We start from the raw sequence: 72,089 nt of genomic DNA on the forward strand, positions 1-72,089 counted from the left end.
TCCTGAGGCCTAGGGTTAGGCCGGGGTTAGAGTCCACAAAATGGATCAGGAGTTCGGAACCCCAAGTGGGTGAGAACAGTCTGCATGGGAATGATCACCAAGAGGGGTGGTCCAGGGAGATGCTCAACAGTTTAGAGTTGTCCGGATAGACTGAAGGCCTGGTGAAGCAGTCCAGTCATGCTGAAGAATTTGTATGTGTTTGTAGATCTGTGTGTGGGTATTAAGTATGCTGCTATGTTATAGAAATCAATAGGTCTGTCCCTAAGTATTGAACATGGTGATAGAGTATACTAAAGACTTTGTATGGGTTTTGTTAGTTATATGATTAGGTTCTAAGTATATATGTGTTATGGGGTAGTAACTTGTTCTACAAATGGATAGTGTAGGGTGAGGTTTCAGCATTGTGAGACTTGTTGGTGTTGTGAAGGACATTGATTAGGCCTTCTTGGGAAATGAAGGAGGTGAGTAACTCCAGGGTGGATTGCTGGACAACTGAAGTGACGACAACAGTGTCGATAGGTTATCGGGAGCATTCCAGTCATGAGTTGAGGGTCGGAGAGGGCATACCAGACTCATGCGGTGGGCTCAGAGGCAATCCAAACCTATGTTGAGGACCATGTAAGGGTATTCCAGTCATAGGTTGTGGGCATAGAGATTTTGTGGTTATGTCTCTTGTAGGAGCGTTTAGAATGGTTGTATTGTTGAGATTCGGGGTCTTGGTTGTGACAAATCAAAGGATGGTGGATTAGACGCAAGGATAGATCCTTGGATCTCAAGTTATGAGTAGACCCGAGTTATATTCATAGAGGTATTCCAATCTAGGGTACTCCATCCTGAGGATGACCGAACCCTATGGTTGATTGGACCTGATATGTTTGGTATTCCAACCCGAGGGTTGATTGGGCCAAACATGTATGGGATATGAGGGTATTCCATCCTAGGGATAATTGGACCCATCGTAGGTATGCCAAGTATCCATTCCAAGGCTGATTCGGCTAGGCATGAGTCTTCGTGTTTATTAGTGGATTGATTTTGTATGATATTTGGGAGCTGAAGGACGCATTATCCTGTCAGCACAAAGGGTTCGCTTCAGGAAGAAGGAAAGTTGGGTTTCCGACTCTTTGGATCATCAAGATTTTTGTCTGGTTGGTCGGTAATGGTAGGTATCTTGTTGTTGGTAATCGCTTGCGGGGTTGTGTTCTATGGATGTGGTGGACGACGAGCGACAAGGTAGATTATCATTGGTAGTTTGTGGACATCTTATATGGATGGTCTATTAGGTGGCATGTTGTGCTTGATCGGGCGGAGGCGGTCCTGCTCCATGCAATAGGCCAATATACCTGGTCCGGGCCGACAGTAAGTCGTAGGCACAGGGGTTCAGCAGAACAAGATCCATGGTTTTATTTTTGGGTAGGAACCTCAGGATCCCATGGTTGAGTAGCTCGTTAGTAGTAATAGGAAAAGTTCTAGCGTTGGATAGTATGACTGGTCTAGCAGGGAGTCAGACCGAATTCAGGTTTCCAGATTGCAGGTTTAGGTTGAGTAAGGTTGTGTGCCACATGGGTATGGATTCATCTTCTCTTAATTGAAGATATTTGCATGGGGTTAGTCTCTTTCGAAAGACGTCGGATGTCATTAAGGCTGAGCGCCTGAATTATATTGAGAGGCTTGTGGCCATTTTGGAGAGGAAGGTGAAGGTTCTGCAGAACAAAGTGATACCTTTGGTAACGGTACAGTGGGAGCACCGAAGAGGGTCCGATTGGACGTGGAAGCCAGAGGCGGAAATGCAGGAACTCTATCCAGGGTGGTTCACCGCAGCAGACTTTGAGGAAAAAGTCTAGTTCAAGTGGGAGAGAATTGTAACACCCTGACTCTCAGGTGATAATTTTATGTCTTTAATTGCAAGGTCTACTCGACGAGTTGGATGCCCTAACTCCTCGAGTAGAAGCAGATTGGGCCACGTGTTTAAGTGACCTACTCGCCGAGTCTAAGATAGGACTCGACGAGTAGGAGCTGGAGGATGAAACCCTAATTTTCATGGTTTTGCACCCTATTTAAAGGATCATAAGCCTCCTTTAGTCCCCTTACAGCGTCTTGAGCGTCCAACAAACCCTAATACATGTGTGTGATTCATTATTGTGTGTTTCAACCTTTGGAAGGTGGATATTAGTGAGGAGAGCTTAGAGAGCAAGTGGCTAGAAGCAAGGAACGTGTGGGGATCTGAAATCTACCTCAGTTAGCATATTTTGGAAGGTATCAATTCGTTTCCTCGACCTCATTTCATTCAAGATCTCATTCGGTTAAATATTTGGGCTTTTCTAGCATATGAAGTAACTATTCTTGGGTATGAGGTACGATCTGAAGTTGTAACTTCAGATCTGAACTCTCTTTGGTCTCTAAGTCCATAAAGCTTTCAGCTTTATCAAATATGAGCCTCTCCTTAAGTGTAAAACTCCATTGCAAGCTTAGTTTTGACATTATAAGACTTTAGAGCCTTGCATGCACATAAATTTTGCAACTTTACGTGATAAACATGTCTTGGGAAGCTGGATCTATAATATGGAACCTTAAAATGGCTTAAAAAGCATCTGAATGGGTAATGGACTGAAGGGACTCGGCGAGTTGCATGGTCAACTCGGCGAGTCCTATGAAGATTGTCGTGCAAGGACTTTTGCATGGATTCGGCGAGTCAGTGGGATGACTCGGCGAGTCAACTTGGGTTTTCCTGACATTTGGACACGCTTGGACTCGATGAGCTGTAGGGAAACTCAACGAGTCAGTGTGGGGGGTTTCACGAATACTCGAGTTCTGGAAGGACCCGACGAGTCATTGACTGCACTCGACGAGTCGGGTCAACATGGATTGTTGAACTTGATCATTGACTTTGACTTTGACCAAGGGTTGACTATTTGACTTCTGGGGCATTTTGGGAAGTTGGAAATTTATGAGTATCGTTCTATGGTGAATATAGGTGGTGGATTTTGTGGCGATGATCCGAGATTTTGAGCTTATCTTTTGAGTCGACAGTTGCGAGGTGAGTTATCCTCACTGTACTCAAGGGTCTAAGGCACCAAGGCCGACCCTTTCGGATTGTTATCCTGATATGTTATATCTTGTTATGATCTGTTAGATCCGTATCCTGGTAGATAGGATGATATATGTTTTCATAATTTGTTAGATCAGTATCCTGGTAGATAGGATGATATATGTTGTTATGATATGTTAGATCGGTATCCTGGTAGATAGGATGATATGTTGTTATGATCTGTTAGATCAGTATCCTGATAGATAGGATGATATATGTTGCTATGATCCATTAGATCAGTATCCTGGTAGATAGGATGTTTTTATGTTGTTATGATCTGTTAGATTGGTTTGTCTGTCTATAGACTGTTATGTAAATACCTGTTATATGGGCACATGATTGATTGGTAGTTGAGGGTATTCCATCCCGAGGATGATAGGAACCTAGTATGTTGTCTTTTTAGAATTTTTTATGATTTTCTGATATATGTGCACATGTTTGATTGGTTATGTTGGCATTCTAACCCAATGGTTGAGGGCCTGGGGTATTCCAACCCGATGGTTGATTGGACCCATAGTATGTTGGCATTCCAACCCGATGGTTGAGTGCCTGGGGTATTCCAACATGATGGTTGATTGGACCTATAGTATGTTGGCATTCCAACCCGATGGTTGAGTACCTAGGGTATTCCAACCTAATGGTTGATTGGACCCATAGTATGTTGGCATTCCAACTTGATGGTTAAGGGCCTGGGGTATTCCATCCCGATGGATGATTGGACCCATAGTGTCTGTTATATATGTATTGTGTGTGGGCATTCCAACCCGATGGTTGTGGGCCGAGAGTATTCCATCCCGAGGATGATTGGACTCATAGTATGTTGGCATTCCAACCCGATGGTTGAGGGCTGATGTGTATATAAATGCACTAGTTTTAGTCCTACTTTAAAGATGTAATTTAAACACACAAAGGCAGTGAACCTGTCTATTAGTGGTATAGTTGAGCAAGTAGGGTATCGAACTCAAAGAACGGAAATTAAACTAATAACTAGAATTAACTAAACAAGTAATAAAAGTAAAAGTTTTTCTCAAGTTTTGCAAGACTAGAAACTTTAACACACTAACTAACACGCAATTTAAGTAACTAACAACTTAAAACAAGTAAAAACCAACTAAATTCAATAATAAAAAGGTTTCTATTTAGGTTCGATTCATTTACTCATATGGTTGATTTTATGGCAAGTGCAATGCATTAATTGTTATTGGTTACCAACTAAAGTGATTAGATTCACATTTGCTATTACGAATCCTTAGAAAATTAATTAATTAAATCAATGATCAAGTGATTAAACTAATCAATTTCCTAGTTTAATTTTTCGGGTTAAATAAGACTTGTAATTAGGTAATCAAATTAATAATTCAATTAACCTCTTATTGATGGTTTATCATACAAGCTCACACATTAATTTACCCATTTTCTAGTTAACCCTAGTTTCATATTCACTATTCCTAGGCACATAAGAATGTTTTCACATAAATCACATGAGTTAAGCAATTAAGAGATGTTGATGCAGCTTAATTACTTGTCAATTAACAGAAAATAGTTATAGTTAATGCATAAGGCTCTTTAACAAACTTAATTTAACAAAATTCACCAATAAACAATTAATCCAACCATAAATCAATCCATAGTTGTAAACTTATCTACCCTAAAAAGAAACTATAAGATTTAGTTCATAATTATAGCAAATAACAGTCCAAAAACAAAGTCTAACAATTCAGCCATAGTTCAATTAAGGAATAAAGTGAAAAGTAAACTTATTTTGGCAATAGGGGATGTCTGTGTCATCATGGGCATGGACTGGTTTAGTCGATTCGGAGTTGTGATCGACTGTGAGCGTCAATTGCTGACCATACGAGACCTTAGTGGGGGTGTGCTTACAGTGTATGGCGAGGGTACCCGATCTTGGTCAACATTTTGCTCAATAGCAGGGTTGCAGGGGTTTGTAGCGTATGTGATGGATACGTGAGTTGCTGCCGAAAGACCGAATTCTATCGCTGAGGTTCCAATAGTGAGTGAGCTTCCGGATGTTTTTCCCGAGGAGTTATCGGGTGTGCCTCCCGAGAGGCAGGTGGAGTTCAGAATTGTTTTTGTTCCGGGAGCGGCGCCTATTGCCAAGGCACCTTATCGCCTTGTGCCGCCTGAGATGCAGGAGTTATCCTTGCAGCTCCAAGAGCTGTTTGGGAAGGGCTTTATCCGACCGAGTAGCTCTCCTTGGGGAGCGCCAATCCTTTTTGTCAAGAAAAAGGATGGTTCATACCGGATGTGCATTGATTGCAGGGAGTTGAACAAGCTGACGGTCAAGAACCATTATCCACTTCCAGGGATCGACGATCTGTTCGATCAGTTGCAGGGTGCGTCTTGGTTTTCCAAGATTGATTTGAGGTCTGGATATCATCAGATGAGAGTCTGTGAGGAGGATATTCATAAGACGACCTTTAAGACTCGTTATGGGCATTACAAGTTCGTGGTGATGCCTTTTGGACTCACCAACGCACCTTTAGCGTTCATGGATCTCATGAACCGGGTGTGTAGGCCTAAGTTGGATTGATCAGTGATAGTTTTCATCGACAATATTTTGGTATATTCGGGATCCAGAGAGCAGCATGAGGAGCATTTGAGAGAGATTCTTGGAGTATTAAGAGCAGATAGGCTTTATGCCAAATTCTCCAAGTGTGATTTCTAGTTACGGGAGGTCCAGTTCCTGGGACACCTCGTTTATCAGAATGGGATTTTGGTCGATCTGGCCAAGATTGAGGCAGTTATGAGATGGGAGGTGTCGGGATCCCCCACCGAGATCAGGAGTTTCCTGGGATTGGCTGGCTACTATCAGCGATTTATCAGAGATTTCTATAAGATTGTCGTCCCCCTCACCAGATTGACCCGGAAGGGCGTTGCTTTTACTTGGGGTCCCGAGCACCAGACTTCATTCGAGACTCTTCGCCAGAGACTGTGCGAAGCCCCGATGTTAGCCCTTCTCGAGGGAGTGGAGTACTTTATGGTTTTTTATGATGCATCCATATCCGGGTTAGGTGCGGTGCTGATGCAGAGAGATCATGTGATAACATACGTATCGAGGCAGTTGAAGCCTCATGAGACGAGATATCCTACCCATGATCTAGAGCTGGGGCGGTGGTGTTCGCCCTCATGATCTGGCACCATTATTTGTACAAGGTTCGGTGTACCATATACACAGACCACAAAAGCCTGAAATATCTCATGGACCAGGCCAACCTAAATATGCGACAGAGGAGATGGTTGGATGTGGTGAAAGACTATGATTGTGAGATCCTGTATCATATGGGCAAGGCTAACGTGGTAGCCGACGCCCTGTGCCGCAGAGCAGAGAGTGCCCTGATTCAAGATATGTGTATGAGGATGGTAGTGATGACTCCAGTATTGGATACCATTCGAGAAGCCCAGGCAGAGGCCGTGAAACCGGAGAACTACAAGAAGGAGCAGATGATTGGGCAGGTACCCGAGTTTGTGACGGATAGCCGAGGACTTATGACTTTCTGAGGACGGATTTGGGTGCCCTATATGGGCGGGGATCGGAGTATACTGATGGTGGAGGCGCATAGATCGAGATTCTCGATCCATCCAAGGGCCACCAAGATGTATTTGGACCTGAAGAGAGACTACCGATGTCCCTGTATGAAGAGGGATGTTGCTTGGGTAGTTGAGAGATGCTTGACCTTCCGTCAGGTCAAGGAAGAGCACCAGCATCTACATGGACCATTTTAGCCTCTAGAGATTCCCCAGTGTAAGTGGAAACAGATCTCAATGGACTTTATTACCGAGTTACCGAGGACTGCGTGAGGAGTTGACGCGATTTGGGTGATTGTGGACCGACTGACAAAGAGTGCTCACTTCCTTGCTATTAGTGAGAGTTCTTCTGTGGAGAGATTGTCCGAGATCTATGTGAGATAAGTGGTAGCGCGACATGGAGTACCGGTCTCGATAGTGTCGGATCGAGATGTGCGTTTTACTTCCAGGTTTTGGAAGAAGTTTCACGAGGAGTTGGGCACGCGCTTGCATTTCAGTACTGCATATCAGCCATAGACAGATGGGCAAAGTGAGAGGATGATTCAGAGCCTTGAGGACATGTTGTGTGCATGTGTCATGGACTTCAGAGGAAGTTGGGACACCTACATACCATTGGCTGAGTTTTCTTACAACAATAGCCATCATTCGAGTATTGGTATGTCTCCCTTTCATCTTTTGTATGGGAGGAGGTGTCGGACTCCCATTTGCTGGGGAGAAGTGGGACAGAGAGTGATGGGTGGCACGAAGATAGTGTTGAAAATGACCAAGCAGATTCAGCAGGTCAGATAGAGGTTACTGACGACTCAGAGTCAACAGATGATTTATGCAGACAGGCGACGATCCGAGATGGAATTCCAGGTCGGAGATTTTGTGCTCCTAAAGGTATCCCCATGGAAAGGTGTGATCCGATACATCGGTCCGTTCAGGGTAACTACCTGGGTGGGTAGAGTAGCATACTAGTTAGAGCTACCTACAGAGTTGAGTCAGATCCATAACACCTTCCACGTGTCACAGTTGAGGAAGTGTGTAGCCGATGAGACGGCAATGGTACCACTGGAGGACATTCAGGTAGATGCGAGCCTGAATTATCTTGAGAGGCCGATCGAGATTTTGGATAGAAAGGTGAAGGTTCTTAGGAACAAGGAAGTGCCCCTGGTTCAAGTCTAGTGGCAGCATCGGAAAGGGTCCGATTTGACTTGGGAGTGTAACAGCCCGGAATCTCAGGTATTGTTAAATTATGTTTTGGGGTGAGTTAAGAGGGGACTCGGCGAGTTGGAGCCTAGACTCGCCGAGTAGGATCGCAGACTTGGTCGCGGGTTCGCGACTGGACTCGACGAGTCCGATACGGACTCGGCGAGTCTACGCTGTTTAGCGAAAACCCTAACCGTTCAGGTTTGGGTTGTATATAATGCACTTATAGGCCGTCATTGTCCGTTTTTAGTCGACTGAGAAGAACCCTAAACGGCTGTGGGCATCTAGAGCAAGATTGAAGGATATTAGGGCTTTGAAGAAATTGTTGTGCAAGGAGGAGAAGAGTTTTGGCTAAAGGAACAGCAAGGGATTCGAGTTCTGCGGTTTGGAGACACAGAAAGGGCATATTCCAGGTAATATTTCGGATTCCTTTCTGTTATGTTGATGTGTGCATGGATCTAGGGTTTATGGAACCCATTTGGTGATTAGATGAATTAGTACCTTATTACCCAACGACTATAATCCTGTATTAGGACCTTTAGAGGTCCAGAAGGTCCCATGCTTGTGTATTTCGGGACGAAACTTATCTCAGGAAGCAGTTTGATCGACTGCATGGCGTGGACTCGCCGAGTCCGATGAACAGACTCGGCGAGTAGCTTGGAGATTGTCTGGAACTCGTCGAGCTGTTCTTCAGACTCGGCGAGTGGAGTCGGGGTGGCCCCGCGATTCTTCCACAAGGATCTCGTCGAGTCAAGAGGGATACTCGACGAGTAGAAAGGGAACATCAGGGGAAGTCGGGGAGGACGTCTAGACTCGCCGAGTCGCCATGGCACTCGCCGAGTCCGGTCGAGTTGACCGTTGATCGTTGACCGTTGACCAGAGTTGACCTAAGTCTGTCTCTTTAGGGATAGTCACACTTATAAGATATAAGTGTTAATGAGAGATACGTGATATTATAGGGAGGTTGTAGCTCGTCGGATTATGCACGAGTGACTTCAGGATTTGCTAGCTTTCAGCATTTACGAGATGAGTCTTCTCACTATACTGTACCCGGAAGGGTTTGACTGTGTGACCGGAAGGTCAGAGATGATATGTGATATGTATGCTATATGTGGTAAGTTATTTGTTATATGTGCTATGTATGTCATGGGCCGGAAGGCGATTATATTATGGGTCGGAAGGCAATATGTTATGGGCCGGAAGGCGATATGTTGTGTGATGGACCGGAAGGTCGGCGTGGGTAGGACCGGAAGGTTTACCCAGCAGGGACGGAAGTCCCCTGAGACACATGGACCGGAAGGTCAGGGCCTGGAAAGTCGTATGTGCGTAAGTTGTATATTGGGGAACTCACTAAGCATTTATGCTTATAGTTGTTTATGTATGTGTTTCAGGTACTAGCGAGGACCATGGGAAGGCGCCGGCGTGATCGATACACACTGGAGAATGTTTTTATGATCTTGGGATTTTGACTATTTGTATTTGATAGAATACTTCAACTCTTTATGCCTTGTTTTGAATGGAAATACTTTATTTTTAAAAATGAAAAATTTGTTTGAAAATTTGAGTTGTTACAATTGGTATCAGAGCCTTGGTTTGAGGGATTCGGGTGCACCTTCGGGAGTAACTGAACTCAAACCGGGGATTTGAGGGAAATTTTTTTAAATAAAGGCATAAACTTTTGTAAATGGTTTTGTGGTAAGCAAGAAAGAAGCAGTGTGTACGATCAGTCAGCGCCCGAACGGTAAAGATCCCCAAAATACCTTACAATGTTATATGATATGAACTGTTATGCATGCTAGAATACTAGGTATTCATGATAGGACTAGAGTGGCCTGATTTGTGATGCCTTAGTCTAGGGAAGTTTGCCGATATGAGATGCTTGCTAGTGTGCGGGTAGATAGTGCATAACAGAAGTAGAGTACTCACTATCCGGGGTTTGGGGAGGAAGACTTGGGATGAATGCTGATGCGGTGTGGTCGGTAGTATTGGGCCCGTACTACCAAAGACACCGGGTCAGTGGGAGGCTCAAGTAAGAATCCCTGGATATCGGAGACTGACTAGGGTTGCGTTATCGAGTGCGATTATACTCGATGGAGTCTCTGATAGTTTTATGTTGTATTTCAGAGACATCATGGTTAGACCACGCCACGGAGCGAGTTCGAGCGGTGTGAGTGACGAGGAGATTCGTCAGATGATTCACGAGGAGGTAGCTGCGGCAATCCGGGCTGAGATCCCGGAGATGTTTGGGTCTATTAAGACCACCCTGATGGAGACGTTCGACGAGCGGTACGCCGCATTGACTGAGGCTGCAACCGCTGCAGCTACCGCAGCTGTGGCCGCTGCTAGGCCACAGGGGGGTGACTCATTGTTGTTCCGAGAGTTCAGCAACATGAAGCCACCAGAGTTCGATGGGACGCAGGATCCGATTGCTGCGATGAGGTGGATCGCGGATATAGAGGGGTGCTTCTACACTTGTTCATGCCCGGAGCACCTGAGGGTACGGTTCGCTTTGAACCAGCTCCGTCTGGGAGCGAAGGACTGGTGGAAGTTTGTGACGGCGAACTTCACTTTGGCAGAGACTACAGCGGTGACATGGGAGGGGTTTACTGCCATGTTCAGGGATGAGTACGTTCCCCTGGTGGAGCGGGAACGATTGGTTCAGGAGTTCTTAACCCTCAAGCAGGGTACAGATTCGGTGGCGGTGATCACGCGGAAGTTTCATGAGAGGGCGATGTTTTGCCCCGAGCTGGTGTCCACAGAGCAGGCTCGGATGAGCCGGTACTTGGGTGTCTTGAGGAGGGATATCCGGGAGTTTGTGTCAAACTCCACTTACCATACTTTTGCTGAGCTTTAGGCAAATGTCAGGAAGCGCGAGATCGAGTTGGAGACCCAGGCCAGGGAGGAGGCCGAGTCTCAGCGGGTGGACCGGCGACCGGCTCAGTCCCAGCCGGCAGCCAAGCGGATAAAGTCCGCCGATCTGAGGACAGGAGGTTCGAAGGGACGCACTTGCGGGAAGTGCGGCAAGAGTCATGATGGGGTATGTCGATCTGGTGCTTGCTACAAGTGTGGCAAGGAGGGGCACATTGCTAGGGAGTGCCCCAAGGGATTTACGGTTTGCTTTCATTGCAACCAAACTGGCCATAGGAAGGCCGAGTGCCCTCAGCTTCTTCAGGGATCTGCACCTGTTGCCGGAGCTACTGTGACTCGACCGGTGAAGGCCGAAGCCCCGAGGGCTCGGGGGAGAGCCTTTCAGCTGACTGCGGAGGAGGTCCGCGCTGCGCCCGATGTTGTGGCAGGTATGTTGTAATTCATGTAATTATTTTAATGTCGAGATGTTATGCTTATGTTATTATATGCGTAGGTACTTTCCTTGTGAACTTTGTGCCTGCCTTAGTGTTATTTGACTCGGGTGCGAGTAGATCCTTTGTATCTTTAGCCTTTAGTCAGCATACCAGCGTTAGTCGTGAGTCGTTGAGTCGACCTCTGAGGGTTTCTATAGCTGACGAGAAAGTGATTTGTGCCACGGAGGTTCTTCGGGGATGTGTGCTAGAGATTTTCGGGATTGAATTCCCGATTGACCTGATTCCTATTGCGATGGGTGATGTCTATGTCATCGTGGGCATGGACTGGTTGAGCCGATTCGGCGCTGTCATCGACTGTGAGCGTCAGTTGGTGACTATACGAGACCATAGTGGGGGAGTTCTTTCGGTGTACGGCGAGGGTACCCGTTCGGGATCAACTTTTTGTTCGGCCGCTAGGGCGAGGCAGTGTCTACAGCAAGGCTGTAAGGGTTTTGTGGCGTATGTGATGGATACGCGGGAGGTTTCCGAGAGACCGAAGTCAGTTGAGGAGGTCCCTGTGGTGCGTGAGTTTCCAGATGTTTTTCCCGAGGAGCTGCCGGGAGTACCTCCTGTGAGGCAAGTACAGTTTGGTATCGATCTGGTTCCGGGGGCCGCGCCTATTGCTAAGGTGCCTTATCGTCTTGCACCTCCAGAGATGCAAGAGTTGTCCTCGCAGCTCCAGGAGTTGCTGGGGAAGGGATTCATTCAGCCGAGCAGCTCGCCGTGGGGAGCACCTATTCTGTTCGTCAAGAAGAAGGATGGTTCACACCGGATGTGCATTGACTACCGGGAGTTGAACAAGTTGACGGTCAAGAACCGTTACCCGTTACCGAGGATCGATGATTTATTCGATCAGTTGCAGGGAGCGTCTTGGTTTTCCAAGATCGATCTGAGGTCAGGGTACCATCAGGTGAGGGTACGGGATAGGGATGTCCAGAAGACAGCGTTTAGGACGCGATATGGGCATTATGAGTTTGTGGTGATGCCTTTCGGACTCACCAATGCCCCGGCTGTGTTCATGGATCTCATGAACAGGGTATGCAGACCGATGTTGGATCGGTCAGTGATTGTATTTATCGACGACATTCTGGTGTATTCTAGATCTAGAGAGCAACATGAGGAGCATTTGAGGGAGGTCCTCGAGGTATTGAGGTCGGAGAAGCTTTATGCAAAGTTCTCCAAATGTGACTTCTGGCTGCGGGAGGTCCAATTTCTAGGACATGTTGTTAATCAGAAAGGGATATTGGTCGATCCGGCCAAGGTTGAGGCGGTGATGATTTGGGAGGTGCCGAAGTCACCTTCTGAGATCAGGAGCTTCCTTGGGTTGGCAGGGTATTATCGGAGATTCATCAAGGATTTCTCCAAGATCGCAGTGCCACTCACCAGATTGACCCGGAAGGGTGTTGCATTCTCATGGGGGCCCGAGCAGCAGACCTCCTTTGAGACACTCCGCCAGAGGTTGTGCGAAGCCCCGGTATTAGCCCTCCCGGAAGGGATGGAAGATTTTGTAGTATATTGCGACGCATCGATTTCGGGACTGGGTGCAGTGTTGATGCAGAGGGGTCATGTGATTGCGTATGCGTCGAGGCAGCTGAAGCCTCATGAGGCGAGATATCCCACATATGATTTAGAGTTGGGGGCAGTTGTATTCGCTCTCAAGATTTGGCGTCACTACCTGTATGGGGTTCGATGTACAATATATACGGACCATAAGAGCTTGAAGTATTTGATGGATCAGCCCAACCTAAATATGCGTCAGAGGAGGTGGTTGGATGTGGTCAAGGATTATGATTGTGAGATCCTGTACCACCCAGGTAAGGCTAATGTGGTAGCTGACGCGTTGAGCCGCAAGGCGGAGAGCACTCCATTGCGAGATGTATGCTTGAGACTGACTGTGATGACTCCTGTATTGGATGCTATTCGTGGGGCACAGGCTGAAGCTGTGCGACCGGAAATGCAGAAGAAAGAGCGGGTTGTGGGGTTAATTTCAGAGTTCGTTAAGGATGGGCGAGGGCTTATGACATTTCAGGGTCGGATTTGGGTACCGTTTGTGGGCGGTACGCGTATTACTTTGATGGAAGAGGCTCATAGATCGAAATTCTCGATCCATCCCGGTGCTACGAATATGTATTTGGACTTGAGGAAAGAGTATTGGTGGCCCTGTATGAAGAGGGACGTTGCATGGTTCGTTGAGAGGTGCTTGACCTGCCGTAGGGTTAAGGCCGAGCACCAGAGACCGCACGGCAAGTTACAACCATTGGAGATCCCCGAGTGGAAGTGGGAACAAATCACTATGGATTTCATCAGCAAATTGCCAAGGACTGCCAGGGGAGTTGATGCAATTTGGGTGATTGTGGATAGGTTGACGAAGAGTGCACACTTCCTTGCCATCAGTGAGAGTTCTTCAGCGGAGAAGTTGGCGGAGATATATGTGAGAGAGGTAGTATCTCGGCATGGGGTACCGATCTCGATTGTTTCAGACCGTGATGTGCGTTTCACTTCCAGGTTCTGGAAGAAATTTCATGAGGAGCTGGGTACTAAATTGCATTTTAGTACCGCATACCATCCCCAGATAGACGGTCAGAGCGAGCGGACGATTCAGACGCTGGAGGACATGCTCCGGGCGTGTGTGTTAGATTTCGGGGGTAGTTGGGATGCGTATTTACCTTTGGCAGAGTTTTCCTACAACAACAGCCATCATTCGAGCATTGGTATGCCACCTTTTGAGCTGTTGTATGGTAGGAGATGTCGGACCCCCATTTGCTGGGGAGAGGTGGGACAGAGAGTGATGGGCAGCACGGAGATCGTGCTTCAGACGACAGAGCATATTCAGCAAGTTAGGCATAAGTTATTGACTGCCCAGAGCCGACAGAAGAGTTATGCAGACAGGCGCCGATCCGAGCTTGAATTTCAGGTCGGCGACTTCGTTCTCCTGAAGGTCTCCCCTTGGAAAGGGGTGATTCGATTCAGAAAGAGGGGCAAGTTGGGGCCCCGGTATATTGGGCCATTTCGTGTGATTGCAAGGATAGGCCGGGTAGCATATCGGTTGGAGTTGCCAGCGGAGTTGGGACAGATCCACGACACTTTTCATGTGTCGCAATTGAGGAAGTGCATAGCCGATGAATCGGCAGTGGTTCCATTGGAGGATATTCAGGTGGATGCGAGCCTGAATTATGCCGAGAGACCAGTGGCCATCAGGGATCGGAAGATCAAGGTTCTGAGGAACAAGGAAGTACCTTTGGTGTTGGTCCAGTGGCAACACCGTAAGGGGTCGGAAATGACTTGGGAGCCGGAACGTGAGATGCGGGAGCAGCATCCGGAACTATTTTCAGAGTGAGACTTCGAGGGCGAAGTCTAATCCAAGTGGGGGAGAGTTGTAACAGCCCGGAATCTCAGGTATTGTTAAATTATGTTTTGGGGTGAGTTAAGAGGGGACTCGGCGAGTTGGAGCCTAGACTCGCCGAGTAGGATCGCAGACTTGGTCGCGGGTTCGCGACTGGACTCGACGAGTCCGATACGGACTCGGCGAGTCTACGCTGTTTAGCGAAAACCCTAACCGTTCAGTTTTGGGTCGTATATAATGCACTTATAGGCCGTCATTGTCCGTTTTTAGTCGACTGAGAAGAACCCTAAACGGCTGTGGGCATCTAGAGCAAGATTGAAGGATATTAGGGCTTTGAAGAAATTGTTGTGCAAGGAGGAGAAGAGTTTTGGCTAAAGGAACAGCAAGGGATTCGAGTTCTGCGGTTTGGAGACACAGAGAGGGCATATTCCAGGTAATATTTCGGATTCCTTTCTGTTATGTTGATGTGTGCATGGATCTAGGGTTTATGGATCCCATTTGGTGATTAGATGAATTAGTACCTTATTACCCAACGACTATAATCCTGTATTAGGACCTTTAGAGTTCCAGAAGGTCCCATGCTTGTGTATTTCGGGACGAAACTTATCTCAGGAAGCAGTTTGATCGACTGCATGGCGTGGACTCGCCGAGTCCGATGAACAGACTCGGCGAGTAGCTTGGAGATTGTCTGGAAATCGTCGAGCTGTTCTTCAGACTCGGCGAGTGGAGTCGGGGTGGCCCCGCGATTCTTCCACAAGGATCTCGTCGAGTCAAGAGGGATACTCAACGAGTAGAAAGGGAACATCAGGGGAAGTCGGGGAGGACGTCTAGACTCGCCGAGTCGCCATGGCACTCGCCGAGTCCGGTCGAGTTGACCGTTGACCAGAGTTGACCTAAGTTTGTCTCTTTAGGGATAGTCACACTTATAAGATATAAGTGTTAATGAGAGATACGTGATATTATAGGGAGGTTGTAGCTCGTCGGATTGTGCACGAGTGACTTCAGGATTTGCTAGCTTTCAGCATTTACGAGGTGAGTCTTCTCACTATACTGTACCCGGAAGGGTTTGACTGTGTGACCGGAAGGTCAGAGATGATATGTGATATGTATGCTATATGTGGTAAGTTATTTGTTATATGTGCTATGTATGTCATGGGCCGGAAGGCGATTATATTATGGGCCGGAAGGCAATATGTTATGGGCCGGAAGGCGATATGTTGTGTGATGGACCGGAAGGTCGGCGTGGGTAGGACCGGAAGGTTTACCCAGCAGGGACGGAAGTCCCCTGAGACACATGGACCGGAAGGTCAAGGCCTGGAAAGGCGTATGTGCGTAAGTTGTATATTGGGGAACTCACTAAGCATTTATGCTTATAGTTGTTTATGTATGTGTTTCAGGTACTAGCGAGGACCGTGGGAAGGCACCGGCGTGATCGATACACACTGGAGAATGTTTTTATGATCTTGGGATTTTGACTATTTGTATTTGATAGAATACTTCAACTCTTTATGCCTTGTTTTGAATGGAAATACTTTATTTTTAAAAATGAAAATTTTGTTTGAAAATTTGAGTTGTTACAGGGAGCCAGAGTCAGAGATGCGAGAGCAGCATCCAGAATTATTTGCGGTGCATGGCTTTGAGGGCGAAGTCTAATTCTAGTGGGGGAGAATTGTAACATCCGGATTCCCAGGTATATTATTTTAATTATTTATTTTTGAGGATCATTGATCTACTCAACGAGTTGGTGCTACAACTCGCCGAGTAGGAGGAGGGTGTGGCCACGTGGGTTTAATGATCTACTCGACGAGTCCAAGAGTAGACTCGCCAAGTAGGCACTGTGAGTGGAAACCCTAAATTCCCAGGTTTGAGGCCTATTTAAAGGCACTTATAGCCTCATTTGGGGCCATACTTGTCTGAGAGAAAACCCTAATCGCCCCCTTTAAGCTTTTGAGAGTGTTGTGAGCCATTGTTTGAGATTTTTTTGGTGCATTTTGGTAGAGGAAAGGAGGATTCCAAGCAAGGATTGTGAAGAGGCTATTAGATCTGTTGCTAAACATCAAGGAACATCTGTTTAAGGTATAAAGTTCGAATCTTTTCCATTATATGAGTAGATCTCATGATTTGAGAGTTAGTGCTTCATTTCCATGTTATTTTGTGGGTCTTTGAAGGCTTTGAGCATCTTTTTAGAGTGGAACATCAGATCTGGACCTTGTGAGGTCCCTTGAGTCAAAAGTACCCTGCTTTATTCAGCCATGTTGACTCCTTGAATGAGAAAGTCCTTCTCAAGCATGTTCTTAGCATTTTTGGCCCTAAAGTGCCATGCATGAACGTAAAGCTCGTGGCTTTACGTGATATTATAGCCTTGAGAGAATAGATCTAGAGTGTGAGTGAGTTTTTTGCCTTGAAATCATCTAAATGCAAATGAGTCTGAATGGACTCGCCGAGTTAATGAGCCTACTCGACGAGTCGATTAGGAATTGTCCTGATGAGCTGGACCATGCGATAGTTCGGCGAGTTAGGGGATAACTCAACGAGCTGGACCTTCACGAGGTTACTGAGAAATGATGGGACTCGACGAGTCGCATGAGTACACTCAGTGATTCTGGTCAATTTGGGTTGTTGACTAGAGTTTAACTTCTGTTAACTTTAAGATCTGGTCAAATGAGTAATGGAGGTCAGGGAGGGGTAAAATGGTCTTTTACCATTCCTAGGGCTAGAGTGTAAGAGAGATCAATGAATGGTATATTTGAGTGTGATAAGAGTATTAATTAGAGATATTATCCTTGTGGTAGGCGGAGGCTAGATCGAGGATTCCGAGCACAAGATTTTACTAGCTAGCTTACGAGGTGAGTCTTATCACTATACTTTACCTAGAGTGGTATTTATGTGTGACCGGGAGGTCTTATGTGCTTACTTGAGTTGTGCATTTGTCTGTGTGATATATGTTATAATATGTGTTATTGAGACCGGACCGGAAGGTCCAACGAGCCATGAGACTGGAGGGTCTCAACCAGACCGGACCGGTGGGTCCAACGAGCCGTGGGACTGGAGGGTCCCACTGAGACACATAGATCGGAGGGTCTTACAGTGTTATAGCATCGAGTGGCTAATGTGATGTATGTGGTATTTTTGGGTAACTCACTAAGCTTCATGCTTACCGTGTTATGTGTTTCAGGTATTTCCAAGGATCGCGGGAAGGCACCGGCTTGATTGTACACACACACACCTGAGTTGGAGATATATTTTTATGGATCCTGGATTTGTGATAAACACTTTTTGAAAACTATGTTGATGATTGATATTTGACGTTTTGATAAATGTGACATGTGATTTATTGTGTTGAAAATGAAAAAATTGGTTTGAAAATTTATGTCATTACAGAACTAATGTAAATAGTAAACAAGACTTCAATACTGCTTAATTTAATGAACGTATGTATCTTTCATTTGATAGGTTAATGACCGTCTATTTGATAGTGTACCTAACCTTATTGGCAACTTGTATCTACAATTTTTAATGTGGTTTTTAATGTAATGTTTTTTGGTAGTAAAAAGTATTTTTAGTTTAAAATTAATGTTTTTTTTAGTTTAAAATTATGGTTTTTAATGAGTCGATTATTGTAGTGATTCAACAACATGATTATTATAATGAAATGTGTTTTTATTTTTGAGCTAGTTAAATGCAAGATATACATGCTTATTATAACATCCTACTTTCATTTTGTCTTACTTATAGTGTTGTACTTTCAAAAATGTTCCTAATTATGGCATAATAAAGAAATACGTGATGTTTGTATTTTTTTTGTGATCATTGATTATGGTGTGTTGAAACAAGAACAATTGGTGGCCTTTGATCAGAACTCAAATTGAAGAAAACGGGTCGACCTTTATCAACTTGACTCAACTCACCCGGTAAATTTCCAAGTAATCCACCAAATAATTCTCAGTTTTATATTTGTAAGCACTTAGTTAAATTTTTGTGGTTGACACTTTTAATGTGTATTATTAGACACATTTAATATAGTATTTGACAATGTTAGTAATATGTATTTGTATTTGATATTTTTTTAGGTTGATTATTTATTGTAAGGTTATTTGTTTGTGGTTGAATTTCAATCTTATGATAAGTTTAATGTACTGAGTTCTTTTTTTTTTTTTAATATTTTGGACAGAAAAAACTGAATTTTTTTATTAATTTTTTTCTGTTTTTTTTTTTAAATAAAAAATAAATACCTACAGAAAATCCGTAGGTAATGTGAGCCGTAGGAAATTCATAGGTGATAAAGTCAATGTTAGTCAAAGTGGGATCCGTCCGTAGCTATCTATTTCCGTAGTTATTCCGTAGGAAACTAGTCAACTTTAGTCAAACTTGACTCCCGTCAGTAATCCGTAGGAAACTAGTCAACTTTAGTGAAGCTTGACTCCCATCAGTAATCTGTAGCCATTCTGTAGCAATTCGTATCCGTAGCTAATCTGTAGGTATTATACCTACGGAATAGGTTGTAACTATTTCGTAGCTAGTCCGTAGCAAATCTGTAGGTATAAATTTCTCATTGGCATTTATGCTACAGGCCATTTTCCGTAGCAAATCCGTAGGTATTGTCTTATACCTACTGAATACCTGTGGATCGTGCCATAGTTATTACCCTAGTTTTCTAGTAGTATGCCTATTTTAAATATGTCTCATTAAATTCGTAGAGTTTAATAAATTGTAAAAAGAAAATTATCAAAAATACATGAGGAATGATTGATGATGTGGCAATCAACGGGTACCCACATTATGACACCTTTGTTTTGAAAAAGAAAATTATAGATTATACTTATTAGATTATGACACCTTTGTTTTGAAAAAGAAAATTATAGATTATATTACAGTTTTTTGTTGGACAACTTTATAGCTTTTAGACGGACACCTTTTTTAAAGAAGCCAGAACTCCGAATTACAAGCAACACAAAAACTTTCAATATATCCAGTATACTATTTTGACTCTACAAATAAACAGACAGTGGTTAACAAAAATAATAAAATATATTTTTTATAGATACTATATATCGGCCATCACAAAGCATTTAAATTTAGATGTGAGCAAAACCAAAAATTGAAAATAAGCATAAAACCTATGATGTGATTTTAATCTTTCAAAAACCATAAATTTTTGATGCAGTATAATTTTATACTGTGTAAGCAAACCAAATAACTAAAACAACATCGTAATATATATATATATATATATATATATATATATATATATATATATATATATATATATATATATATATATATATATATATATATATATATATATATATATATATATATATATATATATATATATATGAATAAATTAGTAGAATCTCGGCCACATGGCAGTCACATAGCCCCCCAAGCAATTTTTCCCACTCTTTTCTTTTAATGTTAATTTCCTATACTACCCTTCAGAAACCAAATCGACAGCTTGATTTCTGCGCTTCTTTTTGACTTCTTCCTGCAAAATTCAAATGAATTGAAATTAAATTATCATTATTTTGTTTCTAAAGATAAGCGTGTGTTTCTAATTCTTTCAAATATATCATCATATCAACTCCTAAAAAAACGCAATTTATCTAATCAATTAATCTTAAATACATTCTCACGGTTATTTTCATTCACATCGAATCCAAAATACGGAGAAAAAGAAAACGTTTCAGGAAATCTTCAAGTCGGCTGTTCTTATTGCTTTAAGGTATGATATTAAAAAAAAATTTTGATTGTTATTCACTGTGTGCATGTTCAAGTCGTCTGATATATGTTTCTATTTCAATGTATTTCTTACTGTTATCAAGTCTTCACGTCGCTATCCTTTGTTCTTTTATTGAATGTGTTCATCTTCATGTCGCATTCTATCTGTGACTATCGAAATCTATTACTCACTGTTAGTGTATGTATGTATTTTAAATATCGATGTAAAAGTCATGATGTTTGGTTATGATCTTATAATTATTGATTGTGTTCATCTTCATGTCGCGATTGTCTGTTTCTTTTTTCCTCGATTTGTAATTATCCATAGCATGTCATTAATAATGAAATTAAAAATCAGATGTTTTAAACTTTATATATTGATTGCGAATGTATAAAAAAATCAAATCATTTTTAGAATGAAATTTTGAATGTCTGTTTCTTTTTTCTCTGTTTCTTTTTTCTCTGATTTCTTCCCTAATATCCAATCAGTTAATACTTTGTTTAATCTTCCCTGATATCTAATAAAACTTCTTAGTGTCATTCAATGTGTATGCAATTACTTTAGTATAAATGCAAAAAATAGCTGATTTGTATCTTTATTTTATGATTATATCATTTCATTTTTTTCTGACCAGCCATACCATGTCATTAATAATGAAATCAAAATAAATATTATGTTATGATTTCTTATTTTAATATAGTGATTTATTCATCAGATTAATATGAATGTTTTTTTCTGACTGCTTAACTGATTAATTACTTAATTGTATGTGTAGCACCTCAATAATTACAAAAATGACCCTTTTGCCCATGGTCAAAAATATATATCCACACACACACTCATATAGACCAATTAAATATAAATGTTTCAATAATAGCTGATTTGTATCTTTATTTTATGATTATATCATTTCATTTTTTTTCTGACCAGCCATACCATGTCATTAATAATGAAATCAAAATCAATATTCTGTTTTGATTTCTTATTTTAATATAGTGATTTATTCATCAGATTAATATGAATGTTTTTTTCTGACTGCTTAACTGATTGATTACTTAATTGTATGTGTACCACCTCAATAATTAAAAAAAAATGACCCTTTTGCCCATGGTCAAAAATATATATCAACACACACACACTCATATAGACCAATTAAATATAAATGTTTCAATTAAATTATATGTTTATTGTATGTGTGTTTTTGGATTCTGTTTGGTACTATTGCTTCTCATGGTCTTCACTACAACACTAATATGCTTTCAATTTAAATGAAAACAGTAAAATGGATATTATTTTTCATATTCTCTCAATTGTTTGCAGGAAATGAATATCGGCAATAAACTATACCTAAAAGACATTGAAGTTATTGCTGATGATTCACATCTCAAACTACGAGTGTTAAAGATTTGGAATTTCATAAAAAATAACCAGGTTTTAGCAATTGAAATGATCGTCATGGACGAGGATGTTGGTTAATATTTTTTAAACCAACTCAATATTACATTTGTTTCAATGAATAATTGTTTTTGTTTGTTTTAACATGGTACAAAATACCAATCTCGTGTTTTCAACCAAAATTTTTCCAAATTTCGTGACCTTTTAAAGGAAGGTGAAAGTTATATCATTTTAAAACCAAACATGACGGCTGTTAAAAATGGTTTTAGTGTTACCGGCCACAAACAAACCTTAACTTTGGATTGGAAAAGTATCATAAAAAAATGTGATGATTTTTCTGGTCCAGTTAATGGTTTTGTGTTTGCTGATTTTAACTCTATCATCGAACAGAAATGCCCAAGAGACTCATTTTTTGGTTAGTTGTTTAATTTTATTAAATTCACTTTTATAACTTGTGTAATTTATTATAAATGTTAGTATATACATATTTAACTTAATCTTATATGTTTTTTTTAATTAAAATTTTGTAGATGTTATTGGGCAAATTGTCTCATTCAGGCCACTTGAGACAAGAAATCGTAATCCATCAAGGCATTACATAAAGATGACTATTAGCAACTTACAGTGAGATGATGTTTATTTAAATTTCTTATTATTTTGAATCATATTTTTCCATACTAATTAAATTATTTTTTTATATAGGTATGTACACCTCAATGTCACTATATTTGGAAGTCAGGCACACCAAATGTCACAGTACCTAAAAAGTAACACCACGGTTACTTGTGTTGTTATAGTGATGCAGTTAGTGAAACTTAACGTTTGGGATGGTTTGTAGTTTATTGGCTAATATGTTTTCCAATCTACTTTTATTGAATAATTTGTTTTTACAGGAATTGGTCAAGCCCAAAGTCATTTTGATGTAACCAAAATGTTCATTAATTCTGACATTGTTGAAATTAATGAGTTTAAGAAAGAGTTAGTTTTTTAGTTTATTTTTACAGGAATTGGTCAAGCCCAAAGTCTACACCGTTGTCAAACTTACAGAAGATGTGTCCATTGTTTCTGAATTGGAAAGTAAACTAGAGCTTATGGTACATAATGTTATGATGTTCAACATTTATATTTGTTTTTTATTTAGATACATAACGTTTTACATATTTCAATTTTATTTTGTAGAGTGTTCAATCAGTGTCTTTAAATGAATTACCCCTGGAATCAGATGATGTTATTCAGAATGTTCAAAAGGTATGTTATATTCCCCTATTAACTTTTATTTATATTTAATTATTCCAATTGTCAATTTATGTTCTTTTAATTTAGGATGTCATATCACAAACGGATGAGAGTTTTACTCCCTCAACAGCTGATAAATCAACCGCAACAAGTCCAATGAAAATATATGGTGATTTGAAGCGCAACCTCCACGACGTTTATGATGTTGATGGTGGAGGTGATTTGAGTTCAACAAAATCTAAAAGACTATCAATGGGAGACGGAAATCCACTTTTAGTTCCAAAAGTGGAAAAGTGAGTTGTTTTTTGTTTTAACAAATAAAAAATTTATGTTCATCTTGGTTTGGTTTACAATAATGTTTCTTGATTTGGTACTAAAAGTGGTTGGAAATGTTGGTGGTTATTGGACAAATTTTAAGACAATGGTTCATTTTATTTTTATTCATTTTGGTTCATTTGTTTATTGTTTTGGTTTTTATATAAACATTATAGTAATGCATTTCCATTTCTTTATCTATAATAGCAATATACATTTTTAATGATAATAGGTATGAATATGTTACTTCAAATTAAAATAGGGTCATTAATGCACTCTAACTTTAAATTAAATTAGGGGTATTTTTTGTATTTCAATTTGATTTAAAGAGGTATGACAATTTCACACGTATTACATTAACGTTTCCTACTTAGATAGGAAGATTTATATTTAATTACTTATAACAACATACTTTCATTGATTAAAGGATGTATTGTATGTGTGTTTTTGGATTCTGTTTGGTATCATTGCTTTTCATGGTCTTCACTGCAACACTAATATGATTTCAATTTAAATGAAAACAATAAAATGGATATTAATTCTGTTTGGTACTATAATTAAAGGACTGTATGAAATTAAAATGCTACAATCTACATTTGTTTGTTCATTTTTTTAAATATATTATACTTTTATTATAGTACATTTCCCAACCGTTATCTTATGTATTTACAGTTGATCATTGTTTTTAATACGGTTCTAAAATTGATAACATTGTTTAAATTACATGGGAAATAATTTGTTGGATGGAATAAAAGCTTTGAAGAAAAAAAATTTAATGGGTGGGAAAAATTTATGTCTATGATACATCACACGTGACTTTAAATCCATTTAAGTATACTAAAGGTAATTGGTCAAAAATTAGTTTAGCACTTATTACAAAGGACTATAAATTTAAATCAATTTGCTCCAAAAACAAAAAAAAAAAAAAACATGATTTCTAATACAAGAGATGTCATTAAATTTTCTACGAGTGTTAAATGAATGTGTTTTACACTTTTATTGATTAAATATGTCTACAACTAAACATTTTAATCATTTGAAAAATATTTTGACATAATATGACTAAATTTATAACATTTTTTAAAGATCGTAATGTCATATTTTTATGCCATCATCTGGGCAGTAAAATATATTTTTATGCCATCACCTGGATAATAACATATATTATATTTTATTTATTTATTATATATAAATTTTAATTATATTTATAATTAAATAATAAAGACGACATCTTGGCAAAAATGATGCAATTACCTTCATTAAAGTCCCAGGTTGATTTTGATTTTCCCGATAGTACCCTTCAAACAACAAAACGAGTGCTTAATTTCTGGAGTTGATTTTGACTTCTTCCTACAAAATTCAAATTAATGGTAATTAAATAATCATTATTTTATTTCTAAAGATAAGCGTATCTTTCAAATTCTTTCAAATATATCGTGATATCAAGTCCTAAAAAAACGCAATTTTGAATATCAATTTATCTTAAATACATTCTCACGGTTCTTTTCCTTCACAGCGAATCCAAAATTCAGAGATAAAGAAAACGTTGCAGGAAATCTTCAAGTCGACTGTTGTTATTGCTTTAAGGTAAGCTATTAAAAAAAATTTTGATGGTTATTCACTGTGTGCATGTTGAAGTCATCTGATATTTGTTTCTATCTCAATGTATTTCTCACTGTTATCAAGTCTTCAAGTCGCTATCCGTTGTTCTTTTATGTAGTCTATTAAAAAATTTTGTTATAATTATTGAATCTGTTCATCTTCATGTCGCATTCTATCTGTGACTATCGAAATCTATTACTCAGTGTTAGTATATGTATGTATTTTAAATATCAATGTAATAAATTTTTTTTAGTAAATCTTTATGTCAATGTTTTAAACATTTTATATGTATCTGTAACCTTGTGTCTATATGTATGTCTGTTTCTTTTTTCCCTGATTTCTAATCAGCCATAGCATTTGATTAATAATGAAATCAAAATCAAAACTCTCTTATGATTTGTTATTTTAATATATTGATTTATTCATCAGATTAATATAGCTGGTTGTCATTCAATCCGTATGCAATAAATTTTGTATAATATGCAAAAAAAAATAGTTGATTTTTATCTTTATTGTATGACTATATCGTTTAATTTTTTATATGCATGTAACAGTTAATACTCTTTCGATTATTCCAATGTTTATGCATGTGTGTGACTGCTTAACTGTTTAATTTCTTGACTGCTTAACTGCTTAAAAAATTAAATTGTTAACTGTATATGTAGCTAATCAAAAATTACAAAAATTACTGTTTTGCCCATGGTCATACATATATAGCCACACACACATAGACGAATTAATATATTTTGTTGTCATTCCTTTGGTTATTAATTTATAACTGCAAATGTACTGTTTAACAACAAAACACTCAATGTATGTTAATGCTTCTGGAAATGGTGTACTCATCTTTTACAGTGTGTATATGTGTATGTGTTTATTTGAAACCTGATTTCTAATCAGCCATCACATGTCATGGCTAATGAAATCAAAATCAAAATTTTCTTATGCTTTGTTATTTTAATATACTGATTTATGCATTAAATTATTATATTTTGTTGTCATTCAATGTGTATGCAAGAAATTTTGTATAAATGCAAAAAATACCTGATTTGTATCTTTATTTTATGATTATATAATTTAATTTTTTTTTTCATGTAACAGTCATTTGTTAACTGTATATGTACCTATCTGTTTAATTTATTGACTGCTTAACTGCTATACAGCTTAATTTCTAAACTGTATATGTAGCTAATCAAAATATACAAAAATTACGGTTTTGCCCATGGTCATACATATATAGAATAAAACAAGTCAAACTTATTAATGTTTTTAGGATAAAAACACCGTTTTATCGATAATTTATTAGGACCAATAGGTCACCTATTTAGCAAATTTGGATGTGTTGATGTCTAAGTTTCAATTAGTAAACCAAAGAAGACTTTACCTACTTTTAAAATCTCCTTCAATCAATGGATTATGTTGATTACAATACTATAATCATTTGCAACTAAATGTTTTAATGGAATTGAAATCAAATTCAAACCAAACTAGAAAAAACATTGATAAAAATATTATATACCTTCCAGTAACATCTTCAAGCTCTAGGCATGAGGCTACAGAGGGTTATAAGTTAATACCCCTGTTGTAAAAGATTCAGATGGAAAACATGAGGCTACAGAGGGTTATAAGTTAACCATAAATGAGGGGCAAAATATAAATTACCTTTCAACAGACATTGATTCCTGCTAACTATAAGAAGATATTTGATCAAATACACCTTAGATGCTGCAAACATGAACCTATTACCTTAATCCCCCTGTTGTAAAACATTCAGATGGAAAAAATTAAGCTACAAATGGTTATAAGTTATATAACCTAGATTTCAAAAGAATCGAATTCGATCATCTGGGCATGGAACGAAAAGGGCATTTTGGGGGTTAAAGATAGCTTGACAAGCCAACAAAGACATGGACTTGACAGACTATATGCAAACTCCTCTTACGCCTTTACCCAGCCTTCGGATGTTGGAAACTAAATTATCTTCAGGGCTTCCATGGAGAACTAGGGTTTTACCCCCTGAGATCATCCGAACAAAGAATTGGGTGAAATTGGGGAAACAACAAATGGAACTAGAAGAAGCTGTAGGTTGGAAATGAGGATGATGACTGGTGATTTCCACAGGGAAGGAATTGATGGTTGTAGTGGAAGAACGAGATTCGGGGTTACGATCGTTTTTTCTCACCTGACGGAGACTATGTCGCAGAAGGAGTGGTCATCGTCGATGAAATCTTCCATCTTCAAGAGACCTTGCGTTTTTGAACCCAATCTATTGTGGGGCAATCGAGGAGATTCATCGATTGTGGGGGAATCGAGGAGATTCATTAAGGGTTAACCGGCGACGAGCGTGAAGACGGGTTGGAGTCCATTGAAACAAAAAGCTAATTACATAATGGTGTGAAACCAAGTGGGTTTGAGGCTTTTTGGCAGGAAGATACACACAGGCAGAGAAAGATAGAGAGACGGAGTGATGAAGAACACGTTGGGATAGAGATTGGTTGGGGAGAGTATTGCCATTTCTTGACCCTATTTCTTTGTGCAAATACAAGACACCTGACCAGTGAGAATGGGTGTGGGTATCGAATATTATTTGGATCCAACTTCGACCCATATTACTATGTGTAGTTGAAATTTGAAATACATTTTGTTTGATTATTGTAATCATAATTTTTTGTAGTTGAATGAAAACATACAAAAATAAATAAGTATAAAATTACCACGTGACAATTGGCTAACCCATCTCCAAGCTCTTTTCCCGCTCACAATATGTAACTGAAATACCATAACTGCCCTTATGTTACTATTAAATTCTATAGTTATTAAATACAATCTATTTAATTGACCTTTTTTTAATAAATAAATAATACATTAATACATTATTTTATAATTTATATGTACATTTTAATAAACCATTTCAAACAAAGGACACAATTAAATTGTATTGTGTTTCCTACTACTTAACAAGAATACTTAATAATGACTACAAATTGACTTTTTACCTCTTTGTTCGCTAGATAATTTTTATTTTAACTACTTAATTGTTATCTGTTAAGCATATTAATTTAAAAACTAATTTTATTTATCTTAACTGTTAAGGTTGCAGACATACAATGCATTCACATTCTTCTAAAAAGACTATAAAACTAAATAGTTTCTATTTAGATAATACAAAAAATATTAATTTGGGTACTACATCAACAAATCTAGCCTCAACACCTACAGCTGTTAAAACTTCAATTTACAAAGGTAACTTTTTTCTTATGGAAATTTTATTTTTATTATTTTTTATTTTTTAATTCACATAATATTTATTTTAATAACATACACATTTTTTAACATAAAAAAATCGATAAATTGTCAAATTCTTCGTCCGCTTCAACTCAATATGCTTCAAAATTGGTGACCCATGCTTACAAATGTACGTTTTTTATTCAATATTATTATATAAGCATATTATTTATGTAATTATGCATTTCATATACTGTCATATTATCTCTTATGAAGAAAACATCAATAACATGTACCATTTGCAAGCCAGAGAGAAAAGAAGACAAAGGAAAATATATTTGAAAAATAAAAGATCGAAGATAATGAATACAACATCCAAAGTTCCAAGTACATCAGTATCGCATCTCTTAAAATATATAATTATTTATAACCATATTATTAATTCATTCCATGTTTTACGCTTATTTTTCATTTATATAGAATAAATGTTTTCTCATATTTTTTTATTATCCTGGAATATTATATGATTGCAAAAACTACTTTGTTTTATACATATGTGTTCAGTTTTCATAAGTTGTTGTTCTTTGTAGATTTGTCAAACAACATTGTTCCTCAAACTGAAAATGTCAATTCATTTAATTCGCCAAGAATCCAAAATACAACCGTACAATACTCTCATTCCTTTACAGATGTTAGAACTCCGTTATCTAACATTACAAATGTTAGAAATCCGTTATCAAACATTACAAATGGTAATAATGTATTGTTTTCAAAATATACTATTGTTACTTTTCTTTATAATCGGGAGGATATATATATATATATATATATATATATATATATATATATATATATATATATATATATATATATATATATATATATATATATATACTTATTTTATTTATTTTGTTCAGATAACATCGGTTTCGATAAATATGTCACTTCCAAGTTACCAGACAAAAGACAGTACTATGTACTTTCAAATGATATGACATCGAAAAATGCATCTACAATAAGTGCTTCTTCGTCATCAATCAAGTTAAATTCAGGATGTCATAAATTAAAAAGGAAGACGACACATTTATCACCTATCCCGTTGATTGATTTGACTGAAAATGTAGAAAATATCGATCAACTCATAAATGAAAACTTGATACTTGGTATTTCAAATGGTAATAAAAAAATAATATCCATTTTCATTTTTTATTACATTTCAAATAATTGGTTGTATATACTTATAAATTTCACTGATATTTTTTTATACGCTTTTTATTTTATAGAATATTTGGATCGCGGTGATCAAAATGTTGTATGTCAAACATGTCATGCAAAGTTATGGAGAAATGAATCCATCAGAGGTAAAGAAAAAGGGAACACAGATTATTCTTTATGTTGTGGTTACGGCAAAGTGCAACTTCCAGATTTAAAGAAAGCACCCCCCGGTTATGAAAGAATGTTTCGAAATATGGATTCTAAAAGCAAAATTTTCATGAAAAACATTAGACGTTACAATTCAATGTTTTCTTTTACATCGATGGGTGGTAAAATTGATTCTTCAATCAATAGAGGAAACGCTCCTTACATTTTCAGACTGGGTGGTCAAAATTATCATAGTATTGGAAGCCTAATACCAGCAAAAGGATCGTTACCAAAATTCTCTCAGTTATACATTTATGATACTGAGAACGAAATTTCAAATAGACAAAGATGCTTTGGGTATTTTTTTCAGCCTTCTTATTCATTATTATTCATATATATATATATATATATATATATATATATATATATATATATATATATATATATATATATATATATATATTACTAACGTTATGTATAATTTCATTTATTTTAGTGGAGAAAAAGATCAATCAACGACAATTGATAGTGATATTATTCAAGATATTAAGGTGATGTTGGATTCAAATAATGTGTTGGTTAGATCTTATATGATGGTAAGAGATACCTTTCAGAAAAATCCTCAAGTTGATATGAAGCTACGACTTATTGGGAGAAGGGAACGAGATGGAAGAACATATAACCTACCGACTGCTTCTGAGGTTGCCGCTTTAATTGTTGGTGACATTTGTGATCAATTGAAAAGAGAGATATTGTTGTTGAAACAAAAACTGGATTTCTACAACGTATCAGTGAATTACATCCTTCATACCTTCCTCTTCAATATCCATTGTTGTTTCCATATGGAGATGATGGTTACAGTGTTGACATTCTTCATAGAGGTTTGTCATTTACGACCAACAGCAAGCGGGCGAAATGTACAATGAGAGAATATTTCGCTTTTAGAATTCAAGATAGAGATCATTCGTTCTCGCTCATTCTTAATTCAAAAAGATTGTTTCAACAGTTTCTGGTAAATGTCTATACTATGATTGAAACTGAGAGATTGCATTACATACGTAGGCAACAACATGTTCTTAGATGCGAGTCTTACGAGAATTTACGTAAGCAAAAAGCTCAAGGATCCACTAAAGTCTCAAATGTCGGCCAACGTGTCATATTACCTTCATCCTTTACCGGTGGTGCACGCTATATGTTGCAAAACTATTTGGATGCCATGTCACTATGTAAATGGTTTGGATATCCAGATTTTTTCATAACATTTACGTGTAATCCCAAATGGCCAGAGATTAAAAGGTTTCTTAAGGATACTTCACTTCAACCAGAAGACAGGCCTGATATATTATGTAGGTTGTTCAAGATCAAGCTCGATGCATTTATTAAAGACTTAAGGGAGAATAATATTTTTGGCAAAGTTCAAGCATGTAAGTAAATTTATATTTTTTCATTATTGATAAAACATTACTCTTATTATAGTATTTTTTTTATATGTTTTTTTTTGTCTAATCATATTTTGTTTTATTTTTTTTGCCAAATATTATGCAGATGTTTATACCATTGAATTTCAAAAAAGAGGTTTGCCGCATAGTCATATATGCTTATTTATGCATTCTGACAACAAGTTACCCACTGTTGAATTAATCGATCCAATAATTTATGCCGAGATACCAGACAAAATTGAAGAGTCTGAATTGTATTCACTTGTCAATGAGTTCATGATTCATGGTACATGTGGAGCTGAAAATATCAATTGTCCATGCATGGTGGATAAAAAGTGCTCTAAAAACTTTCCCAAACAATTCTGTCATCATTCGTTTGTTGATGAAAATGGTTTTCCGTTATATAGGAGAAGAAACGATGGTCATTTTGTAGAAAAATCAGGTGTCAAGTTGGATAATAGAAATGTTGTTCCATACAACAAATACCTATTAAAAAGATATCAGGCACATATTAACGTTGAATGGTGCAACCAGGGATCTTCTATAAAGTATCTCTTTAAATACATAAACAAGGGTCCTGATAGAGCTACAGTTGCTGTTGTACCAACAAACAATGAATGTGAAAATAATGATACGGTCGATGAAATAGCTGAATATTACGATTGTAGATATTTATCTGCATGTGAAGCATCATGGAGAATTTTTTCATATAATGTTCATTGCAGGTATCCTTCTATGGTTAGACTACCTTTTCATCTTCCTAATCAACAACAAATTGTATATGGCGAAGACGATGATATCGACGATGTTCTGGACAAACCTTCTGTTGCTGCTTCAAAGTTCACAGCTTGGATGGAATGTAATGCAATTAATAGTGAAGCACGAGAACTTACATATGTTGAATTTCCTACAAAGTTTGTTTGGGTATTAAATGATAGGTATTGGAAGAGAAGGAAAGTAGGAAAAGCCATTGGTCGAATTCATTCGGTTTCACCTAATCTTGGTGAAGCTTATTTTTTTAAGGATTCTTTTAAATAAAGTTAAAGGTCCGACATCATTTGATGAAATTCGCACGGTAAATGGTGAAACATATTCTTCTTTTAGAGATACTTGTTATGCACTCGGGCTATTAGATGATGACAAAGAATACATCGATGCAATTAAAGAAGCAAGTCATTCTGGATCTGGTTTTTATCTACGCTTCTTATTTGCCACATTGTTGATGTGTAATAGTATGTCTAAACCAGAAGTTGTTTGGGAAAATACATGGGAATATCTGTCGGATGGAATTCTATATAACCAACGACAAAAGTTGAAGTCTCCAGATATTTAATTTATTTTCTTCATTTATATTTAAAATATTTTATTTTTCTTATCAACACCCGTTAAAAATTATTATAAATATTATTAAATATTGTATTTTATATTTTATAATTAATTTAAAATTTATGGTGCAGACTTATCACTCGGTGAAGATGAAGTTAAGAACTTAACTTTGTTTGAAATAGAACAAATTTTACTTCGAAACAACTCCACTCTAAAAAATTTCACAAAGATGCCTTACCCAGATGTTGAATCACTTTCTTCTTCGAACAATCGACTTATCATTGAGGAGCTAGATTACGACATTCCCGTTATGAAGAATGAGTTTGATCATATGTTTCTTGCATTAACAAATGAGCAACGTAATATTTTCCTTAACATCATGAGTGTTGTTAAAGAAAATAAAGGAGGTGTTTTCTTCGTTTATGGTTATGGTGGAACGGGTAAAACTTTTCTATGGAAGACAATATCTGCAGCAATTAGATCAGACGGTAATATTGTTTTAAATGTTGCTTCAAGCGGTATTACTTCGTTATTGTTGCCCGATGGTAGAATAGCACACTCTCGATTTATACTTCCATTTGAACTTACAGAGGATTCTTTTTGTAAAATAAATCTAGATGGTGACTTGGCTAACTTATTAAGGAAAACCTCTTTGATAATTTGGGATGAAGCACCTATGATCCATAAGCATGCATTTGAAGCTTTAGATCGAACTTTGAAAGATGTATTAAGGTGTGGAAATTCTAGCATCTCAAATATTCCTTTTGGAGGGAAAGTTATAGTTTTTGGAAGAGATTTCAGACAGATTCTACCTGTTGTTCCGGGTGGCAGCAGACAGAATATTGTTAATGCTTCTTTGAGTTCTTCATATTTATGGCAACACTGCAAAGTGTATAGATTAACAAAAAAATGAGGCTAACTGTTGGAAGGGATCAACCTGATATAGAAAAAATAAGAGATTTTGCAAATTGGTTATTGGATATAGGAGAAGGCAAACTCGGTGGTCCGAACGACGGTGAAACGATTATCGATATTCCGAATGATATTCTCATTAATGATCCAGATGATCCTATAGGTTCATTAATTGAGTTTGTATATCCTTCAATTTTGGAGAAGTATAGCAGTACAAATTATTTCCAAGAAAGAGCTATACTTGCTCCAAAGAATGAAGTTGTTCAGGAAATAAACGATCGTTTGCTTAAGAAGTTTCCGGGAGATGAGGTTGAATATTTAAGTTCAGATAGCCTATGTCAGTCCGAATTTGTCCATGATCAGTTTGATGCAAATTTATACTCGCCTGATGTATTAAATGGTCTTAAAGTATCCGGTCTACCAAATCATAAGTTAGTTTTAAAAATTGGTGTTCCAGTAATGTTACTGAGAAATATTGATCAGAAAAACAGTTTATGTAATGGCACTAGACTACAAGTTATATCATTGGGCAAACGTGTTATCGAGGCACGTATAATGTCTGGAACTAATATTGGAAACCGGACTTTTATTCCAAGAATATCTTTAACTCCATCAGAAAAAAAAATTCCTTTCAAATTCACAAGAAGACAGTTTCCTTTGGCGGTATGTTTTGCAATGATTATTAATAAGAGTCAAGGACAATCGTTATCGAAGGTTGGTTTGTTTCTCAAAGATCCGGTTTTTTCACATGGGCAATTGTATGTTGCATTATCTAGAGTACAAAGCAGAGAGGGATTGAAATTATTAATTTTAGATAAAGATGGTAGACTCACCAATAAAACTTCCAATGTTGTTTATAAGGAAGTTTTTCGTAATTTATAAGCAACTTCTTTGTAGCATCTTTTACTCATTTTTACTAAAGCACATTTCATCCATCATAATAATTTATTTATTTATAATTATTTATTGTATTTTTTTTAGTTTAATTTCATTAGATACATATATAGTTTGTTTTGTATCAAATCAATTTCGATGTTGTTTTGGGTTTTTTTGGTAGTTATTTAAAATTATGTTGCATTATATAAAGCAATATCTTTTATAAAATATGTGGATTTAAATTTGTGATTAAATTCTCAAAGGTTACAAATTTACTAAAAATAGAGAACATATCCTAACAACAACAGTAGCATTGAATGACTTTCAATGTTATAGTTAGTAAGCCTAAAAAATAAACACATGACACAGTAAATCAATGCAAAGTTTTCAGAAAAACATATGAAAACAACAACAATTTCTATTAATATAACGTGCAATCACCATGAACGATTAACAAGCAGTAAAAAGCAAGGTTTTATTAATCTTCATTTGTAGTTAAATAGTTACAATTTTTTGTGTAATTAAATACTTACAAATAAAAAAGTTATTTCAAAATACTATATAAGTTTTCTAACTTAATGATATATTATTTATTACATAATTAAATTTTAAATTCTATTTAACTTTAACACCCGTGGGTCCCACGGGTTTTCACCTAGTATATATATATATATATATATATATATATATATATATATATATATATATATATATATATATATATATATATATAGGAAAAGTGAATATACCCTTAAGCGTATATAACGTGTTTGGGTACCTAAGCTTATATACCCTTAAGGGTATATTCACTTTTCCATATATATATATATATATATATATATATATATATATATATATATATATATATATATATATATATATATATAAACATTCAGCCCATAATGCTGAATTTTAAGAGGTACAACTTTTAGTGTTGTTTATACAATGACTTTATGCTTTGAAATTACTCGGTCAACAAAAATCAAAGAATCAATAGCTGATTTGTAACATCCCAAAATTCAAGCCCGAAAATTTCATTTTTAAATTTACAATTCCATAAACATTTGTACCAAAATATTGTCAAATAAACAACACGTCACAAAATTATATTGTTGTGTCCCAAATTATAACGTCAAAAGTAATAAAAATCAGAGTACAGTCCCAAAAACTCATTGCGGAAACCATGAGTGTGTGTGTGTGATGCGCTGCGCTGCTACATCGCGGACTCCTTCCCCTTCGACGAAGAGGTACCTGAAACCAAAACAAAAACTGTAAGCACAAAGCTTAGTGAGTTCCCCCATCATACCACATACCATACAATATCGTCGGTATCTTTCAACCGGTAACCTTCATCGGTATCTTTCAACCGGTAACCATCATCGGTATCTTTCAACCGGTAATCAACATCGGTATCTTTCAACCGGTATCCATCATCGGTATCTTTCAATCGGTAACTGGGGACTATTTCACCCCTACCACTAGCATACAATCAATAGATATAAACATACAGTCAGACATATCCAGGTACTGACCTACCCTTGGGTCCTAAGGACCACTGTTAGGGAAACTAATCCCTACTATACACATAACATATCATCTAGATAACTCTCATAACCAACACATAACCAGACCAAGATAATTATCACAAAGACCATTATCTTCTGAATACCCCTTTTTGGTGGGTCGACATTGTGGCCTTAGACTCACCCCTACTGGAAGGTAACTCACCTCAATGTCATGCAGTGTTTGAATTATCCTCGGCGCACAAGTCGACTCCCTTCGACTCCTCGATCCCTACACGACAACCTTCAAGTCAACACACATCACGTGCAACCTTAAACAGGGTCAGTCCAAGTCCAGTCAAAGTCAACTTCAAGTTGACTCGACTCGCCGAGTTGGGCCGTTAACTCGCCAAGTCCCTCGCCCTTTACTCGTCCTCATCCATGACCCGACTCGTCGAGTTGGGTCGTCAACTCGATGAGTTCCTCTCTCATATGAACATCGTATGAACCTCATCCGACTCACCGAGTTGTATGAACACTCGTCGAGTCCACCTTCATCTGATGAACAAGTCCTGTCCTCGACTCACCGAGTTGATGACACAACTCATCGAGTTCATCTCCAATCTTAAGGAGATTGCCTTGGACTCGTCGAGTCTGTTCTAGCACTCGCCGAGTCCCATGAACTCCGGGTCTAAAATCACATCCAATGCATTGGGTAACTCTTCATGTCCGGTTACAAACCTTCTAACACTCAACTGGGTTCCTTTGACCCTCAACAGATATGGGGCTCAAAGCCTCAGACTCGTCGAGTCTAAGAACGGACTCGCCGAGTCGGTCACGTCCACACTCTATATCCTTGATTTTTGATGTACAACCTTTGATCCAAAGATAGATCCAAGCTTCTACAATCGATCTAGCACGTAAAGTTACAAACTTTACGTGCTTACATGGGACTTTGAGCTCAAAAAGACATAAAACAAGCTCTTAAGATGCATGGGGCCTTTCATGGGTGCAAAAACAACTCAAATCTTCCTAGTGACCCCTTAAATGATGTGATTCAGAAGCTTTTACCCCCAACCATGTTTGCAAACATGGCTGGCCACCAAAAATGGCTTATAAAAGCCCTAAATCTCAAGAGGGATCTAACAAATGAATGAGCAAGGTTACAACTTTTTACCTTCAATGAGCTGTAGAAGGTGCACAAACTCGGGTTCCCTTGGTCTCTACTTGCTTCCTCAAGCTTTTCTCCTTCCTTCTTAAGACCACAAGCACCAAAATCCACCAACAAGGCTTAGATTGCTTCAATAACGGCTAGGGTTTCAATGAGAGGTGTTTTGGGAGCATAAGGGACGTTTTGGTCGACATAACATTGTTTAAATAGGGTGCAAACCCTCGGATTAGGTTTTTTGTCCAGACAGCATCTACTCGTCGAGTCCGGGACCGAACTCGTTGTGTCCATCGCTTAAATCCCGCGTCCCATCCCACTCATACTCGACAAGTTGGTCTTTCAACTCGCCGAGTCCAAGGCCAAAAATGCAAAAATACTTAGATAAAAATAAAAAGAATTGTGTAGCAAGAACCAGGTGCTACAAATATCTTTCAAATGTTTATACAGGAGTTAGATATAAAGGAGCTCCAATAATTGCAGTCATAGATATGCATAATCAAAGAAAAAACTTAATTTTGTGCCAAATATATGTTGTCCAAAGAGTATTTCACTCTATCACATGGTTCCTTAGAAACATTGAGTTATCTCTATACAACAAGCTTTAATTCATATAAGCTAAAATAAAATTAATTAAAGCTATATTGAAAAATCTACTTACAGTTTGATGTTGTTACTCTTACGAACCTTCATGATACCAACAATCACTTTTCTTTTTACAGCACTAAATTCATCTATTTTATGATATTACACATATGAAGTTACGTGATAGATATTTAAACTAGTACAAGTCGACTTCAATTGGTTAGATGTTTTGCAAGATTGTATCATCACCAGTGTTCTAAAAGGCGCGCCATGGCATGAGGCGTGGCTTCGCCGTTACGAAAAGCTTCATAACGTTGTTGTTAGGCGTGGTGCATGGCAAGGCATGATATGGCGCCCTATGGCGTGTTATGGCGCGTGTTTTTTCGTTTGAGACACAGTTTTTGCTTTTTGTTATGTCCTTTCAAATCGGAGATACAAGTATTGTGGTTTTTGTTAACCTTTTGTTATTAGTTATTAATCTAATACTTCTAAAAAGTCGTTATATTTAATATAAATTTATATTTATGTGGTAATATAATTTTAAATTAATACAAAATTATCGTCTTACATCACGCCTTGAAAAACGCCACGGCTCGTTAAGCTTGAGGCTTGGCCTTGCCGCCACGCCACGCCTCATGCCATTTACAACCTTGATCATCGCCATTGACTAGCTGTTTTGTTTGGTTTATAAATTATGGGATAAGTGATTTCTAAGTGATCTCTAGGACTGAAGGAGACGCTTAACACACATATTTACATATTTAAACTTGAACAATGATGTTTCTCATTAAAGATCTATATACCTGTTAGTCTTTGATAATTTTGTAATTAATATTTTAACATTTTTTTTTTCATAATTTGTAACTAATATTGGAAAATGTTGCTTTCGTCTTTTGTTATTGGATTTTGTGACTAATAGTTTTATGCATTACTAAAATTCCAATAATCCCCCGTTTCAATACTTTTGTAGTGCTCATAGCATGTTATGAAACAGATAATGATTTTATTTATAAATTTACATAATTTTTAGTTTGTGGTTTTTTTATATATAACACTCTTTTCATAATAACTTTTTTTTATGATGTATTCAAATGTTTATCGGATTATATATTTTAGGTATCATTTTTTATAGTTATACTTTTTTAAGATTTTTTATGCATTATATGTTGTGATTTTTTACATACAAATATTTAATTTTTTATATATTTTTTAAATTTTATTCTATATTTAACTTTAATTCCTCTATTTATACTATAATCTTCTAACAATTTTTTATAGTTAAATCTACTAAAGATTACTTTATATAAATAAATCTACGATTCAAATTTCTAAATAAATAAAAATTTGATAATAGATCTGAATTAGATTATATTATTTTGGGCGCAATGTTACAATTTCGATGAGATTATTGATTATTTGATCGACCGATTTCATTAGGAAAAAAGAATCTACTATTATTTTGATGAAGCCATAGATTATATAAATAACTTCTATCCTGTGGAATTCTTGATCGCGCTTAATGTTAGTGGTTTATCCCCTCATTACATACGACTGAAAGTTGGATGCCCGATAATATTGTTACAAAATCTCAACCCATCAAACGGGTTGTGTAACGACACTCGATTGATATATAAAAGTTTTCAGCACAATGTCATTGTTGTCGAAATATATATTGTTCAACATGCTGGAAAAATGGTAGTTTTGCCAATGACAAACAACTTATCTTCCAGAATCACATAGACAATTTTATGTGACATTATCTAGGGGATATCCATGCCAATACAAAAGAATTAGTGAAGTATGATGAATAATGCAACAACAACGAATTCTATACATTAAATATCATACATACTTATAAAGCTATTATTTTTTCTTGAATCTCATCCATTTGAAACCCCTATTATTTTTTTCTTTCACCACATTCATTTGAAACTCCCATGACTTCTCAATTTCTTTATAATAATAATTATAATTTGGTAATTAGGTTAAATAAATATCAAATCTAAAGTGTATTCATATATAAACTAAATTTCAATACTAAAATAATATCTTTAATTCTACTTATAAAATTATGTTTTTTTAACTTTTAACATATTATACTTAATTTATTAGGTTTAATATATTGTTGGATGTAAACCATTATCATTTTAAAGGTATAATTTTTGAACAATTTGTATAAAATACTTAAATTATTAATTAAAATATAACATTATAGGCTCAACTTAAATATAAATTTTATTTAACTTAAAAACCCAAAGATTATTTTATAAATAGTTAAAAGTGAAAAATTGTAGTGTCTTTCTAATAATGATTGTAAGTTGGTTAATAAGGTTAAATAAATATCAAATCTAAAGTGTAATCATAAATAGACTAAATTTCAATTTTAAAATAATATCTTTACTTCTATTTATAAAGTTATGTCTTTAAATTTTAACATATTATACTTAATTTTATTAGATTTAAAATGTTGTTGCATGTAAACCATTATCAGTTTAAAGCTACAATTTCTGAACAGTTTGGACAAAATACTTAAATTGTTAATTTAAATATAACATTACAGTGTCAACTTAAATATAAAGTTTAGTTCCACTAGAAAACCAAATAATATTTTGTAAGTAGTTAAAAGTGATAAATTATAGTGATAAATGCAAAAACTAAATTGTAATATCAATTTAACTAAAATCTTTCCTAAATATATTTACATAATCGTTAAAAATTTTCAAATAATTAGCTTAAAATAACTTATAATAACAATAGTTAAAAACAACTCTATATAAATGATTATATTGTTAGCTTTAAAATAAAAAACAATGTTTGATGTTTTAAATAAGTATAATGATATAAATTAAAACATTAAGCAAATAATTTTTAAAAAATTAATTAATAATAAAAACAACTATAAATAACATCAAATCATATATTATATTTAATTTTATTCATGTGTAACTCGCAGGTAGAACTTATTCAAATGATTGAGATTATGAAGTTATAAAAAATGTATATATTATCATATAATTCAAAATAATCAATATATTATATCAATTTAGTATATACAAATTATTATATCAATTTAACAACAACGTTATTGTTATATTTAAAAAATCATATATTTGTAAAGACTTCAACTATAAAGGTGTTTATGCGCAACGCGCGGGCATTCGCCTAATGGTGTATAAAGAAACGTTGAATGATAAATAATGCACAATTAATCACGTGTTTATGTACATTTGAAAATAAACCCAACTTTTTATTTTTAATGCTTTTTATTTCGTTTATGCTATCATGACTCTCATTGAAAAAAAATAGATGTAGTAAACTATTTGCCAAAAAAAAAAAAACTAATTGTCTCTACAAACTAATTTCTAAAAGAAAATATTATTCGCACCGGTCGCTTAGTGCGGGTAAACGACTAGTATATATATATATATATATATATATATATATATATATATATATATATATATATATATATATATATATATATATATATATATATATATATATATATATTAGGCGAATGCCCGCGCGTTGCGCATAAACATCTATATAGCTGAAATCCTTACAAATATATGTTTTTTAAATATAACAATAATGTCGTTGTTAAATTTGATATAATAATTCGTATACTAAGTTGATATAGTATATTGATTACTTTGAATTATATGATAATATATACATCTATTAAAACTGCATAATCTCAATCTTTTGAATGACTTCTACCTGCGGGTTACACATGAATAAAATTAAATATAATATATGGTTTAATATTATTTATAGTTGTTATTGTTAATTCATTTTTAAAATTTATTTGCTTAACGTTTTAATTTCTATCAGTGTAATTATTTAAAACATCAAATAATTTTTTTATTTTAAAGGTAACAATATAATCTTTTATATAGAGTTATTTTTTAACTATTGTTATTGTAAGTTATTTTAAGCTACTTATTTCAAAACTTCTAACGATTATAAAAATATCTTTAGGAAATATTTTAGTGAATTGATATTACAATTTAGTTTTTTGCATTTAGCACTACAATTTATCACTTTTCACTATTCACAAAATATTATTTGGGTTTTTTTAAGTGGAACTGAAATTTATATTGAAGTTGACCCTGTAATATTGTATTTAAATTAACAATTTAAGTATTTTGTTCATACAGTTCAAAAGTTGTAGCTTAAACTAATAATGGTTTACATACAACAACATATTAAATCTAATAAATTAAGTATAATATGTTAAAAGTTAAAGACATAACTTTATAGATAAAAGTAAAAATACTATTTTAATATTGAAATTTAGTTTATTTTTTATTACACTTTAGGTTTGATACTTATTTATCGTTATTAATCAATTTATAATCATTATTAGAAAAGACACTACAATTTATCACTTTTAACTATTTACAAAATATTTATTAGGTTGTTTAAGTTGAACTAAATTTTATATTTAAGTTGATCATGTAAGGTTATATTTAAATTAATAATTTAAGTATTTTATACAAATTGATCAAAAGTTGTAGCTTTAAAATGATAATGGTTTACTGATGGAACATGGACCTCCGGCGGCGCTTCTGGTCTTCTGCTGCGGCGGAGATCTACGAGTCACCATCAGAGAGACGCGTTAGAGCCGTCCCAGGGACTGTGCCCCGGGAGCGGACTCCGACGGTCAAGTTAGATCAACTGATAGATCTGAGATGGTCCTCCATAGCTGGAGAGAACCATCTTGGTGCTAGTGGTGGTGTATGGCGGCGGTGGGTGGTGGCTGAGCCATGGGGGAAGAGTCTAGGGGAAGGTCCCGGGCCAGGGTCCTTCTCCATGGAGGAGGTACTATTCATTGTATAGGGGACAATTAGGTCGGGCCTTGGGCCAACCCAATTCAGGCCCAACTAACAAGGAGTTGGGCAAGGCCGCCCGGAGGTGCCGGGCGGGGCTGGCGGGTGCGCCCCAGGCAGGGCTGGCGGGTGCACCCCAGGCAGGGCTGGCGGGCGCGCACCAGGAGAGGATGGCAAGGGAGTGTCAGGCGGGGGAGCGCCTGGCCGAGCCGGCAGGAGAGTCCCCAGCAGGGCTGGCAATAGAGTCCCTAGCAAGGGCTGGCAAGGGAGTCCCCAGCAAGGGCTGGCAAGGGAACGCCAGGAAGGGCTGGCAGGGGCGCGCTAGGCCAAGCTGGCGCGCTAGAGCAGTCTAGGCCACGCTAGTGGACCATTCTGTGACAACCCGAAATTTCCATTTTGTACGAACATTAACTATTCAATAGAAGCTAGTCCAGTTTCAATGAATTTCAGACTTTTCCGAATAAGTTTGTGTACATTAGGGTTTACGTTTAAGGAGATATCAGGAGAGTGGATGCTCTTGGGTTCGTGAAACTTGGGCATTTCAAAACTTCATAATGTTAGAGTCATATTCCAGAATAAAAATATTTTCTGCCAAAAATATTTCAGGACTATAAATAGATTTCTGAACTAAATTCATTCATTATTCACATTTCCAACTAGAGAAAAGCCATATTCTCTCTCATGGATCTTCGGGTTTTCATCCCAAATCGTGAGTACACTTCTATAGTTGTGTTATAATGTTTGTTTTATGGTTATTAACATAGATTTTATGTCATATATGTGAGATCCGGGAGTTTACCGCCCAAGAACGTTCTTGGGGAGTAAACTCCAAAATGAAGCTTTAAGGCTATCTAGTCCCATTTCCTTGTTAGGTAACTAGTTTAGGATGATATGTATGATCATTTGAGGCTAGAAATCAATCAAGAACACATAGTTTTAGGAGTTTACGGCCCAAGAGTTTCTTGGACCGTAAACACCATTTTTTCAAGGGCTTAATGTGCCCTAATCACCCCCTAAGGCTTTAGACTTTATCCCTAAATTACTTGTAGCTAAAATGGGGACTTTAACACATCAAAAACACCCCTAAAAGGGAGTTTACGGCCAAGAAATGCTCATGGGCCGTAAACTCCAAGTAAGGGCACCAAAGTGTGCCTAGGGTTCCCCTTAGCCTTAAACAAAAGCCTAGAAATTATCCTACTTGTGCAAGAGACTTGAAAGAATTAAAACATCCATCCCATGAGATTTTACGGCCGTAAACTCTAAGGGATATGGTCTTTCGGCCGTAAACTCCTCAAAGGAGTATAATCTATGCCCTAAACTACCCAAAGGATTAAACCACCAAGCTAGGCTTATTCTAGAAATCATTTGGCACATTAAAACACCCAAAACCACCAAGATTGGAGTTCACGGCCGTAAACTCAAGGGTTTACGACCATAAACTCCTTGTGTGGGGTTTATTGGGTAGTAAACTCTTATACAAGGTCCTTGGAAGCTTTAAACCCCTTTAGCCTTGTCCCATAACAACTTAGATGCAACCATTAGGACCTATAACACTTATACAAAGTGTTTACATGTTCCTAAGTGTCCCAACTTATTTCATTAAGTTATTATTTGGCTAATTAGTTATATATATTCTCATTATATGATAACTAGGCTCGTGCGTGTGAACAAGTCTCCGTTTGCCACCTAGCACGGTATCCGACACTACAATCCAAGCCACTCACCGCAAGTGAGTTCATACCCCTTTAATTAACCTTTGAAATACTTTAAATGTTTTAAATACTTTATGGGGGGAATACAAGTTAAATGCTTATAGTTATTGTATCAATCACATGTGATTAATAACTAGAAAACCAATGATTTTATCACTGTTCAAACTGTTTATCAAACTGTTTTACTTCAAAATGTTGTACAAACTCTTTTACTTACCAAATACTTTTATTTAAACTTTGTTATACTTCTTATAAATTGCATGCCTATATATGTATAGATATATAAGTAATGTTTAAAGGGCTTAGGAAGGCCATCCGCCCTATTTCCTTTTTCTCGATTTGGATGTGGTCTGGTGGGATTTCGGGTAACCATCCGAAGGTCGTTTCAATATTAATTATATATCAAATATACATATATAGACATAAAATTACTTCCATATTCATGCGTACTATACACATCATTAGTAAGTTACCATCGGGGTAACACAGGATCATACTACTACAACTTCTAGATCAATGAGTCAGTTCATTCATGAGTCTATACATTACATTACTATGAGAACATATACATTACATTACTATGAGAACATATACATTGCATTACTACGAGAACATATACAACTACACTAGGAGGAGAACATATACAACTATACTAGACGAGAAACATTACACTACATATACAAGAATACATTAACAATTGTGATCCACTGTATCGGAGCGTGCCTTAAATGTCATGGCCCGAGTTGTAGCCAGAATTCTCTTGGAGGGAGAGCGTGAGTTTGCGTATAGATCTATACTGGATTGACTATCCTACACCTTGCTGCTAGCTACAGCCGGACCTGTAGGTCTGCGGGTGCCAAACGTCATTCCGTTATTGCGACCATTCGTATGTCGTTGTTACCAGTCGATAGTATGGTGCAATTTATCACATTATACCTTAATATAAATCCGGTTTAAGGTAGTTAGTACAGTAGTAGTTTCTATAATACAAAACTACAGTACTACAATGATTTACCCATTACATATTTTTAGTGATTATTTCACTTAAACATTAATGTACAAACTATATTTGTTAAATGATAGTTACACTTGGGAAATTACACACTTTTACAATAAACGAGCATACAAAACAGTTAAGCCTGGGTAGAAGGCTACTTTAATAGAAAATATAGGTTTTTCTTAGAGATTCAAACTTTTACAAACACTTACATACATTTTACAAACTTATACTTGAGACACGTTCAAACGTTTTGATAACAAACATCGACACTAAAATACTTATGAACTCACCAGCTTAATGCTGAGAAACTCTTCAAAATAACTTGTATTCTCAGGTCATCAGTAGACAGGTACCGATGCCAGCTTTTGAGAAGATGGAGCGCATTCAAGACTCATCATATTATTTTGATTTACATTATATTTTTGGTGTCTAAAACTGTACAGAACACGCTTGTATTAAAATTATATATTTAATGCAATGGATGATGTTGTTTGCTTATTTACATTTACTGTGTTGTGATACTGTACATGACGTCCTCCTCCCCAGAACGTTTCCGTCGTTCTTGGTTTTGGGGTGTGACAGATTGGTATCAGAGCATTGTTTATAGTGAATCAAGTATATCAACCCATAAAAGATATACTAAACTATAAACCCATTAGGGATTAAAGCACTCTGACCCAGAGTCTATACTTTAAATAATAAAATATTTAATTAAGTATACTAGTCTGCATTCATACTAAAATCAGTGTCACAATGACAAGAACAAAAGTATTACGATTGTTAAATATCACAAGTGAGCTCGGGGATGTATGGTCAGTCCTGGGAATGGCATAGCCTGATCAACTATGCTGGTCCGAGGAGTGATTAGCATATGCCCTAGAATGGTTGTGATGTGTTAACAAGTCTAAAAACTTACCAACAATACCCCAAGAAGATCAGTAGAACTTAAACTTAAAATACTATAGGTGTATTTTGTACTACTAGTTACATGTATACTATATTCTTATACCTCTCTTCTCGCGTAGATTTAAATGGCTGAATTCCATCACGGCGACCCGTACTTTCAAAATGAAGGCAATGTCGGGTGGATCGAAGAAGAGCCCGAAGATGAGCATCCAATCCCTTTGGATGATCACCTCGCAGAAGGCTTTTCTGATGGATCTGACTCAGAGCCTGAAGTCAACAACCTACCGCTAGTAGGTCAAGCCCCGAACAACAACCCCCGACCAGCTTTTCCAGGTCCTACACCCTTGTGGGCAACCAACTTGAATCGCTGGAGTGACGAACAGGGTGAACCCTTACCATACTTTGGGGACCGAAGCTTTTACAACATCAGTGAAGGTGGTTCTGCTGACCGAGCTCTGCCTGTCAATATCCGCATAATAGCTCATAATGTTGAGCAAGGTCGAGCAGCCATCGACCGGGTCATGGAGATTGATGCCAACTCTGGTGTCAACACAGTCCGCATCCGTCGTCTTGAAGAAGACATAGAACGGACCCGGAGAACCAATGAAACCCTGCAGCAACAGCTGGCTGCCTCCTGAGCTGAAGTCTTGGAACTTCGAGCCCGTCAAAGGGCTCAGGAGCGACACCTTCAAGAGGTGTTTCGTCAAGTGTCAGACCTCAGGGCTCGCCCGAGGAATTCCCATCGCCGTTAGATGATGTCTAGTACATCTCTGTCTTTTGGTTAAGGAATAGCCTTTAAAATTTGTGCTCTAAGTAGCACTTGTCTGTAAAATATTCCTAACTTTCAGTACTCTAATTAGGAATCTAAGAACTATCAAACTTTTTTTGTATGGTATGATGTAAGACCTACTGATAGGTCGATTTTCCCTGAACTTATTACATCAGTAATACCAGTATTATTGACATCTATCGAATCTGTGGGAAAAATCTGTACATTTGTGTTTCCTACTAATATTCTTTGTTGTGATCTCAAACACTCATTCAACTGTTGGGCTATGGTTAGTTAGTCCATGTGTCACTCTCACGTTGCTTACGAATTGATTCTTACCATTTTTCTTATCTTTATAAACTTATAGCTGAAAGATGCCTCCTCGCAAATCTCCCAGGAATAACCCTGCACCTCCACCGCCTCCTCCGCCTCCGGTCATCGATACTGCAGCCCTGAATGCTGCCGTAGCTGCAGCAGTGGCAACTGCCATGGCTCAGTATCACTCATCTGATGCCAGCAGAGGTGGAACCCCTGTGGAATCAATTTCGGTTGAAACCCCTGTGCGCTCGAGAGAGTGCTCCTACAAGGATTTCACCAATTGCAAGCTGAAGTCCTTCTATGGCACCGGCGGAGTCATTGCCCTCTCGCAATGGTTCGAGAAGACTGAATCAGTCTTTGAAATCTGTTCATGCCCTGCTGCGAGCAAAGTCAAGTATGCCGCATGCACCTTTGAAGGAAAGGCCCTGACATGGTGGAACGGCCATGTTAAGGCACTAACCCTCGTCGTAGCCAACGACATGGGCTGGGAAACGATGAAAGACCTCATGATTGAGGAATCCTGCCCGAGGGGCGAAGTCCAGAAATTCGAGTAGGAACTTTGGAACCTGACCATGAAGGGCACCAACGTGGTTGCTTATACTTCCCAATTCAGTGAACTGGTGGCCCTCTACCCCAATATGGTTCCCACTGAAGGGAAAAAGATCGAAAGGTACATATGGGGGCTAGTGCCTCCGTATCAGGGGAATATCCTAGCATCAAACCCCGCTACCTTCAACAGTGCCAAGCGACTGGCACAGCGACTCATTGACCATGGAGTCAAAACCCCTGCAACAACAACCACCCTAACCATCCTGGAACCCTCCAAACCCGCTGACACTAAGCGAAAATTCTGGGATGAAAAGAAGAAGCAGCAAGCTGCCAAAAAGCAGCAAATTGTGGCAGTGCATGCCGCGGTAACCCCTGCTGCTGCTACTGCTCCGGGGAAGCAGTGTGTTGAAATTTTGCCTAAGTGCAACAAGAGCAACTTCCACCACAACGGCCCCTGCCGTGAAATGCAGTGCTCTAACTGCAACAGGAAAGGACACACTGTCCATTTCTGTAAGTTCCCGGCACAACCGATCGCCCAAGTCCCCGGCTCTGGTGCGAGCCCGACCTGCTATGGATGTGGCGAAGCAGGCCACTTTAGGAGGGACTGCCCCAAAGCGAAGAATGCTGGAGGAGCAGGGAGGGTACTAGCTATAGGCCACGGGGAAGCAGTTGTTGACCCGACAGTGGTGACTGGTACGTTCCTCCTCAATAACTCCTATGCATGCATTATGTTCGATAGTGGAGCGGAGCGAAGCTTCGTAAACCATAAATTTGCTCGCATGCTTAAGCAACAACCACACGCACTCAAAGAACAATTCACAGTAGAAATGGCTAATGGAAAAACTGAAAGTACGAATAGCATATCCTTAGGTTGTACCCTAACTCTAGATAACCATTCATTCCCAATCGACCTCATGCCGGTCTCAATTAAAAGCTTCGACGTTATCATTGGCATGGATTGGTTAAGTCTTCATCGCGCCGACATCATGTGCTACGAGAAAGCAGTCCGTCTAAACCTTCCATCTAACAAAACTCTTATAGTCTACGGCGACAAACCTGGTGCGAGTCTTCGTATAATATCAAGTATTCAAGCGCAGAAGTATCTGCGTAAAGAATACCATGCATTCCTTGCTCACATCGTCGACACGAGCCTCGAAACGAAAGAACTAAAGAACATCCCAGTAGTAAGCGACTTCCCCGACATTTTCCCAGAAGAGCTACCTGGATTACCTCCGTAACGACAGGTCGAGTTCAGAATCGACTTAGTCCCAGGAGCTACCCCAGTAGCCAAGTCACCCTACCGCTTAGCACCAGCTGAGATGCAGGAACTCTATGGCCAACTTAACGAACTGCTCAGTAAGGGCTTTATAAGACCAAGTTTCTCACCTTGGGGAGCACCGGTCTTGTTCGTTAAGAAGAAAGATGGATCATTCCATATGTGTATCGACTACAGAGAACTCAACAAACTGACGGTCAAGAATCGTTACCCTCTGCCTCACGTAGACGATCTATTTGACCAACTGCAAGGGGCGAACTACTTTTCCAAAATTGATCTGAGATCCGGATATCACCAGTTACGAGTACTAGAGGAGGATGTGCCGAAAACAGCCTTCTGAACTCGTTACGGACACTACGAGTTCGTGGTGATGCCATTCGGATTGACCAATGCGCCCGCAGTCTTCATGGATCTGATGAATAGAGTATGCCGACCTTACTTGGATCAATTCGTCATCGTTTTCATTGACGACATCCTGATCTACTCCCGAAGTAAGGAAGAACATGGCGATCACCTGCGACAAGCTCTAGGGACATTACGAAAGGAGAAACTTTATGCGAAGTTCTCGAAATGTGAATTTTGGATCCGAAGAGTCAAATTCTTAGGACACGTGGTAAGCGAAGAGGGAATCCACGTGGAGCCATCCAAAATTAAAGCCATTGAGAACTGGTCAGCACCCAAGACGCCTATGGAAATTCGTCAATTTCTAGGCCTCGCTGGCTACTACCGCAGATTCATTCAGAACTTCTCCTGAATAGCGAAACCCCTTACAACCTTGACCCAGAAAGGCGTGGCCTTTGACTGGGAAGAGAAACAAGAGAGAGCATTCCAAACGCTCAAACGAGCCTTATGCACCGAGCCAATACTATCCCTCCCTGAAGGGATAGACGACTTCGTAGTCTATTGTGATGCATCCAATCAAGGGCTCGGGTGTGTTCTGATGCAGCGAGGTAAGGTCATCGCCTACACCTCGAGATAGTTGAAGACACACGAGGTTAACTACACGACCCACGATCTCGAACTAGGAGCAGTGGTGTTTGCTCTGAAGATCTGGAGACATTACTTGTACGGAACGAAAATCACTATCTTTACCGACCACAAAAGTTTACAACACATTTTCGATCAGAAGGAGCTCAACATGAGACAACGACGGTGGGTCGAGCTACTCAGTGACTACGAATGCGATATTCGTTATCATCCGGGTAAGGCCAACGTAGTAGCAGACGCCCTAAGTCGGAAGGAATATTTTGGTCGCAAAGTCAAGTCATTGTCAATAACCATCCATTCACACTTGTCTAAGCAAATTCACGTGGCCCAACTTGAAGCCATGAAACCTGAAAATGTGACGAGTGAATCCCTTAGAGGAATGGACAAGAATTTAGAAGCCAAGGGTGACGGAGCCTTATATTTCATGAACCGGATCTGGACACCGAAACACGGTGGTTTCTGAGACTTGGTCATGACCGAGGCGCACAACACTCGGTATTCTGTCCACCCAGGTTCAGATAAGATGTATCTGGATCATAAAAAGCTATACTGGTGGCCTAATATGAAAGCAGAGATTGCAACCTTCGTAAGTAAATGCCTTACTTGCGCAAAAGTTAAGGTCGAGTACCAGAAGTCCTCTGGTTTACTGCAACAACCAGAGATTCCAGAATGGAAGTGGGAGCGGATCACTATGGATTTCATAACCAAGTTGCCCAAGACAACGGGTGGACTTGATACCATATGGGTCATCGTCGATAGATTGACCAAGTCTGCACACTTCCTGCCTGTCAAAGAAACTGACAAGATGGAGAAATTTACGAGAACATACATTAGGGAAATTGTGACAAAAGTCAAATTCGGGTCAAGTCTAAGCCGGACAAAGTCAACGAGTCAAACCGGTCAACTCAATTAAACCTTGTATAATAGGGTTTGTATTATGTAAATTTCTGTATAACTCACTATCTTAATGAGAAAACATCACTTGGAAAGTTCGTGTGTTTAAATTTCTTTAACCTTAGTGCTAAACAATGAACAAGAACAATAAAACAATGTTGCATACTCATAGGGAGCGTGTAAGATCCTAAAACATGGCATAACGGGGTTTACGGACCTTGCATTGCGAAGCCGGACACTCACATTCGTCACCCACGAAACCGATCTCAATCGTTTTCACTCTATCTCTTCTTATCGAGAATCTCTCCCAAATCTCTCTAAGTATGTGAAATCTCTCCCAAATATCTCTGTGTATGTGAAATATCTCCAAGAATGTCAAATCTCTCCCAAATCTCTCTAAGAATATGAAATCTCTCCCAAATATCTCTCTGAATGAGAAATCTCTCCAAGAATGTCAAATCTCTCCCAAATCTCTCTAAGAAAGTGAAATCTCTCCCAAATATCTCTTTGTATGTGAAATCTCTCCAAGTATGTCAAATCTCTCCCAAATCTCTCTGAGTATGTGGAATCTCTCTCAAATCTCTCTCGAAATCTCTCCCAACTTTCTATAATCACTCGGGACATCCCGACCCTCGAATTTGGCGAAAACAGCCCAAAAACGGAAGTCTAAGCGAAAAACGGACTTAAGGAGCCGAAACCCCTCTTAGGAACCGAAAGTCCTCTTAGGAACCGAAACCCCTCTTAGGAATCGAAAGTCCTCTTAGGAACCGAAAGTCCTCTTAGGAACCGAAAGTCCCCTTAGGAACCGAAACCTCCTGAGACGAAGGCTGCTGAACCGAACCTCACTCAAAGAACCGAACCCGAAGGCTCCTGGAACCGAACCTCGCATGCCTCACCCGAACCCGAACGTTCGGTCCATTTCGGGTCAAGGTTCCCTCGATCTAGTTCGTTTCTGTCTTGCTTCGGACCGAGCCTTCGGACTGACCCCTCGCCCTTCGCTTCTCGCTTCTGGTTCGCACCTTTCGCTTCCGACTCGGCACAAGCAAGGACCGAACCTCGGCCTAGGACCGAGAGGTCTCGCTGGGAATGCTTTTCTTCCCGGTTTTCGACTAAATTTGCGTTTTAGGCCCGTTTTTAATTGTTTTAACACGGGATTTTCACCCAAAACTTTATTTTAACATATAAGGACCCATAATTATTAAATTATCACGTTTTTTTTTAAAGATAAAACCTTATCCAAAAGAGTGGGTGAAGTACAAAGGTGGAGTGTTGACTTTCCTTTAAGTTATGACACAAGCAGCCACTCTCATACCCACTCCATGTCACTATTCACCACCAGCCCATACCTTGTCACTTCCTTGTCCTTTTTACCTCTCTAACAAGTTATTCCCACATTTTTGAAAGCTAGATATTTATCCTCTCTCCTCATTTTTCTTCCAATTACTCTCATTTCACCAAAGATCCAACTCCAACTTTTCCCTCAAACATTTCTCTCCAATTCGAGATCCCAAGGCTGATCATCAAGTGTTCTTCCACTCTTGGTAAGTATAATTCATCCTCCTTGTGATTATTGCACTTCATTCTACTCAAGTCATTGATTGCTTACACAAACTCCATAACTAGGATGCTAGATTCTCGAAAATCTTCAAGGCATCTCCAAGTGTTCTTGAGTTAAACACTTCCATTCTTCAATAATCATCTACTGAAATCAATTAAGGTGAGTTCATACCCCTACATTTTTATGTTTTCTCAAGTTTTTAGGGGGGGGGAATACAAGTTAAAACACCAAGAACATAACTACACTTTTCTAACAGCCTTCATCAGAAAAGTTCAACTCCATTCACGGACTGTTTTGGACAACTTAAACATTTTAGTTTTCAAAACTGTTTTATGTGCAAGTAGTTCCACTTCTTAGCTTTAAAATGAATACTTGCACATCTCCACACGATTTTTCTACAATTTATGGTGATTTTTACAAAACAGCCTGTCTTTTCAAACACAAATCCGGACCAGTCTGTGAATATGAGTATTTTAATATAAGTTAAAAGCTTCCAAAAATCATGATAAAAATTATGAGTAAACTAGACTCATTTTAGGAACTCTCAGAATTTACGGATCTAGTTTTCGACTTCGTATGATTTTTCTATGACTTACCTAAAACAGCGCATAAAGGTTAAAGTTAATTAACAGCATATAAATTTCATAACACTTTGTATTATGTTGAGCAAAGTGTATAACAATAAGTTGTAAATATCGAATGTGTTTCCTTGTTAGTTTATCATCATAAACTGAGACTTAGTCATTCATGATAAGATTATTCATTCATTTAGAACTCGAATATTAAGACATAATAAGCATGATTTATGGATTATAACACTAATGCATTTTCATAAAAGAGTTCTTATACATTACAAACGTTTTGGATAAACTATAATAGGTATAGTTTATGATACATTTCCAAATGCATACATTTCAGAAGGGTACATTTATACAAAAGGGAAACTTTCATTATGTTAAGTGTAAATTCGTTAATAACTTTGTGAGACATTCTCTTCGCATAAATCATAAGTCCTGTATTGTAACCAGAGTCTCCTGGAGGGAGAGCGTGATAGTTGTATATAGATCTATATTGGGCTTGACAAACCCACACCAGAGCTGCTTGCAACAGCTAGACCGGCAGGTCTGTGGTGACAAGTGTCATTTCAGTTCTACGACGCCCGAAGAACGTCGTTTTCAGGCCACCTAGGTCATAGTATGGTTATAATAACTCACGGAAAGTATTAACAAACTTAAGAATTTACGAGAATTTCACTAATATCATACGCGTTTATATTGAAATAAACTCACGTTATTTTCTGTAAATACGGAAGATTACTCATACGTTTCAGTCTTTGGATACAAGACTACAGTATTCATTTTAAGGAAAATATCGGATTTTTCTGGAACAACTATACAATTACGAGACAAGCTTTTTCGTAATTATATACAAAAACTTATGAACTCACCAACCATTGTGTTGACACTTTTTCAAACTACTTGTATTCTCAGGAAATCGCTAAACAGGTAACAAAGTACTTTTGAGGATGGGACGTTGAGGCGTCAAACTTATCATATTTTGTCAACATATTGTAATTGATTTTGAAACATGTAATTCATACAATGATGTAACTCTTTCAATTATATATATGTTGGTTGTGTTTACTTTCATCACTATTGCCATTATTGTTATGATACTACACATGAAGTCCTCCACCCCCGGACGTTTCCGTCATCCTTGGTTTGGGGGTGTGACAGATTGGTATCAGAGCACGGTTTATAGTGAATTAAGTATATCAAACAACATAGGATATACAAACTATAAACTCATTTGGGACTAAGAGTCTCTGATTTTAAAACAACCTAACGGGTTATACTTTTAGAAAATGAATGGATTCTTGTTTAAAAGTATACCTACATGCATTACATACTCGCGTAGTGTCATAACTAGAAGAACATAAACTAAAAGAAGAGGAGTTGAACGCTACGAGTATGCCTTGGTATGAGTAATCAGTTTTGGGAAGGACATAGCCTGATCAACTATATTCGTCCGGGAAGTGACTTACTCATATCGGGGGATAGTCGTAGGAGGGCAAAAAATCTAATAACCTAACTTCACCCTACAAAGAATGCTATAAGAACCAAATCTAAACATTTAAAATACTATAGGAGTATTTGTATGTTGCTATATCGCAATATTATTAATATTTACCGCTATCTGCTTCTTACACCCCTATTCTCGCGCAGACGACATGGCAGGATTTCACCTACCAGGAGACCCATACTTTCCCAAACAGGGAAATGCCAGCTGGATTGAGGAAGAGCCCGAATAGCTGATTGAAGAGGATCCCGAAGAAGAAGAAGAGGAGGTAGACGAAGAAGAAGAAGAAGAGGAAGACGACGAGGTGGACATGGATGAGGATGAAGGTGAAGAAGATCCAGAGGAGGAAGTCTTCAACCCTCCTTACATCGCGAGGGTACCTGCAAACCGCTGGAGGCACAACGGGCCTGAGCCCCGTTGGGCAACCATGATCGAGAGGTGGAGCCGGCAACAACGCCAGAGGTCACCCTATGGCGACCAACGAGGTTACTATGACCTCAGTCACGGGGGACCGGCTGACAGAGCTCTCCCCGTTATGACCCAACACATCACGAACTTCGGGAACCAGAGTAGGGAAATGGCAGACCAGGTTCGAAATCTCCGTGCTATTACGGCAGCTACCGATGCACGCACCCGGGATTTGGAGAGAGACTTCTATCCAGTGGACCAACTCATCGAGGACCTTACCGCTGCTCGAGCGGAGGTAAGGGAGTACCAGGAGAGGCACGCAGCTCTCGAAAAGAGAGTGATCGCGGCCGAACGTCGGATTGCGGAGCTTCAGGGAGCCTCGACCTCATCCCAGGGCCACCATGGACCAGATGCTACCCGCCACGAGTAGTGTTCGCGCTACTTATATTTTGTTATAAATCTAGGATTTCGAGTATGCGGTGGTGCTACTCTTTATTGCGAATGGGTTGACCTCGCGACTAAGTGATCACACTAGTCAAAGGGGCTTTTGTACTGCCAAAACTTTATCTTTTATTATGATGTAATGTAGACCCTTATGAGGCCAAATTTCTCAAAACAATATGTACTAACAAATTATCAATGAATGTGGCATGTATTTTACTTCCTTAGATGCTGACACAAACCAAACACATGACTCTGCTCGGGTCAACACTATTAAATTCATAAGTTTAATTGCATAAACTTTTCGATGAATTACCTTCTAAATTAGTAAATTCGGATAAAATACAATTGAGATGAAACAAGTAACACTCGACTCGTTATCACCATTGAAGTCTTGCCAACAAGTCTTTTCTTTTATTTTTTGTGTCAGAACCATGCCACCAAGGAAAAGACCAAGACCTTCCGGAAACTCAGCACCACCCCCTCCGCCACCACCTCTGGAGTTTGATCCTGTGATGTTTCAGGCTGCAGTAACAGCAGCCGTGGCGGCAGCAATGTCGCAAATGGGTACAAATGGTTCTGGCGGTTCTGGATCCGGGAATACTAACTCGAATCAGGGGGACAGCACGGGGCGTACTAAGGAGTGTTCTTATAAAGACTTCACGAATGGCATACCCGATCTTTTCGACGGAAGCAGGGGCGTCATAGCGCTGATGCAATGGTTCGAAAGGACCGAAGCAGTCTTCGAAATCTGTGCTTGTCCCGAAGCGAGCAAAGTCAAGTATGCGGCATTCACTTTCACAAGAAAAGCTCTTACTTGGTGGAATGGCCGAGTTAAGTCACTTACTCCTGTAGTGGCTAACTCCATAGGCTGGAAAAACTTAAAAGCGTTGATGTTAAAGGAGTATTGCCCGAGGGGAGAAATACAAAAACTCGAAGAAGAACTCTGGAATCTCAAGATGTCGGGGATGGATCTCGAAGCTTATACCGCCCGATTCAATGACCTAGCACTCCTCTGTCCTGCAATGGTCACTCCGGAGGAGAAAAAGGTAGAACGATACCTTTGGGGGCTATCATCCCAGATTCATGATAGTGTTTTGGCCTCGAAACCTACTACCTTTGAAAGTGCCAAGGAATTGGCACAACAACTTATCGATCATAGGGCCAGCCATGGCATCATGGTCGCCACCACCGACCAAACAAAAGGAGGGAACAACAAGAGGAAGTTCTGGAACAGTAAAAAGAAACAACCGGCGCAGGACCCCACAAAGAAGCAACAGACTGTTGCTGTCCGTGCAGCCACTACTGTTACCGCTCCAGCGCCACCAAAGCAATACGCAGGAACTCTTCCCAAGTGCAACAAGTGCAACTTCCACCATACCGGTGCTTTTCGGGAAATGCACTGCAGTAATTGCAACCGAAAGGGGCACACTGTTCGATTTTGTAAAGTGCCAGCCCAATCCGCCCCTCAAGTCGCCCCAGCCGCCAACACCGGAGCAAGTCAAACCTGTAACGGATGTGGAGAGGCAGGGCACTTCAAAAGAAACTGCCCAAAAGAACGAAACACCAATGCTGGAGGTATAGGGAGAGTCCTGACGATGGGACACGGAGAAGCAGTCAAGGATCCCTCGGTGGTTTCTGGTACGTTTCTCCTCAATAACACATATACATGCGTACTATTTGATAGTGGAGCAGAGAGGAGTTTTGTGAGCCATGAATTCAAACAATTACTAAAACAAACCCCTCATTCATTAAAAGATACATACGTAGTAGAAATGGCTAATGGGAAAGAAGAGCACACTAATGATATTTACATAGGGTGTACCCTCACTCTAGACAATCATTTGTTCAAAATTGATCTAATGCCAGTCACAATAAAAAGTTTCGACGTCATCATTGGTATGGATTGGTTGGGTCCTAATTGTGCCGACATTTTATGTTACGAAAGGGCCGTTCACCTTAATCTGCCAAATGGCGAAACCCTCTTCATCTATGGCGACAAACCCAATTCAAATTTGCAAATCATCTCTTGCGTCAAGGCCCAAAAGTATCTCCGAAAGGAATACCACGCATTTCTAGCCCACGTAGTAGATACGAAACAAGAGGTGAGGGATATCAATGACATTCCCGAAGTGTGCAACTACCCCGATGTATTCCCCGAAGACCTTCCAGGTGTACCCCTCGCACGACAAGTCGAATTCCGGATCGACTTAATCCCAGGAGCTACCCCCGTCGCCAAGGCTCCATACCGCTTAGCACCGGCAGAAATGCAAGAACTTTCCAGCCAGTTAAATGAACTATTGAGCAAAGGATTCATCAGGCCAAGCTTCTCACCCTGGGGAGCACCGGTCCTGTTTGTAAAGAAGAAGGACGGATCTTTTTGCATGTGCATAGACTACCGGGAGCTAAACAAACTCACTATCAAGAACCGATATCCCCTACCCCGAATCGATGACCTCTTCGACCAACTCCAAGGAGCAAGCTACTTTTCAAAAATCGACCTGAGGTCGGGTTATCATCAACTACGAGTTCAAGAAGAGGATATCCCCAAGACTGCGTTTAGAACTCGCTACGGGCACTATGAGTTTGTGGTAATGCCCTTCGGATTAACGAACGCACCGGCAGTATTTATGGACCTGATGAATCGAGTGTGTCGACCGTACTTAGACAAATTCGTGATTGTATTCATCGACGATATTTTAATCTACTCCCGAAGCGAGGAAGAGCACCGTCAACATCTCCGGCTAATCTTGGAAACACTGAGGGCTGAGAAGCTTTACGCCAAATTCTCTAAGTGCGAATTCTGGATCAGAGAAGTGAATTTTCTTGGCCATGTGGTTAGCGAGAAGGGGATACACGTGGATCCCTCTAAAATCAAAGCTATCAAAAACTGGTCAGCACCTACAACGCCGACGGAAATATGACCATTTTTAGGGCTCGCCGGCTACTACCGAAGATTCATACAAAACTTCTCCAAGATCGCCAAACCACTCACCACCCTGACTCAAAAAGGTGTGGTATTTAAGTGGGGAGATAAACAAGAAGTCGCTTTCCAGACATTAAAACAAGCCCTATGCAGCGCACCAGTTTTGTCTCTTCCAGAAGGAACCGATGACCTCGTGGTATATTGTGATGCCTCAAAACAAGGCCTCGGATGCGTGCTCATGCAGAGAGGGAAAGTCATCGCTTACGCATCAAGGTAACTTAAGACACACGAAGTTAATTACACTACCCATGACCTTGAACTGGGGGCGGTAGTGTTCGCCTTAAAGATCTGGAGGCACTACCTCTACGGCACAAAATGTACCATCTTCACCGATCACAAAAGTCTTCAGCATATCCTCAATCAAAAAGAGCTCAACATGCAGCAACGGAGATGGGTTGAACTGCTAAACGACTACGAGTGCGAAATTTGCTACCACCCGGGCAAGGCCAATGTAGTGGCTGATGCCCTAAGCAGGAAGGAATATTCGGGCCGCCGAGTAAGATCCTTAACCATGACCATCCATTCCCACCTGACCACGCAAATCAGGGAAGCTCAACTAGAAGCCTTGAAACCAGAGAATGTGGCAGGTGAGGCATTAAGGGGAATGGATAAGAACTTAGATGTCAAGGATGACGGAACTCGTTATCTCAGTAACCGAATCTGGACACCGAAGTTCGGTGGGATCCGAGACGTGATCATGAATGAAGCACACAAGACTCGATACTCCATCCATCCAGGGTCAGACAAGATGTATCTAGACCTCAAAAAGTTATACTGGTGGCCGAATATGAAAGCCGAGATTGCTACTTATGTGGGCAAGTGTCTGACTTGCGCCAAGGTCAAGGTGGAATACCAGAAACCCTCGGGATTACTACAACAGCCTGATATACCAGAATGGAAGTGGGAACGGATAACCATGGACTTCATAACCAAGCTGCCTAAGACTTCGGGCGGGTTTGACACTATATGGGTAATCGTAGACAGATTGACCAAGTCTGCGCACTTCCTGCCAATAAAGGAAACTGATAAGATGGAGAAGTTAACCAGGACATACATCAAGGAGATTGTGTGACTGCATGGTGTACCAATATCCATTATCTCCGACCGAGATAGTAGATTCACTTCGCGATTTTGGCAGTCCCTGCAGAAATCCTTGGGAACTAGGCTAGACATGAGTACGGCCTACCATCCACAAACCGACGGGCAAAGCGAGCGCACTATACAAACATTAGAAGACATGTTGAGAGCCTGTGTGATAGATTTTGGTAAAGCATGGGATACCCATTTTCCGCTGATTGAATTCTCCTACAATAACAGCTATCACACTAGCATTAAGGTTGCTCCATTTGAGGCTCTTTACGGTCGCAAGTGCAGATCACCCCTATGTTGGGCTGAAGTGGGGGATACTCAGATAGCTAGGGGGCAAGTCCCTAATAGCACCCTCACTGGTCCTGAAATCATAAGGGAGACCAACAAAAAGATTGTTCAGATCCGAGAAAGGCTGAAGGCCTCCCGAGATCGGCAAAAGAGTTACGCGGATAAGTGACGCAAACCTTTGGAATTCCAGGTTGGTGATCAAGTGCTACTAAAAGTTTCCCCTTGGAAAGAAATGATAGTTTCGGTAAACGTGGTAAACTAAACCCGAGGTACATCGGACCGTTCGAAATCCTCGCCAGGATTGGTCCTGTGGCGTACAAACTCCGATTACCTCAAGAACTTAATAACATACACCCCACATTTCATGTATCCAACTTAAAGAAGTGTCTGTCTGACGAGACACTTGTAATACCTCTTGACGAGATCGAAGTTAACGAAAATCTCCACTTCGTAGAGGAGCCAGTTGAGATTATGGATCGGGAGGTCAAAAGAACGAAACAAAGTCGTATTCCCATCGTGAAGGTTCGATGGAACGCTAAACGAGGACCTGAGTTCACCTGGGAGCGCGAAGACCAAATGAAACAAAAGTACCCGCATCTTTTCCTAAACTCTTGAAGTCCCGGCCAAAGCGTAAATTTTGGGACGAAATTCCCTCTAACGGGGGGATGATGTGATAATAGTCAAATTCGGGTCAAGTCTAAGCCGGACAAAGTCAACAAGTCAAACCGGTCAACTCAATTAAACCTTGTATAATAGGGTTTGTATTATGTAAATTTCTGTATAACTCACTATCTTAATGAGAAAACATCACTTGGAAAGTTCGTGTGTTTAAATTTCTTTAACCTTAGTGCTAAACAATGAACAAGAACAATAAAACAATGTTGCATACTCATAGGGAGCGTGTAAGATCCTAAAACATGGCATAACGGGGTTTACGGACCTTGCATTGCGAAGCCGGACACTCACATTCGTCACACACGAAATCGCTCTCAATCGTTTTCACTCTATCTCTTCTTATCGAGAATCTCTCCCAACTCTCTCTAAGTATGTGAAATCTCTCCCAAATATCTCTCTATATGTGAAATCTCTCCAAGAATGTCAAATCTCTCCCAAATCTCTCTAAGAATATGAAATCTCTCCCAAATATCTCTCTGAATGAGAAATCTCTCCAAGAATGTCAAATCTCTCCCAAATGTCTCTAAGAAAGTGAAATCTCTCCCAAATATCTCTTTGTATGTGAAATCTCTCCAAGTATGTCAAATCTCTCCCAAATCTCTCTGAGTATGTGGAATCTCTCGAAATCTCTCCCAACTTTCTATAATCACTCGGGGCATCCCGACCCTCGAATTTGGCGAAAACAACCCAAAAACGGAAGTCTAAGCGAAAAACGGACTTAAGGAGTCGAAACCCCTCTTAGGAACCGAAACCCCTCTTAGGAACCGAAAGTCCTCTTAGGAACCGAAACCCCTCTTAGGAACCGAAAGTCCTCTTAGGAATCGAAAGTCCTCTTAGGAACCGAAAGTCCTCTTAGGAACCGAAAGTCCCCTTAGGAACCGAAACCTCCTGAGACGAAGGCTGCTGAACCGAACCTCACTCAAAGAACCGAACCCGAAGGCTCCTGGAACCGAACCTCGCATGCCTCACCCGAACCCGAACGTTCGGTCCATTTCGGGTCAAGGTTCCCTCGGTCTAGTTCGTTTCTGTCTTGCTTCGGACCGAGCCTTCGGACTGACCCCTCGCCCTTCGCTTCTCGCTTCTGGTTCGCACCTTTCGCTTCCGACTCGGCACAAGCAAGGACCGAACCTCGGCCTAGGACCGAGAGGTCTCGCTGGGAATGCTTTTCTTCCCGGTTTTCGACTAAATTTGCGTTTTAGGCCCGTTTTTAATTGTTTTAACACGGGATTTTCACCCAAAACTTTATTTTAACATATAAGGACCCATATTTATTAAATTATCACGTTTTTTTTAAAGATAAAACCTTATCCAAAAGAGTGGGTGAAGTACAAAGGTGGAGTGTTGACTTTCCTTTAAGTTATGACACAAGCAACCACTCTCATACCCACTCCATGTCACTATTCACCACCAGCCCATACCTTGTCACTTCCTTGTCCTTTTTACCTCTCTAACAAGTTATTCCCACATTTTTGAAAGCTAGATATTTATCCTCTCTCCTCATTTTTCTTCCAATTACTCTCATTTCACCAAAGATCCAACTCCAACTTTTCCCTCAAACATTTCTCTCCAATTCGAGATCCCAAGGCTGATCATCAAGTGTTCTTCCACTCTTGGTAAGTATAATTCATCCTCCTTGTGATTATTGCACTTCATTCTACTCAAGTCATTGATTGCTTACACAAACTCCATAACTAGGATGCTAGATTCTCGAAAATCTTCAAGGCATCTCCAAGTGTTCTTGAGTTAAACACTTCCATTCTTCAATAATCATCTACTGAAATCAATTAAGGTGAGTTCATACCCCTACATTTTTATGTTTTCTCAAGTTTTTAGGGGGGGGGGGGGAATACAAGTTAAAACACCAAGAACATAACTACACTTTTCTAACAGCCTTCATCAGAAAAGTTCAACTCCATTCACGGACTGTTTTGGACAACTTAAACATTTTAGTTTTCAAAACTGTTTTATGTGCAAGTAGTTCCACTTCTTAGCTTTAAAATGAATACTTGCACATCTCCACACGATTTTTCTACAATTTATGGTGATTTTTACAAAACAGCCTGTCTTTTCAAACACAAATCCGGACCAGTCTGTGAATATGAGTATTTTAATATAAGTTAAAAGCTTCCAAAAATCATGATAAAAATTATGAGTAAACTAGACTCATTTTAGGAACTCTCAGAATTTACGGATCTAGTTTTCGACTTCGTATGATTTTTCTATGACTTACCTAAAACAGCGCATAAAGGTTAAAGTTAATTAACAGCATATAAATTTCATAACACTTTGTATTATGTTGAGCAAAGTGTATAACAATAAGTTGTAAATATCGAATGTGTTTCCTTGTTAGTTTATCATCATAAACTGAGACTTAGTCATTCATGATAAGATTATTCATTCATTTAGAACTCGAATATTAAGACATAATAAGCATGATTTATGGATTATAACACTAATGCATTTTCATAAAAGAGTTCTTATACATTACAAACGTTTTGGATAAACTATAATAGGTATAGTTTATGATACATTTCCAAATGCATACATTTCAGAAGGGTACATTTATACAAAAGGGAAACTTTCATTATGTTAAGTGTAAATTCGTTAATAACTTTGTGAGACATTCTCTTCGCATAAATCATAAGTCCTGTATTGTAACCAGAGTCTCCTGGAGGGAGAGCGTGATAGTTGTATATAGATCTATATTGGGCTTGACAAACCCACACCAGAGCTGCTTGCAACAGCTAGACCGGCAGGTCTGTGGTGACAAGTGTCATTTCAGTTCTACGACGCCCGAAGAACGTCGTTTTCAGGCCACCTAGGTCATAGTATGGTTATAATAACTCACGGAAAGTATTAACAAACTTAAGAATTTACGAGAATTTCACTAATATCATACGCGTTTATATTGAAATAAACTCACGTTATTTTCTGTAAATACGGAAGATTACTCATACGTTTCAGTCTTTGGATACAAGACTACAGTATTCATTTTAAGGAAAATATCGGATTTTTCTGGAACAACTATACAATTACGAGACAAGCTTTTTCGTAATTATATACAAAAACTTATGAACTCACCAACCATTGTGTTGACACTTTTTCAAACTACTTGTATTCTCAGGAAATCGCTAAACAGGTAACAAAGTACTTTTGAGGATGGGACGTTGAGGCGTCAAACTTATCATATTTTGTCAACATATTGTAATTGATTTTGAAACATGTAATTCATACAATGATGTAACTCTTTCAATTATATATATGTTGGTTGTGTTTACTTTCATCACTATTGCCATTATTGTTATGATACTACACATGAAGTCCTCCACCCCCGGACGTTTAAGCCATCCTTGGTTTGGGGGTGTGACAGAAATCGTACGGCTACATGGTGTACCTATGTCCATTATCTCCGATAGAGATAGTAGGTTTACCTCAAGATTCTGGAAATCACTACAACATTCCCTAGGAACAAGGCTGGACATGAGCACAGCCTACTATCCACAGACCGACAGACAGAGTGAGAGGACCATCCAAACACTAGAAGATATGTTGCGAGCCTGCATGATTGACTTTGGGAAGGCATGGGATACTCATTTACCCCTTGTCGAGTTTTCCTATAATAATAGTTATCACACGAGCATCAAGGCTGCTCCATTTGAAGCCCTCTACGGCCGAAAGTGCAGATCCCCTCTGTGCTGGGCTGAGGTGGGTGATACCCAATTCGCCAGGGGGCAAGCTTCCGACAGTACTCTCACCGGTCCGGAGATCATTCGGGAAACGACAGAGAAAATCGTTCAGATTCGTGAATGATTAAAAGCCTCTAGAGACCGACAGAAGAGCTACGCTGATAAAAGAAGAAAACCTTTGGAATTTCAGGTGGGAGACAGAGTCCTTCTCAAAGTCTCACCCTGGAAGGGCTTGATAAGCTTCGGAAAGCGTGGGAAGCTTAATCCGAGGTACATAGGGCCTTTCGAGATTCTCGCAAGAGTCGGCCCCGTAGCTTACAAACTCGACCTACCTGACGCACTTCATAACGTACATTCTAAATTCCACGTATCTAACTTGAAAAAGTGTCTGTCCGACGAGACTCTTGTAATCCCACTCGACGAGATCGAGATCAACGAGAGCCTCAACTTCGTGGAAGAACCAGTAGAGATCATGGACCGTGAGGTCAAGCAGACAAAGCAAAGTCGTATCCCTATCGTGAAGGTTCGCTGGAACTACAAGCGAGGGCCGATATTCACTTGGGAACGCGAGGATCAGATGAAACTGAAATACCCTCATCTTTTCGCTTAATTGTTTGTAACTTCTTGTTTGCTGAAATTCTAATTTCGGGACGAAATTCCTTCTAACGAGGGGATGATGTGACAACCTGAAATTTCCATTTTGTACGAACATTAACTATTTAATAGAAGCTAGTCCAGTTTCAATGAATTTTAGACTTTTCCGAATAAGTTTGTGTACATTAGGGTTTACGTTTAAGGAGATATCAGGAGAGTGGATGCTCTTGGGTTCGTGAAACTTGGGCATTTCAAAACTTCATAATGTTAGAGTCCTATTCCATAATAAAAATATTTTCTGCCAAAAATATTTCAGGACTATAAATAGATTTCTGAACTAAATTCATTCATTATTCACATTTCCAACTAGAGAAAAGCTATATTCTCTCTCACGGATCTTCGGGTTTTCATCCCAAATTGTGAGTACACTTCTCTAGTTGTGTTATAGTTTTATGCTTATTAACATAGATTGTATGTCATATATGTGAGATCCGGGAGTTTACCGCCCAAGAACGTTCTTAGGGAGTAAACTCCAAAATGAAGCTTTAAGGCTATCTAGTCCCATTTCCTTGTTAGGTAACTAGTTTAGGATGATATGTATGATCATTTGAGGCTAGAAATCAATCAAGAACACATAGTTTTAGGAGTTTACGGCCCAAGAGTTTCTTGGACCGTAAACACCATTTTTTCAAGGGCTTAATGTGCCCTAATCACCCCCTAAGGCTTTAGACTTTATCCCTAAATTACTTGTAGCTAAAATGGGGACTTTAACACATCAAAAACACCCCTAAAAGGGAGTTTACGGCCAAGAAATGCTCTTGGGCCGTAAACTCCAAGTAAGGGCACCAAAGTGTGCCTAGGGTTCCCCTTAGCCTTAAACAAAAGCCTAGAAATTATCCTACTTGTGCAAGAGACTTGAAAGAATTAAAACATCCATCCCATGAGAATTTACGGCCGTAAACTCTAAGGGATATGTTCTTTCGGCTGTAAACTCCTCAAAGGAGTATAATCTATGCCCTAAACTACCCAAAGGATTAAACCACCAAGCTAGGCTTATTCTAGAAATCATTTGGCACCTTAAAACACCCAAAACCACCAAGATTGGAGTTCACGGCCGTAAACTCAAGGGTTTACGACCGTAAACTCCTTGTGTGGGGTTTATTGGGTAGTAAACTCTTATACAAGGTCCTTGGAAGCTTTAAACCCCTTTAGCCTTGTCCCATAACAACTTAGATGCAACCATTAGGACCTATAACACTTATACAAAGTGTTTACATGTTCCTAAGTGTCCCAACTTATTTCATTAAGTTATTATTTGGCCAATTAGTTATATATATTCTCATTATATGATAACTAGGCTCGTGCGTGTGAACAAGTCTCCGTTTGCCACCTAGCACGGTATCCGACACTACAATCCAAACCACTCACCGCAAGTGAGTTCATACCCCTTTAATTAACCTTTGAAATACTTTAAATGTTTTAAATACTTTATGGGGGGAATACAAGTTAAATGCTTATAGTTATTGTATCAATCACATGTGATTACATTAATCACATGTGATTAATAACTAGAAAACCAATGATTTTATCACTGTTCAAACTGTTTTACTTCAAAATGTTTTACAAACTCTTTTACTTACCAAATACTTTTATTTAAACGTTGTTATACTTCTTATAAATTGCATGCCCATATATGTATAGATATATAAGTAATGTTTAAAGGGCTTAGGAAGGCCATCCGCCCTATTTCCTTTTTCTCGATTTGGATGTGGTCTGGTGGGATTTCGGGTAACCATCTGAAGGTCGTTTCAATATTAATTATATATCAATTATACATATATAGACATAAAAGTAATTCCATATTCATGCGTACTATACACATCATTAGTAAGTTACCATCGGGGTAACACAGGATCATACTACTACAACTTCTAGATCAATGAGTCAGTTCATTCATGAGTCTATACATTACATTACTATGAGAACATATACATTACATTACTATGAGAACATATACATTGCATTACTACGAGAACATATACAACTACACTAGGAGGAGAACATATACAACTATACTAGACGAGAAACATTACACTACATATACAAGAATACGTTAACAATTGTGATCCACTGTATCGGAGCATGCCTTAAATGTCATGGCCCGAGTTGTAGCCAGAATTCTCTTGGAGGGAGAGCGTGAGTTTGCGTATAGATCTATACTGGATTGACTATCCTACACCTTGCTGCTAGCTACAGCCGGACCTGCAGGTCTGCGGGTGCCAAACGTCATTCCGTTATTGCGACCATTTGTATGTCGTTGTTACCAGTCGATAGTATGGTGCAATTTATCACATTATACCTTAATATAAATCCGGTTTAAGGTAGTTAGTACAGTAGTAGTTTCTATAATACAAAACTACAGTACTACAATGATTTACCCATTACATATTTTTAGTGATTATTTCACTTAAACATTAATGTACAAACTATATTTGTTAAATGATAGTTACACTTGGGAAATTACACACTTTTATAACAAAAGAGCATACAAAACAGTTAAGCCTGGGTAGAAGGCTACTTTAATAGAAAATATAGGTTTTTCTTAGAGATTCAAACTTTTACAAACACTTACATACATTTTACAAACTTATACTTGAGACACGTTCAAACGTTTTGATAACAAACATCGACACTAAAATACTTATGAACTCACCAGCTTAATGCTGATAAACTCTTTCAAAATAAATTGTATTCTCAGGTCATCAGTAGACAGGTACCGATGCCAGCTTTTGAGAAGATGGAGCGCATTCAAGACTCATCATATTATTTTGATTTACATTATATTTTTGGTGTCTAAAACTGTACAGAACACGCTTGTATTAAAATTATATATTTAATGTAATGGATGATGTTGTTTGCTTATTTACATTTACTGTGTTGTGATACTGTACATGACGTCCTCCGCCCCAGAACGTTTCCGCCGTTCTTGGTTTTGGGGTGTGACACATTCCTCATCAAGTCCCCCCAGTCTGGTGTTATTGGTACGCGGCCAATGACATCAGACTGGAACTAGTCATATAAACCAACAGGAGAGTCCCCAGCAAGGCTGGCAAGGGAGTCCATAGCGAGGCTGGCATGAGAACGCCAGGCAAGGATGGCGGGAGCGCGCCAGGCTAGGCTGGCATGTTCGAGCAGTCTGGGACATGCTAATGGACCATTCCTCATCAAGTCCCCCCAGTCTGGTGTTATTGGTATGCGACCAGTGACATCGGACTGGACTTAGTCATATAAATTGTGCGTCGTCAAGTCCCCCTAGTCTGATGCGATTGAGTTGCTGACAATCGGATCGGACTAGTTAAAGCACCAAAGCATTTAAATAATAAAGAGAATGACAAAACCTCTCCCATGAACGCCGTGGGGTTATGCGATGAGCCAAACGCTGCTTGAGTTGACTTGATACTCCTTCATTGAGGAGTGCGAGCCGGTCAGTGAGATGCAATGTAACTGTTGCTGCGATCATGCGGACCGAGGCTGCTACAGAGTGTTACGCGACACTGATGTCGGTGGAATGTCGAACCGAGGTAAGTAAGAAGCGTAAGCTTGCCATTAAGCCCCTGAGACTGTTATCCGACGTGATTGTTGTGGTAGCCTTGTGAGATGGGATGTCACCAGTAACCATCTACGTAGTCTGCATTGCGGTGTACCAACCCTATTCCCCCCCCCCCCCCTTCTTAAAGGAGGCAAGGAATAGATTCCTAGAGCTGGGCAACTAGGTTGCTAGCGAGGGTCACGTAGTAAGACTATTGTCGATAGCCAGACAACAAAATTCTTAAGGAACAGGTAGTGAGGCTATAGGTAGGAAACATGCAGTGTGACTGTTGCCGAGAGCCAGGCAGCAGAGGTGATGTTGTGGGGTATGCGACGAGGCTACAAGTGAGGTTACAGAGCGGGACTGTTTCCGAGAGCCAGGAGACAGAGGTGACGTAGGGTCGTAGGTAGTAGGGTCGCTGTAGGGATGACCTTCTTGCTGGAGAGTATCCTCACTATAGCAGGTTGTAATGTGGGTAACACTTTAACGATCGTCCGAGCGCAGGATAATCATGACAGCTATGAGAGAGGAAGCACCAAGATCATGATGTGGGAGAAGCTTGTGATGCGTGACTTAGGAGAATAGCTTGGGCATAGCAGCCAATGATCATGGAGGTGTCGTGCGGGAAAGCCTCGCGTGGAATGGATCGGGATTGGCTGCTGATGATCGTAGATAAATCACACGGAAGAGCATCGTGTGGAATGGTCCGGGCGTGTTGCTATACTGGAGTCGGGCTGAGAAGCCAGGCAACTCGAGGCAAGGGTACTGAACCTCGCATGCGGAGCGTGCCGCTATAATGGAGTCGGGCTGAGAAGCCAGGCGACTCGAGGCGAGGGTACTGAACCTCGCATGCGGAGCTTGCCGCTATAATGGAGTCGGGCCGAGAAGCCAGGCGACTCGAGGCGAGGGTACTAAACCTCGCATGCGGAGCATGCCGCTATAATGGAGTCGGGCTGAGAAGCCAGGCGACTCGAAGCGGGGTACTGAACCTCGCATGCGGAGCGTGCCGCTATAATGGAGTCGGGCTGAGAAGCCAAGCGACTCGAGGCGAGGGTACTGAACCTCGCATGCGGAGCTTGCCGCTATAATGGAGTCGGGCTGAGAAGCCAAGCGACTCGAGGCAAGGGTACTGAACCTCGCATGCGGAGCTTGCCGCTATAATGGAGTCGGGCTGAGACGCCAAGCATCTCGATGCGAAGGTACTGAACCTCGCACGACTGGGTGTAGCACCCTACAATCTATGTGTCTAGCTCGTGTGACCAGTCTGGTTTAAAGCGGAATGGTACCTGATGCTTTGCTGCATCGCTAGTCGTACTAATAAATGAGGCCTCGCTGTCTTGGCTGTTTGCTGAGAGCTATGTGGCAGTGCTACTTTAATAGTGTAGCTACCGTCAAGTGGTGCGTAGCGAGGCCGCCTTCGAGAGCTGGATAGCTAGCTGCTAGTGATGGGTGAGCAACACGACCGCTGAAAGCTGGGCAGCGAGACTACCGGGGGTTGAGCTACGGGGCTGAGCTTCCGACTCGGAATATTAATCTCACCTCAGGAGTGCACTGTCATGCATAACATCAGCCCTTCATGTACTTTAACTCTGACCCTTCGGAGTCAAGAACACTTCTGCATAGTATTGTACTAACCCTACTCCCCCCCCCCCCTTTTTCTTTCTTAGAGGAGGCGAGTAATGAAAGCGATGAATAAATAGTTGCAGGAAATTGGGCGACGTAGCTAATGAGAAAAGATAAGCGACCCAAGTACTAACAAAACTGGACAGCGTGACTAGCACGACTGATGCGAATCAAAAATCGTAACTGCTGATAACTAGGTTTTACAGCTGCTGAGCTGGGTCACATGGCCGGTGAGGGTCAGGCTACGCGACTGCTGAGAGCCAGGCAGTGCAACTGCTGAGGGCTAAGCAGCGAGACTAGCGAGGGCCGGTCAACATGAGTGTCACACCCCCGAACCAGACGGCAGAAACGTCTGAGGGCTATTGTGACTCAATTGAATACCATCACAATGAATATACATGAAACATAACATCATACATTACCAAGCATTGAAATGTTACAACTGGTAGCGTTTTCATTCAGTACAATGATCCATAATATTACATGCCCAAAAGTAAATTGTTCGATACTAATTAAAACAACAGCAAGACGTTATTGAGTACATTTTTCCTTTTCGATTTACCTATTACCTGAGAATACAAGTATTTTGAAAAACGTCAACATATGAAATGTTGGTGAGTTCATAAGTAATGTTTGAAATATAGTGGTTTGTATTGTTTTGAAAATCACCAGAAAATCCGATATTTTTTGAAAAGAGCATAGTATAAAAAGTGTAAAGATCCGTAAGTATGCTTGTTTGTTTCTATAAATGTAAAAGTACAATTTGTAAAACTCGTTATGTAACTCGTAGGTGTATTAATTGAAAACCCTAGGAAAACCCGATGTTTTCCTAATACTTTGCATCAAATGATTTATATTTTGTTATTTCGTTGCGACGGGTGTATTCGTTGAGTCCCGGTGACGTTGGATTAATTATGGATTGTGAATTGTTATAAACACACATTAATGAAAATGACTAGTTTACAACTATACAAACGATCCCTTAGGCGTCGCTCGCACTATTCACTTAATCCAATCACCCGGACTTCTCATAGCCCCACAACCGAGGAGGAAAAGAGGGTGCGAAGCCCCCGATATTTTCCATAAGTCGTTCAAGGCTATCGTGAATGCGAAGGGCCCTTAGCCCGACTCGCATTTGGTGAATTCTCGACTTTACTAGCAGCACCAGAGGGCCCTTGGGGTCCAACAGCACAAAGCCTGTAAAAGTCCTTTTATACGGAATTAGGTCATAGAAGACCCAACTACATGTAAGCGAGTTTCCTCCGGGCCTAAAGATCATGTCATTGGGCTAGCTAGGCCCAACAAACACGATTTGAAACTTTCGGGCCCAAAGACGGTGTATCGACGTCTGGTGTATTCCCACGTGTGTATTGACTTCCCGAAATTTCCGCGTGTGTATTGAATTCCCGAGATTTCCGCGTGTGTATTGAAGTATCGTCGTGTTAGTAATTTCGGATTCATTATTGATTCGAGACCGAATCAATTCGTTTGATAACGATTTTTGGTGTTGAAGGTGTATTATATTTCACCAATAGTCGAAGTACTAGTATTTCATCATGTCGGATTTATTGTTTAAACATTAGAATTTTACATTCTTGCAGCTCCTTTCTTTTGGATAAATTTACACTTTTGACCCTTTGTATACAAGAATTTCAATTTTAGTCCTTAAACCATTTTTCTTGACGCTTTTGTATCAAAACTTGTAGAAAAGGTATTTTTCAGCTCAAAGTTATTTGAAAAACAGTTTTAGTCCCTCAAATGAAATTTTTCTCGGCTGAAACCCTTATTTTCGCAATTTTTACACTTTTGGCCCAAAGTAGAAAATTTTTGCATCTTTGGTCCCTTTTAAATATGAAAAGCATTTTTAACCCTTGAAATGGACTTGGAGCACTAGTAGTCCCCTGTTTTACAGAAAAATACAGTTTCAGCCCCTCTAATTTGAAAATCTCGCAAATTGGGCTTTATTGGGCCGAAAAATTCATTTTTGGCCCATTATGCTTAAAAATTTCACATTTAATCCTTCAAAGAGAATATTTCCAGAAAAATACAATGTTGAAACTGTTTTGACTCATTTCATCCATCAGAATTTGTATTTTGTCATTTTGGGCCCTTTAACCTTATATTTTTAACATTTTGAGTCCAAAAATGGGATTTTTAGCCCAAGGAGTTCATATTAACCAACTTGGTTATTTTTCTAGAAATGATTTGTGTGTAATAATATGTTTAATACTTGTTTCATACATCCTAATGCAAATCTCGATTTTAAGGACTTTTTGACTAGTTCCAACACCATAATCACATAAGAACATGTAAATAAACATAGAAATCATACAAAGCATACATTTACTCATAGATCTACAAATTTGCTTGTATCCCCCCCCCCACAAAACTTATAAAAACCGAAGAATAGGGGGTATGAAGCTCACCTTTGGGTGTGGTTTCGGTTTTGGAGAAGAGATGGATAGAAATGAGGTGATTTTCGGCCTTAGCAACCTTTCCTTGGAAGATCTCAAGTTTAGGAGCTTCTAAGGTGCAAGATTATAATTTCTTATGAGTTAAGAAGAGATGTTTGATAAATCAAGGAACCTAGATCATAGATTTAAGTATAAACTTACCTTAGGTGATGATTCTTGTGGAAAATCTCTTTGAAATGCCCTTAAGTCTC

The 72,089-nt window shown here is 39.0% G+C and overlaps 2 protein-coding genes across 2 annotated transcripts; both read left to right on the forward strand.

Annotated features, from left to right (window-relative positions):
- Positions 1-21,863: 21,863 nt before the first annotated feature.
- Positions 21,864-33,038, forward strand: LOC111909026 (uncharacterized). The gene is made up of 15 exons (XM_052767411.1): positions 21,864-22,035; positions 22,151-22,244; positions 22,323-22,450; positions 22,514-22,542; positions 22,625-22,714; positions 22,800-22,868; positions 22,944-23,149; positions 28,563-28,750; positions 28,916-29,173; positions 29,282-29,717; positions 29,857-29,956; positions 30,106-30,784; positions 30,906-31,802; positions 31,846-31,986; positions 32,257-33,038. The coding sequence occupies exons 1-15, from the start codon at positions 21,864-21,866 to the stop codon at positions 33,036-33,038; spliced, it is 4,269 nt and encodes a 1,422-aa protein (XP_052623371.1).
- Positions 33,035-34,023, forward strand: LOC128128456 (uncharacterized). The gene is made up of 2 exons (XM_052767412.1): positions 33,035-33,908; positions 34,019-34,023. Exons 1-2 carry the CDS (start codon positions 33,035-33,037, stop codon positions 34,021-34,023), a joined length of 879 nt encoding a protein of 292 aa, XP_052623372.1.
- Positions 34,024-72,089: the final 38,066 nt, after the last annotated feature.

This window comes from Lactuca sativa, chromosome 1, assembly GCF_002870075.4.
Source record: "Lactuca sativa cultivar Salinas chromosome 1, Lsat_Salinas_v11, whole genome shotgun sequence".
In the NCBI taxonomy this organism is placed as follows: Eukaryota; Viridiplantae; Streptophyta; class Magnoliopsida; order Asterales; family Asteraceae; genus Lactuca; species Lactuca sativa.

What these genes read in the sequence shown, in the direction of transcription:
- LOC128128456 (XM_052767412.1), top strand. Translation starts at nt 33,035, where the DNA reads ATGAGGCTAACTGTTGGAAGGGATCAACCTGATATAGAAAAAATAAGA.
- LOC111909026 (XM_052767411.1), top strand. Translation starts at nt 21,864, where the DNA reads ATGACGGCTGTTAAAAATGGTTTTAGTGTTACCGGCCACAAACAAACC. An exon ending in CCCAAGAGACTCATTTTTTG is followed by an intron (nt 22,036 to 22,150) that starts GTTAGTTGTTTA and finishes AAAATTTTGTAG; the next exon opens with ATGTTATTGGGCAAATTGTC. An exon ending in TGGTTAGATCTTATATGATG is followed by an intron (nt 29,957 to 30,105) that starts GTAAGAGATACC and finishes TCAATTGAAAAG; the next exon opens with AGAGATATTGTTGTTGAAAC.